This window comes from Pelobates fuscus, chromosome 4 (assembly GCF_036172605.1).
Source record: "Pelobates fuscus isolate aPelFus1 chromosome 4, aPelFus1.pri, whole genome shotgun sequence".
Classification (NCBI taxonomy): Eukaryota; Metazoa; Chordata; class Amphibia; order Anura; family Pelobatidae; genus Pelobates; species Pelobates fuscus.
The window spans coordinates 108,371,014-108,443,102 of NC_086320.1; the positions used below are offsets into that span (position 1 = coordinate 108,371,014).

The following is a 72,089-nucleotide window of genomic DNA, read 5'->3' on the forward strand; positions in this document are numbered from 1 at the left end:
GCAAAACTTGTTGTGGGGGTAGTTAGTCCGCTCACCAGCCTCAGGAAACCGCAAAGAAAGTTCCATATACTCATGTAATGTAAAAAAATCTTCCGGCTGCTGTTGCCGACTGTCTGCAAATCACTTCCTGGTTCCGGGTCCGTAATGCATTTCGCCCCACCCACAGGGCTTTGTCAAATGGCTAAGTTATATAATCGTCTATAATATTCATTAAAAGCTGTACCAATTTTCTTTGGACACATATATATTTCCTTCTCCGTCTTAATTTTATGAATCCTCCTCATTTGCTTTTTATTTTTCAGTTTATTTGTAAGTAACCTAACTGCTCTGTTACTCTTATAATACCAATTTATCCTTAAAGATTGTAAATTCCTATTTTTCTCCTCAAACAATAATTAGTTTATACTATTTTGCGTTAGTAGCATTTTTGTACTTATCTCATTAGTTGGTGAAACTTTATTTTCTTTGGATAATTTGTAGAAATCTATATAGAGATCTGTCAAGGATTTAACCCTTTTTTTTTGTTTTAATTGTGCCCAATTTGATTAGCCATGTGTAACACATTTGTATGCATTCCATACCACAGGAAGTGGCACTTCACCCACCTCATTTTCCTGAAAATACCTTTCTGTCATCTCCCCAATATATTCTCTATTTTCCTTTTTAAAAAAAAGGATATTATCATTTAATCTCCATGATGTTCTTTTAACACGGGTATTCTCAATACCTATTTCCAGGATTATAGCGTTATGATCAGACCAAGAAACTTAATTTATGAGGACTTTGTTAGTGCTGTTAGCCAATCAATCATTTCCCAGACATAAATCTATTCTGGAGTATGAGAAATATGTTCTGGAAAAACGTGAAATCCCTCTCCGTTGGATGGAAAATACGCCAAATGTCCAATAATCCATATTTCCTAACTATTCTTTGGAATTGTGCCGCTTGCGAGATTAAGACTTTATTTATTTCACATTCTTTTAATGTTTTTTTTTTTATCTAGACTAACATCCAGAATTCGATTGAAATCACCCGCTAGGAGTAATTTACCCTGTTTTATTTTATCAACTTTATCTAGAAGATTAAAAAAATACTTATTGGGGGGATTATTAGGCGCGTATACATTAACTAAAGTATAAATTTCTGCTTGAATTTTAATTATCAATATAATAACTCTGGCTTCCTCGTCTGTCTCTTGATAAATAATTTTAGTATCTATATCTTCACTTATTAGAATAGCCACCCCTCTCTTTCTCTGTGTCTCTAGTGAAGCATATACCACTATTGGGAACCTTTGTGGAATAAATCTTAAACTGTCTTCTGTTCTCCAATGTGTCTCATGTAAAAAGGTAATTTGAGCTTTTTCTTTCTTGACATAAACAAATAAATAAAATAGATCTTTTACAAGGAGAATTTAGACCATGAGTGTTTAACGAAATAATTTTAACCATTTTCCTGTCCTCATATCAATCAGTAGAATGGATCTCTCATACTTAAAAAAATGTATTTGTAAAAAATTTTCCGGAAACTGTTATCCATATTCTTGATGGAATTCCTTTGTGAGTAACTTCCTAGTCTGAACTTCCGCCCCCGCCACTAATCTACTGACCACAACATTCATACAAACTCCCCTCATAATCGAGGGGCATACATACCCTTGACCCTGAGCCTCAAACTCAGAGTACAAATCCCAAAAATGTGAACCCCCTGATTGGGATCTCATCCTCACCAAGATGACTCCTAAATAGGGAAATAAAAAACCGAGCTGTATTCGCCCCTTGTAATTAACTTATTCCTTCGCCCTCTGATTACTTGCGACAATATCAAAATCATCCCCACTGTATATGCTATTATAAAGGCCCTTTTGCCATACACTGATTTGCAATCCCAACAGATCTTTGCCGCCCAGTGCCAGACACCTTATAAAGACTTATGATAGGCTTACATCTATCTTATCGCTGATGTTTATAACTTTGTGATTCAAATTTATACCTGGTGCCAATCCCTTCGGAAAAAAAAAGTTTATCAATTGAAGTGTACCTGTTTTCAATTAATTATTTCCAAGTGCTACGCCTATCTACAAACATATTAATCTCCTTTTTAACTAGAAAACACCCAGTACTGTGTACTCTCTATTTGCCAGTAACTCCCAACCCTTATAATCCTCTTGCTGTATTACCCAGCAGACCACCATTTATCACAGCAATCCAGTTTACTTAAATATAACGTGCTTTTTTTTTTTTTTTTTTTTAAACGTGAAAACACTGTGCTGTGTACTCTCTATTTAGCAGTAACTCCAATCCTTTATATTCCTCTTGCTTCATTACCCGAAAACCATCATTTATTACATCCAACTAGTATACTTATATATAACGTGCATTTCAACATGCAAACACACTGTGCTATATGCTCTCTATTTGACAGTAACTCTAAACCCTTATATTCCTCTTACTGCGTTACCCGCAAGACCCACATTTAACACCACAAATCAGTTTGCATATATATAACAAGGGAAAAGAGATAAAAAAAAAATAAAGGACCCTCTTTCCTTTAGTGTATTAATCTCATTGTGAGGCTGTGCCTATTAGCTCATTACACACTTATAAACTAAAAATGGAGAAATAAAGTAAACAGAGTGCAGGTCAGGAGTCCGGATACAAGTCAAGGGCTCATGAGCTGCACCAATGTAACCACCTAATAGGGAGCTCCAATGAGGGGGTAACACTCCAAAATATGGAGGTAATACGAGTAGGTGATATATATAGAGTCCCACAAGGGGAAACCAACATCAGAAAAGCTCCACTGTATAAGAAATGAGGAAGGGAGGCCCTACCTTTAATCAATCTAAGGATAAAAAGGGATATGCAAACAAAAAGTATTACGTGGAAAAAAAAGGGAGATCTACTAAACAGTGCACAGGGGATAAATTGTCTGGAGTGCTAGCTAGCATCTAAGTTCCAGTTCCCCTAGTGTCCGACTGACAGGAGGGTAGTGTAAACGAGGTTAGAGAGAGAGAAAAGGCACAGGGACCCCAGAGAACAAGGGGCCAGGTAATCTGGTCTAAATGCAGATGAAAAGCCTCACGCAAAAAATAAATAAATAAATCTCTCAACTTTTTCCTGCTTTTTGAGGCGGTTGTTAATTTTTGGCTGTGTTTAAACTTTTTTTCTCCTTCTCTTTATCCACCTCTTTTTCAGCCCACTGCTCTTTTTGGCAATGTAACTTTAAGAGTATTGTAAAACTATCATTAGTAGTTGCAGCCTCTCCACTTCTATCTTACTACAGCTGATTCCATACAGTTTCTTTCCTTTGAAAATATGAGAACATTAATTGTCGCAAAATTACCTTGATTGCACGAGCTCACCTCACCACATCATATTAGGAAATATTTGGCATAAACACAATACAATTTGCACTGTTTGCACTGTTGGAGGGAAACAATCACTTGTCAAATGTCACTAAATTCCAATTACAGTTTTTGTTCATAGATACTAAAAATTATTAGGACAGAGGTATTATTCCCCATACAATACTGAATTACTTTTTTTATAAAGAAAGCTACGCATGATTGGCATCTCTATTTCCTAGTAGTTGTTTTACTGAGTTGATGCCAAAATATTTTACTCGGATTTGATCTCACTATGGTTGCATGTAAATAAACACTGTTAATTTACTGACTTCCAGTCAGGTATGTGGAACAACTAACACATTTTTAAAATAATGAGTTAAAAGTCATGCCAAATATGACAAAGTGCCCTTTAATTGACATCATGTTTTTTTTCTGTCAGCAACTGTTTAGATTATGATCAGACACTTACCTGTCTAGGGCTTTGGTTATTTAAAAAAATAAATACAAATTTCACCTAGGCCATAACATGTTTACTGTGTATATGTATTTTTCTGCATTAACTTGACTTATAGGGTTATTGATTAAAGAGAGAGTTCTTGGACCTCGAAGTGCATAAACAGGACATTTCACATTTTAGAGTAAAATAGTTGAACTGGAAGTATAGCTGACTGGTAAAACTTTAGCAATGCTAATTTAAACAAAAGTTATTTGGGCCTTAAATTTTAAATTCTTTTGGATTTTTTTATTTAATTCCTGACATTTCTCAATTTAGTAAGTAACATAAGAATTAAACTTCCTTTAACCACCAGCTTGTTCAAAGAGCCTCTTTTTTTTAGCAGAACTTCTGATATCCTTTCAACAAAATCTATATCAGTATTCAGTGGTTTTTATTTTATCCTAGACCACACAGCATCCTGAAAGCATTCTACATTTAAGACGAGCAGGAGATACATGCTACAATAATAAACAATCATCATATAAAGCCTCTGAAAGGTTTGTTTGGTTCTTAATTAATTTACATGATTTATTTTCATTAACAATATAAAACCACATATGCACAACACTGAGAGTGACAAATATTTGACTTTATAATACAGTGAGATGTGCAAATAGCTTGGTAGGCAAGAATTGAATGAGGATATGAGTTAATAAGCATAGTTAGAGAAGGCCAAAATCAGTCCAGTTAAATTGATTGAGGTGTCAAGTGAACCTCTGGAAAAGATCCACATGTATTAGCATTTCTTGAATGATTTAACAGAGATACTTGCCTTGAATGTCAGATGAGGCTTATTAATCTAGTCATATCAAAATACAAACAGCGGACAGAGCGAACATTCTGTGCTACGCTAACTACAAAATTTACAGCATGGAAAAATCTGAACTCACTCTGTTGCATTAAAATCTGTAGGAATAAAGACAAAAACAAAACAGAAAATATAGGTTACAGCCTTATATTTATATGAACCAGCTAACTATAAACAGTATAATTTCATATTAGGATAAATGCTAAATATTAATTGAATGTCAAATTATTAGAAAATATTATTGAGATAAAATTTACTTTTACCTCCATATTAATATGGACATATAGTTAAATACACTATTTCTTACTACCATGTGTAGAGATATGTTCATTATCAAATATATTGTTAATCTTTAATTATGTTTGTTTTGTGAAGAAAAAACTCTTTACTATACCATTTACTTTAATTCTTTATAGCATGTTATAGAGAACATTTTTGTTTACTAATGTTAATACGTTTTTATTAGCTATATATTAAATAACCTATATTAACTTTAATAATACCTTTGTTCAGAACAACAGCAATTTAGAAATATTATTATTATCTCTATCATTAATATTTATTTTTACAAAACATTGAGTGGTTGAATAAAAAGTACAAGAAATTCCTGGTTTTACAATTCATCATGTAAACAGCATATTATTTTTTTAACTTTCAAAGTGAATTAGTGAATTATAACTACAAACATATCACAGAGACATACAATGCAGAATTTAAAAATATATAGATTATTCTACTTTAATACTGCCACTAAAAGCATTTTTTGCATGTTACAATAATATAATGGATTATATTTTTTTTAATACAATAATAATTCAGAACTTGACAAATATTTTTCACATTTAAGTTACTTCTTTTCTAAGTTGTTATGGTGTCCCATGTATCCCTTTAACCCCTTAAGGACACATGACGTGTGTGACACGTCATGATTCCATTTTATTCCAGAAGTTTGGTCCTTAACGGGTTAAAGTTAAAATACATTAACACTCTGTTACAACACATTTTTACACCAATTACACATTGTGCATAGAAAAAAAATATTCATATATCTATACTGCTTAAACCTTCAATAAACCAAATAGGGATGGTCAAAGGTGGATCTCCATGTGCTGCAGGACAAAGGTAGATCTTCATGTACTTTTTTAAATTTTTTGAGCCTCATTTATGACAAAGCATTATGGTGGTTGTAGTTCAACAACATAAGTGGATATACTGGAGCACTATACTATTTTTTGTAAATTGAGCTTTTAGTCTGCATTAAACATTAACCTCACAGGGAGAAGTGACAACAGCTAAATCCCTATGTGGTATAGAAATAACTCTTCTGTAATATATATTGTCTTACTTATACAGACACAGTCCCACACACTGAATCCACTACACAAACAAACACTGCATCCACTACAAAAACTTCATCCACTATATAAACACACACTTCATCAACTACTCACAATGCATCTATACACCCACACTGCATCCACTACACAAACACACACTCTACATACACCATACACACAGAGACACATATACTGCATACACTAAACAGACACAATGCATCCACTACACACATTGCATACAATGCACAAAAACAGACATTGTATCCATGACACACACACTGCATTCACTACACACAGACACCAAATGCACTACACACTCTATATCCAATATATACACACTATACACATGCACACAATGCATTCACTACACACACTTCATACAATACATACACTGCATCCCCACTGTTTCTTTTAATTATTATATTTGTTGCTCTCCTCCTGGTCTAAATAAACTTATAATATTAGTTCTGTTACATCCTAGTTCTTACTTTGCATTAAGCTTGGCCGCTCTAAGGTCCTGTAATACTCCTTTGTTGCCATTTATCTTGCGGAGGATCCTAACATACCATGTCATACACATTCAAAAATACAGACACAGACAGATATACCGTATATTTACAAGTACAGAAAACACAATCCAAACTACAAATAATTGAAACAAGAAACAATATCCACACACATTATTAAATAAAATACCATATCTAATAGCTCGTTATACAACCTTCAGACATTCTTAGTCTGATTAAGAGCAGTATACAAAATATGAGGGATTCAGCATACCTAAAAATAACCAGTAGAACAGTAGTCCACTAGCACTCCTGCGAATATGTATACTTGTGAGTTTGTATGTAATAGTTTGTGGTTGTGGTTGTTCAAATTGAATTTCAAATGGAAGCCAAAATGGAAGCATAGCTAACTTGGGAGATTTTTTCCATTTCTGCTATTTTTGTCCATAAACGTAAAATTCACTTTGAATTTGAGTGTTTGTTTTTCTGTATGGAAGCATGCATGGTTGTATCTGTGAGTCTATATATCAGTGTGTGTGGCTGAGGATTTGTGTGTCTGTATGAGTGTGTGGGTATTGTATGTAGCGGCAGAACTGCCACCAGTGCAGTTGCACCGGGGCCCGCATGCTGATGGAGCCCATCAGGTGGCCCATGCACTTAATGCAACCCAGTGGACATATGTCTTCAGGGGCCCGGTCAGCGCCCCGGCCCTTTAATTGTGTGACTGGGCTTCTTTTAATGATATCAGCCACACTAATTTAGGGCCCCCACCCGCCACTCAGGGCACGGGTGGAGGCTCAGGATGGGGGGGATGTCTTGTAAACAGGCTGCTCGCTGTTTACTAGACATGCCCCTAGCAAGTAGGGGCAGAATTTTGTGCCGTGGGAATTAGGGAGTTATCTACTAAGCGGCTGCAAGAGAACATCCAATGTCCCAAAGTCCTGAAGTTCTGAAGTCCCGAACTGAACCGAAGTGCAAAAGTTACAAAGTCTTGAATTTCGGAAGTGCCGAACCGAAGTGCCGAAATTCCGTAGTGCCGAAGTCCAGAATTTCGGAATACGAAATATTTTGCCCATGCACATTCCTATTTTGGTGCGCATCTCTGCACATTTCTAGTGCCTCAATATCCTTCTTTACAGCAGGTGCCCAAAATCGCACAGCATATTCAAGATGTGCAAAATGATATTCTCATCCTGAAAATGAATGTCCTTTTTTATACATGACAATATCTTACTGGCCTTAATTACTGCTGATTGGCATTGCACATTGTTGCCTAGTTTTTGTGTCTATAACAATTCCCAAATTCTTGCATGTTGTAAATCCCTATTTCACTACCATTTAGGGTATAAATTGCTTGTGCATACTTCACACCGAAGTGCAAAACTTAGCATTTTTCTACATTAAATTTAATCTGCCATTTGAATGCCCAGTCCCTCAATCTATCTAAATCCCTCTGCAGCAAAGTAATATCTTGCTCACATTGTATTACTTTACAGAGTTTTGTGTCATCTGCAAACACAACATATACAAGGCGGGCCCCCGGGGAACCAGACCTTGTGCAGTGTTAAGGGCCCCAACATTTCTAATGGTATCCCTGCAAGAAGATAAACTTGATGGGAAGTGGCTGACAATAATGTGGAGGTACGTAAATATGGGGTATTGTGACTGAATACAGTAATGTGTTGAGCACGTAAGGTGAGTGAATTTCAGAAATGTGTCTTTACATTTAAAATGTGAAATTGCTTTTTTTCCTTCTGAATGTACATTTTTCTGTTGAATAAAAATACTCTTATCTCTTTAAGTATTTGACTTCTGCTATTAATGTTATCTCAGTTTTATTGAGCTGTGTATTTTCCTGGCACCAAAAATAAAATGCTGCATGCCAGTAGAACATGACTCAATATCCCACTTGCCCAAACAACTAGTACACACAGCCACTGCCTATGTCCATTACATTTTGCAGTAACATTTTCCACCCCTGTTTTTTAAAAACCAATCAGACAGCACACAGTAATCTGACTCCTTGTGTTCTCTTGGTCAGGGTAATTACAGCACTTCATTTTATCCAGAGAAGGAATGAGTGGCAGACCTGTAACAAGACATAGAGGGTGAGTGTTACTTTATTAGTGGCAAATTGCATTATATAATTGTCTAGTAACATTTTAAATACTGCCTTCTTCACTAACACTGCAGCAGTTAAACATAATAACGTGTTAATATGTTAACAAATATATATTTTTAAATTGATAATCAAGGAAACAAGCATCCTTATACATTGTGCATGTGTGTTTCCATATGCAATGACATGTAGTAATTGACTACAATATCTGAACACATGTGAATAGCAGGGTGAAAATTCAAAGTGAATTTCAAATTTAAGTCCAGATTAACTGAATGGAAAGTATAGGGAACTTGGAATCTTCTTCTGTTTTAGCTATCTTAACCACAAATTTGAAATTCATTTTGCATTCAACTTGAATCCTCACTTTAGTGAATAACACTGTATATTTGTAATTTACCTGCTTCTCTATTCTGTATACCTCAGGAAAATGGATCTTTACAGCGTGCACACAGTTTTATGAGACTGATTGATCAAGGAATTATTTAGATGTATTTCGAACAAGCCTTTGAAAAAAGCTACATGTCTTGATAATATCGAGGGAAAAAGGGCTACAGTGCTAAACTAGTCAGCACTGATGCCCCCACAGCAGGTTACGGCATGCACCGTGAATATATTGGAACAATAGACAAAGTGGAGTGGGGATGACCACTCACATAAAAGTGGGCAGTCCACACTCCATATAGGAGAACTTGCAGGGAGTTAAAATTTTGTATTTGTGGTATAAGCCTTTATTAATATATATCCGAAAAATACTAAACAAATAAAGTGTGCAAACCCAAGTGCTATAAGTGAAAAGATAAATCAAAACTAGAAAAGCTACAATTTCTGGGGAAATTGTGTGAAGTGTTCTTGCCTCCACCAGTAGTCTAAAACTGGAGTGGGCGGAGTAACTGGGTGGAGTGGCTTGAGTAACTGTTGTGTGGTTGGAGTGGCTGGAGTAACTGTGGAAAAGTTGGACTGGGCAGAATAACTTTATGAAACATTGATTAGCTGTATTGTTGTAACATTGTATGTTACTGGTTTTCTGTTACAGGTATAACGCATTGACTAACATGGAAATATATTTATTCAATGTGATAGTGCTCACTTTTGTGTTTTAAAAACTGTAGGAATTACAGCAGTTTAGAGAATGTGTTTCATCTAGCAGCCTCTGTGTTCCGGAACACTCTGCTGGTTGCTCACACACCTGTGTTCCTATGGCAACTCACTCTACAGCAAGGGCTAAATCCTACAGTGAAGAGCTTTATATTGTGAGAATCACAAGACCCAGACCTACATTTTGATGCATAGTATGTCTCCGAAATATTAACAATGAATGCACAGTCGCAGTTTAGAAATCGCCCTTCAAATTTGAGGTGGCTAGAGTGGAGTTTCAATGAATGTCAATGGACGGCGTGAGTTGCAAACAAATGGTCATATTGTGAAAACTATCAGGACTATGGCTTAGCCGTGGATATTTTTAGTGGCAGCAGGGATAGCTGAACATTTTGATATAAGATTTGTGTAGGTGGGCTTGAAAATGAGGGAGTGGTGGCAGTTTAGAAATCATGTCCTGATTTTTTAGCTCACACTTTTGTTAGCTCCCACTCTAGTATTGAACATTCCGCCATTCATTCCTATGGGACCAATTTTGCCACAAAAACGACGATATTTCCACAAAGTAATAGCACACCAATCGGGAACAATCCACACGTTTCGGTATATTACTGTCTATGTAGTGTAAAAACTGTGAGAGGAGTTAGGGTGGTAAATTTGGCTATAATAAGAATAATATATATATATATATATATATATATATATATATATATATATATATATATATATATATATATATATATATATATATATATATATATATATATATAAAATATGATAATAGTAAGTGGTCTTGTCATGCAAGAACACTTAATAATAAGTCTTGAAATATGGGAGATTTGTCACACATATCAACTTCCTATAACATACATCAGAGTACCCTGTGTACCTTGAGTATATATCTTTAAGTAAGTTAATAGACAGATGGATACCTCTAATATAATCGGATTGTATGTATGTATGTATGTATGTTCTTTTCACTTATAGCACTTGGGTTTGCATACTTTATTTGTTGATTGTTTTGGATATATATATATATATATATATATATATATATATATAATGTGAAAAAAAAAAAAAATATATATATATATATATATATATATATATATATATATATATATATATATATTGAAATATTAACTGCCTGGAGGTTCTCCTATATGGAGTGTGGACTGCCCATTTTTATGTGAGTGGTCCTCCTAACTCCACTTTGTCTATTTTTCCATGTTTTAATAATATCTCACACATTAGATAAACACACTGTAGATGTAGAGGTGTAACACAAATACTCTGCCACAAATTAGAGAGAGGGCACAAGAATGTGTTATTGAATCTTTTGATACTTAGTGGGGATTAACCCTATCAGGACTTTCCATACTGTCATCACAATTTGGTCCTTGAAGACTGTGTTCCAGGCCAGGATGGAATGAGCTTATTCAACATCTATGAAGCCCATGTGCTTTCGAATTACTTGTAGATTCAATTTGACAGCAGGTTATTTAAAGGGCAACTTTAAACAGCATAGCCATTACAGAGTAAAGGAACATTCAAACATTGTATACATTTCATTCTAGCATTGGAGGATTTTTCTTTTTATCTTTAGATTCAATTTACCCAGTGTCTCTTAAAAAGGGGGTTACTTACCTTTTATCTTGCAGAGAGATGATCTTCTCTCCACTGCTTCACTACCTCAGGGAGTTCATCACTAGTGATGATCAATGTTTCTTACAGAGAAGCATTAGGGGGCATGGTGCATGTGTGGCAACTGCAATGTCAATGCTTATCATAGAGAATTTATCAGTTCAAAGTTGTCACTTCTTTTTAAAGGAAAGTTCAAGGACAATGTTCCATTGTCAGCTGACAGGTGTTCCCAAGAAGGTTTATAAAAGTGCCAATTTTTTCTTCAAATGTGTACTTTTATAAAATTGGGTTCCAAGGACACTTTACCACCTAAATCACTTAAGAGAGTGGAAATAATTTAGAGATTTGGAGTTTTCAAATGAGTATTCCAAGATAAATCACACAAATTAGCCTGCACACTAGCTGTTTAAAGTGCCTTTAAAAGTTGAGACCACAAGTGAGCGAGTCAAGCAATGGACCCCCACATGCTGCCAGAGGCATTCATTGGCAGTTGCCACAGAGTTTGAATGTCAACCTCCATGTAAATTTATTGGTGGATCATTGCTGGATGCTTCAAGCATGAGACATCCAGCAATAGCATTGGCAAGTAGTGATGTCCCGAGCGGTTCGCCGGCGAACATATGGGATGTACAGTCCGCCCCCTATTCGTCATCATTGAGTAAACTTTGACCCTGTACCTCACAGTCAGCAGACACATTCCAGCCAATAAGCAGCAGACCCTCCCTCCCAGACCATCCCACCTCCTAGACAGCATACAATTTAGATTAATTCGGAAGCTGCATTTATTTTTATTTTTTTTAATTTTTTTTGTGTTTATTATACATTATCCCCCATAGCCAGTAACCTATGTTTATTATACATTATCCCCCCATAGCCAGTAATCTGTGTTTATTATACATTATCCTCCCATAGCCAGTAACCTGTGTTTATTATACATTATCCCCCCATAGCCAGTAATCTGTGTTTATTATACATTATCCTCCCATTGCCAGTAACCTGTGCTTATTATACATTATCTCCCCCCATAGCCAGTAACCTGTGTTTATTATACATTATCCCCCCACAACCAGTAACCTGTGTTTATTATACATTATCCTCCCCATAGCCAGTAACCTGTGTTTATTATACATTATCCTCCCCCATAGCCAGTAACCTGTGTTTATTATACATTACCCCTCCCATAGCCAGTAACCTGTGTTTATTATACATTATCCCCCATAGCCAGTAACCTGTGTTTATTATACATTACCCCTCCCATAGCCAGTAACCTGTGTTTATTATACATTATCCTCTCATAGCCAGTAACCTGTGCTTATTATACATTATCCCCGCATTTCTGGAATTTTCGGGACTTTTGCTGCAGCCGCTTGGTAGATAACTCCCTAATTCCCACGGTATTAGGGAGTTATCTACCAAAAAGCTGAAAGACCTAAATTGGTCTTTCAGCCAAATTTACTAATACTAAGTAAAAAATATTTAGTATTAGGAAATTGTGCCCCTACTCAAAATACCGCGAGTAGGGGCATGTCTATTAAACAGTGAGCAGCCTGTGGCTGCTCAATGTTAAAAAAAAAATAAAAAAATAAAAAAGGGTCCCGCCTCCCTGAGCGGGTGGGGGCCCTAAAGTAAAAAAAGGGGGGGGACCTAATGTCCTCCCACCTGTCCCCCACCCCTGAGCGGCGGGTGGGGGGCTCTAAATACTAATAAGGGGGGGACCTAATATCCTCCCCCCTGGCCCCACCCCTGAGCGGCGGGTGGTGGGCTCTAAATACTAATAAGGGGGACCTAATGTCCTCCCCCCCCCTGGCCCCCACCCCCTGAGCGGTGGGTGGGGGCCCTAAATACTAATAAGGGGAGGACCTATTGTCCTCCCCCTGGCCCCCACCCCTGAGCGGTGGGTGGGGGCCCTAAAAAAATTTCCCCCAAGGTGACTAGGGGTCCCCAAACCCCTAGTCACCCCCTTCCCCCCCCCAAAAAAAGTATCCCCCTACCTACCCCCCTCACCCTAAAAATAATGAGGGGGACCTTTAACTAAGAACCTGTAAAGAAAAAGAAAAAAAACTTACCATTGGATGTTTTCTTTCTTCTTATTTCAGCCCCAAAAAAGGCCAAATAAAAAACCATAATAACCGACGCAATTAAAAAAAAAAAAAAAATGAGCGCAAAAAAAAAACCTTCACCCATGGAGGGCTTCGCGCAGACTGATCTTTGCAGGGCGGGGGAGGCTTATAAAGCCTTGTCCCGCCCTGCAATTAGGCTCAGAGCACTCTGATTGGTGAGTTTAAGCAATCCAATCAGAGTGCTCTGACAGGTAAATGAAGAGACTGACAGGTAAATCTCTACATTTACCTGTCACAGCACTCTGGTTGGTTTGAAATCCACCAATCAGAGTGCTCTGTGTCATTTTATACAGCGTGGGAAAGTTCTTTGGAATTTTCCCACGCTGTGTAATTTGACTCATAACACTCTGATTGGTTACTTAATCCACCAATCAGAGTGTTATGAGTCAAATTACACAGCGTGGGAAAATTCCAAAGAACTTTCCCACGCTGTGTAAAATGTCAGTCTCTTCATTTACCTGTCAGAGCACTCTGATTGGATGGCTTAAACCCACCAATCAGAGTGCTCTGAGCATAATTGCAGGGCGGGGCAAGGCTTTATAAGCCTTCCCAAGCCCTGCAGAGCTCAGTCTGCGTGGAGCCCTCCATGGGTGAAGATGGATTTTTTTTTTTTTGAGCTCGTTTTTTTTTTTTTTTTTTTTTTTTTTATTGCGTCGGTTATTGTGGTTTTTTATTTGCCCTTTTTGGGGCTGATAAAAGAAGATTTTAGAAGAAAGAAAACATCGAATGGTAAGTGTTTTTTCTTTTTCTTTACAGGTTCTTACTTAAAGGTCCCCCCTCATTATTTTTAGGGTGAGGGGGGTAGGTAGGGGGATACATTTTTTTTTTTTGGAGAGGGGGAGGGGTTGACTAGGGGTTTGGGGACCCCTAGTCACCTGAGGGGACATTTTTTTTTAGCGGTGGGTGGGGGCCGGGGGGAGGACAATAGGCCCCCCTATTGGTATTTAGGGCCCCAACCCGCCGCTCAGGGGTGGGGGCCAGGGAGGAGGACCTTAGGTTCCCCCCCTTTTTAGTATTTAGGGCCCCCACCCACCGTTCAGGGGTGGGGCCAGGGGGAGGACATTAGGTCCCCCCCTTATTTTACTGTAGGGCCCCCACCCACCGCTCAGTGGTGGGGGCCAGGGGGAGGACATTAGGTCCCCCCCCATTAGTAATTAGGGCCCCCATCCACCGCTCAAGGGTGGGGGCCAAGGGGGAGGACATTAGGCCCCCCCCAATCTGATTTGGGCCCCCACCCACCTCTCAGGGATAGGGGCCAGGGGGGTAGACGGGGGGGGGGGGGGAAACGAATTGCACATGTCTACACGTTATTCCAAACAATTTAGGAATGTTAGGTAATTTATGCCCTTTATAGATTAAAACCAGACTCATCAGCATCAACTATGCAATTTTCCATGGGAGTTTTGCCATGGATCCCCCCCGGCATGCCACAGTCCAGATGTTAGTCCCCTTGAAACAACTTTTCCATCACTATTGTGACCAGAAATTCGACTGCCTATTGAAGTCAATGGCGGTTCACCGGGTTCGCCTGTTCGCGAACATTTGCAGAAGTTCCCGTTCGCCGTTCGCGAACAGAAAATTTCATGTTCGCGACATCACTATTGGCAAGCACACCCCTGCATTGGATCACTGTGACAAGCTGTTACAGTGATATGAAACATCTCAGCTCCTACTGCAGCACTGACAAGCAGGCTCTCTGCCAAATACACACCAATAGGTACAAACAAGGATTTTGCTGTTAGTTAAGGTATGCTATTACTGTGATTGCCTCCCATGGCATTCAATCAACTTGGGGGGTAAATTCTACTATAAATATACTTTAGGGTAAGTTTGGGCTAATATTAATGTTAGTGTTTGTGTTATATAGGGTTAGGGTTAGAATTATAGTTAGTGTATATGTTAACTGGTTAAGCTAGGGCAGATATATTAACTATTGAACTAGTTTTAGTTAAGGTTTGCTAGAGTTACCAAAGCTGATCTACTGAACAGGTAACTGCTCATGTTAGGGTTAGTGTTACTTATGGTTAGTTAAGGGTTAGACGTGTCATCAGAGTTTGATGTTGGTCACACAGATATACCAAATAGTGTCGCCTGGGAAAAAGCGGCAAAAATACATTTAATGCAAAACTTGCCAAATTTGTGATTAAACAGTCAGGTTAAAAGACTTAAAATAATTCATATCAAATAGTCCATGTTTTCTTATTTTGAAAATGGAATGACAAGATAAGGGTAACGTGCAGCTGGGAGCTGGTGCTGTTACCAAAAAGTGGCATGACCTAGCTAAATAAACTGGTAAAAAAAAATTAGAAATTTATAAACAAACATTTATTATGTCTTTAATGTGTCATAATCTGGCAATGGTCTATATAGGGTACATTGCAGCAGTAAATAAATGTATATATAGCGTAAAGAGGAATAGTGAGAAACACATGATCTGTGAAATTAATTTACGAAAACAAAACATGTATTTGAAAAACACAAAAAAATACATATTACCAGCAGTTTGGCTAGGATGAGGATGCAATAGTTAAATGAAAACTGTTGAAATGCTCTCAGTTAAAAATCATGATGGCTCTTCTTTCTACTCATTTAAACCTTTGTGTAACAGACTTCGATAATTGGATTCTGCAATTAAAGGTATATTCTTAGCATGCCATAATTGGCAAGGGGTTAGTTTGAAAAAAAAATCACTCCTTGCCATATTTGCCATATAACTTCAAAAAAATCTATTGAAATCCTAGTCATATTGGGCATTTTAATTTAGTTGTTGTTACACCAGTTGCGTGGAAGTTTTGGAGATTTGTTTTATTCCAAACTGCAGTTTATATAAATTTAGGCCAATCGGGGGATTAGTTGAATTCCCATAATCCAAGTCTAAATGTTGCCGAATAACGAACCAACCAAAACACACAATTGCTGAACAAGTTTTCTTTGATTCATAATTCTGAATACCAAAAAAAAAGAAATAGTTATTAAGAAAAAGGTGATTGATGGCTAAGGGACAGTGAATACATTTTAAGTTTATTCACAGAGCCAATAGTGACCAGTAGAGGGATAAAAACGAGGAGCTGTAAAAAAAAAATAAAATAAAAAAAATCTATCTTTATATATTACATATCTAAAATATGTATCATATATAAATATAGATTTTTTTTTTTTACTTCTCCAGTTTTTCCCTATGTGGGTTACTCTTTCGCACTGGATCTGTGAAACAAGTGGTGGGAAATAGCTCCAATCAATGTACTGCAAAATATATACATATTAGCCCATTTTTGTGCCCTTTGGTTCATCTGATTCATTTCCCGAAACAGTTTTTAATACTGAAATCTGCCAAGCTGAGCCAACATATGGCCAGAATTTAATTGTTCCAAAATTTTCATTTCTTGAAAAATACTTGATCATGAAGGTTAATGTAGTGGTTGTAGGACAAGTAGTATTTTGATGCAACCCTCCTAATTTTTTATGAAATCATAGTCAATTAATTTGACAAAATAACAAACTAACATCCAAAGCCAGTGACCTGTCCTACCATTCAGATAATGTCTAACCTTTAGTCCTGTACTATCCATCTATAGTTGTTCAACTTTGGAAGTTATGATGGCACTGGACATGAATGTTCTACCTTATATGAGTGGTAGGTGAGGCGTTTGCCCTCTGATGCTGGGAGAGCTCTGTTTTTTGTCCAAATCTGCCAAGCTGAGCCAACATATAGCCAGAATTTAATTGTTCCAAAATTTTCATTTTTGGAAAAAATGGTTTGGCTGAAAGGCATTTTCTCACTGTGCTCAGGTCTAGTTATCATGAGCAACACAGTGAAAATGTGGGACTCCCCCCCCCCCCCCCCACTGTTTTAAAATATTTTTTCATAATTAGTGTTATTTTAAGTATAATGGTTACCAGATAAAACCCCAATCTGTCTTTAAAAAAATTATACATATTATATATATATATGGGTACCCTTGAAGGTAACATGTCAGTCATGGATACATAAATCTCAGAAAATCCTTGATCATGAAGGGGTTAATGTAGTGGTTGTAGGACAAGTAGTATTTTGATGCGACCCTCCTAATTTTTTATGAAATCATAGTCAATTAAGTTGACAAAATAACAAACTAACATCCAAAGCCAGTGACCTCATCCAAAGCGAGTGACCTCTCCTACCATTCAGATAATGTCTAACCTTTAGTCCTGTACTATCCATCTATAGTTGTTCAACTTTGGAAGTTATGATGGCACTGGACGTGAATGTTTTACCTTATATGAGTGGTAGGTGAGGCGTTTGCCCTCTGATGCTGGGAGAGCTCTGTTTTTTGTCCAAATCCTCAAAAAAATTTGAAAGAAAGTTCGGGGATAGCAGTAAAAACTCCTTGCACCACAATCTTTACAGTAATGGTCATGGTGGTTATGCCAACAAAAGTGTTGCTCTAAAAATACATTTTCAACTACTCTTGTATAACGCTTAGATACTGGTAAATCTGTAGCTGAATTATATGCAGAGTTACATGATTTCGATTTTTATTCTAATTGCAAACCCTTGATATCTCACAAAAGAAAATTACATTAGATGGTGCCATTGGTATTATTAATAGTAGATTTATAAGGTCTTCAGAAAGTATAGAGTTACTTTATTCAGGGAAATGTTTCAAATAATGCTTCATGGATGTATTACCTTTAACCCCTTAAGGACACATGACATGTCTGACATGTCATGATTCCCTTTTATTCCAGAAGTTTGGTCCTTAAGGGGTTAAACTGCCCATAGTTGTACAGAATCATTAAGTAAATCTTTTGTCTCCCTATTGCAAAATCATTTGCAGTTTCTTTGCAACCCAATTAAAACAACAAAATGGCAGACTATAGTGTGACTGATTGGTCCATTTGTATAAAAAGAATCATATTTTGGCATAGTATACAATAAATGTATAAAAAATATAAAAAATACTTAACTTTAAATGGTTTTTTTTTTATTGTTACATATAGGAAAACCTTTTAATGGAAACTGCTTGCATGTATTTAGTTTGGAAGAAACTTGTGAGATGAGAGCTTTTTGAGTAGACGTAATTTGTGTCCCAGTTAAAGGTATAACTAAACAATCTTCCCTTTCCTCTTGAATGTAATGGAAAGGTCAGATTGCACATATTCTCAAGTTTATGTGTTCAAGTATTTGCCCAACTTTCATTTCATAATAGAAACTTGCAAATTACTTAAATGACTAAAAATGCGGCCCTAGAGAGGTGGCCCAGTATTCTACTGAAAAATAAGTTAAATCATTGATATTGCAAATATTTGTGTTCCTTAAGATTTCAACACTTAAAACTTTACATTGAAGTGCATAAGTGTTTTTTAAAATCCCTGGAAATAAGGAACCCTAGATCCTACACATTATACTGCAGACTACTAGGTTACTTTGTATTGATCCTCTGGTAACAATCAGGCTATCTCCTAAATCTACATAAATGTACATTGTTATCTCCTTCTTTATCGGAATTACATTTCCAAATGTGCACAGCATTGTCGTATTAAGATATTTCGGTCACACATACTGGAGCATAAGAATGTAAATTCAGTTAAAATGTTCCTAAGATTTGCAATATGCTGATCTATCCTCACCTGGTACCAATTTGTTCTCCATCTCCCTAGAAATAAATGTGTCTACGCTAAATCTCACATTACATTAAATTGTCCGTAGAAGACAGAAAGGAGATGTGGTCACTTATACATGTACACTGCAGAGAAAATTCCAAACAACATGGACATTGTTATTCTAAATGCTTCACTGATCTTTACATTAAAATAACCTTTACAAATGCCAGGAATGAATGCTGTGACACAAGCTGTAAATATGATCTAAACTTGTAAAACTAGAACACTAACTTCAGTTCATAAGGAGGTCATTCCCCCCGATAAACCAGCTGTAGGCACAAAAAGAAACATGCTGCAGAAAACCATCAATGTGATCTTCTTATTTCCAATCCACTTACTGGGTATGGGCAGTATTGCTACTGCATGTGACATTTGACCTAAAAGCGTATCTCAGATTTACGGAAAACGTAGTGATAGCATGTTTCATTAAGAACAATTTACAATGGCCGCAGTATGCTGTGAGTAGATGTTTGAGACACACATTTAAATCTGTCACAGTTCATATCATGCTATAACTTTTTCTTATTTCTTAATTGGCCTACGACTTTTTGCCGTATTGCATTCAAATGTATAAAAGTATGTATTTATATATCATCTAAACAAAACATCAAAAATGAAAGGCACTGATTCTTGACCATACAATCTATTTCTCAGTAGAAAACCAGTATTTATGCTGCTCAAAATAACAGAAAATCCTAATTTGTACAACTCAGTTAATAGGTCTACATTTTGCGGTTCATTTACACCATTGCTGTTTAGAATACAAACCTTGGGGGGGCGGAGCTAGTTGGAGACCAGCAAAGACGCATGGAGGAAAGCTCCGTACTGAAAACCGAGAAAAACGCATGAAATTGGCGGAATTTGGGCACTCATCTTACTCAAACCTCACCCACCGTTCGAGGAGGGGACAATGGGCAAGAAAAATAAAAAAATTTAAGCCGGACAAACCGCCTTCCAGCCGCGACATCGGCGAACTCGCAGAAGGCCGCATGGGAGAAAATGGCGCTGAGGGAGGATGCATACTCCGACTCTTCGGGTGACTTCTACCCAGACTTGGGTGAGGGCGCATCTATGAACCATCCCCCAGGGCCCAAGCTCCAAGCATCCCCTGCGGAAGAACCAGCCACAGCGGCCCTGCTAACTAAAATGTTTACCGAACTCTGGCAGGAGAAGAAATAACGTGAAGGTTAGGGGGATACATGATGATATAGGGCTAACTGACCTCCCACACTATGTGAGACGCCTAATTGCCACACTTCTGCAACCCAAACAAGCCAAACTCGTAAAGATTGACAGAGTGTTCAGACTGCCCAAGCTGAAAAATGTAACCACAAACGCCACGGCTGATGTTATCATAAAATTTCAGACCCACCAGGACAAGACAGCTCTCCTGGCAGCGACTCGGGGAAAAACCCTCCTATCGTTTGAGGACTCACAAATACTGCTATTCCCTGACCTCACAAGAACCACACTAAGTTGGCGTAAAACGCTCTAACCTAGCTTACCACTACTGAGAATAAATAACATCCTGTACCGCTGGGGCACCCCACGGATGCTCACATTCAGCACCAAAGGAACTGTCTACAGAGTAAAAAGCCTGCAGGATCTGGACACTTACCTGGGCCAGCTGGGCCTGAAGGCCCCGCAAGCAGAATCTACAACCACGTCCACCAGACTGAATCCTACCACCGCCAAGGAATTCGTACCCAGGTCAGCCAGACACACCACATCGGCAGACGATGCTACCTGAGAACACCAAACTAACCGAAGGACTCTCCACCCCATTGGAGGCCATAAAACCCGCCACTGGAATATGTGACTATAACCACTATAAGTTTTCTGTTTTTGTTTTCTAATGTTTTTTCTTGTTTATTGGCTGCCACTATAAAGCATCGCCTTGGAGAACGTAACTCCGAACATTATACCCGTGGGACCTGGACGCACTGAAGGGGATTGCTATCTCACCTTCATTTGAGTACTTTGATTATGTTTTCATTTCACATTCTCTATTTCCCTTCTCTATTTTTCTAATGCCAAATCTTTAGACAACTCGAAGGGAGAAAATAGATGAGGGACGCACCCTTAGAACAGAGCAGCCCACCCAGGCACCAACCGCGCCTTTCCCATATGGTCCTCCAGGCCCACCCAGACACCCCCCCCCCCCCATATTGATTTATCTAATGGATAAAAGTGTTAGTTACTGTAGGAACCCCGAGGGGGGCTTTTCTCCTCCCCCTGGAGCACTAATGCCTATGTAAGGAACCCTGATACATCTTTGATCTACGAATACCCTTTGCTCAGGGGACCACCTCCATCTTATTGTAGCGTTATCCCGTTGTTAGACATGTCACTAAAATTTATAATCCACTCAGCACACGACCGCACACTAGACAGCTAAGATGCCTCTTTTACTACATACAGAACATATGGGCTATGGCCCATCCTGTTGTCTCCTTGCCGTTGGCATTGCTATACTAATATGATGAGTGAGAAAAAATGAGGGATTTAGAAACTATCCTCACCGTTAGAGACCACCAAATGTAAAGATAGATATTTCAGTTACAGTTTTCACTTTACTTTAAAAGTTTATGTTGCATCGAACTGAGCCAACCTGGAGTCTCTTATTTTGCTAAAACTGAATTTACCACAATCCGGTGATCTATCAGATACCACTCACCGATCTCACCTAATGCTCACAAATTATTGCTAAGTCTTCTTCAATATGCAGTATGCCTGTCAAAAAAACAAATGTGCTGAATTCCATGTACAATGTTTGAACCTGACAAACTTTTTCTCTGTTATATTTGTATATTGTGCAATCTTTGAATTTACACATGCACAAAAAAAAAAAAAAAAAAGAATACAAACCTCTTTGTAAGCTTTCATAACCTGATTATCTCAACAGTGGGATGAACAATCTTCTTTGACTTCAATGGGAGTTCGGCAATGGAGCTCTACTTGGAGTAAACTCAGTATATATAAAATGGCTACATGTCTCAAATTTAGTAATCCTGTCAGTGAATGTTTAAGTGATGTGAGCAGGAACACAGATGTGCAGCAACATGACCAAGATTAACAGCCATAGTGGCCTGTGTTAGGACTGAGATAATTTTGCCAACTAGCCAAGGTGATAAATGTTAAGTTTACCCAAGAATTATCACATTATCACAGGGCAATAGTTTTTTTGTAAGGGTGGAGGTAAACACAACTGACGTAAAACTGGTAACTTTAAGAAATAAGTGAATTACTCGAAACTTTGATCTACGTAGGAGCAAACAGTTGTCAATTTCATACACGCAAATTCAATTTAATATTAGATCCATAATGTTCTTAGCTTATTGAAAATTCTTCATTGGGGGCTTTGTATAAAACTGTCTGATCTAAAAAGTGCTGCAAAAATCGAAAAGGGGAGGCATCACCAATGCTACGTGCCTTCTGGATCCACTGGTTTCCTTGGTGACTACCCCACTTTTAGTACGCTAGACCACTTTTCAGAACACAACCATTTTTATAAATAACCCTCTCCCACAATCTCTTTGGGTCTATTTACAAGTGATTTTGGGTGAATCATTAAGCCACTTACACACTTTAAACCATAATAGCATTAAAATACAGTTTAAAAAAAAATCAACATCTCAGGATAACTGGACATTTTTGTCTACCTCGTTTTTTTGGTTAAAATGTTGTATGTTTATTGTCAAAATGCCATAAATCATTGAATATGCCTCAAATTAAAAGAATGTACCTGGTACTCAGCAATTAATGACATGGACCATGACAGAACTAATGGAGAACAATTTGAGGGCCTCCATCCATTTTTTTTTCTTATAATATATTTCATTACCACTTTCATTGTAAGCAAGCAAGGTATAGTTATTAGCCACTCTGGATAGAACAAGGTTATTTTCTTCACTAGTTCCTCATGTTTTCTCCCAACAAACACTTAATCTTTTACACACCTGGAGCTTTTCCCACTAAATGGAATGTTATTTGCTGGCTTATTCTTGGGAAGAAGATGAAATGTCACAGGTGACGTTAAGGTCAATGCAATTGAGATAATTTTATACCCGATAAGAGTGTTTCCTTACAGTTGTATAGCTGAGATCCACAATTTGACCAATTTAGTCCACCATTAATATAGTAACTCTGTTCCTGTAAAAAGAAGCAAGTTCAAAGTAGTTTTCTGCTTGAAAGGTGTTTTAAATAGCACAAACAAATAACAAATTATTTTCATTAAACTCCAAACAGGAGATTATTCTAAATTATAGTTTATTGCAGCTGTCATTAGTCACTTTATTAAAGTGTCCATAAATAAAATACATTTAAAATTCATTGGTGCCCATCTGATGTGCTAAAAAATAGTGACATTTGCACATTACTTTTTCAAACGTTAAGATGGTCTGTTTTCCTGGAGGTTTTTTTTACTAGCTAAAAGCGCCCTCTAATGACAATTATGTGACAGTGCAACTGAAATAGCAAACGATTGCTTCTTGCATTTCTCACCTTGTGTTCTATACTAATAGCAAGTATTAGAAAGTTTTACCACTGCCCATTATGCTATTTTCAAAACACAAATATTTCTCCATTATGTTTGCATTTGCATTTACTAATTGCATTCAAATACCTATTAAAAGCTTCCTTATAAGTGATTTTGAAGTTTGTTAATCACTGACCTATAAATACAATAAGGTTTATTCAAGAAGGCATAATTTAGAAATTCCTAGTAAAATGAAAAGGAATTTAAAAGTTTAGCCCAAGGTAGCTGAATTAAAATTATAAAAATCAGTATAAGATGTGCTGTGCATTTAAAACTAACCATATATGCAGGGGGTTCACCTAAATAATATTCAAATACACCTATAAAAACACACGCGTGTTAATTTACATCAATCTGATAAAGTGCATTGTGTAGGTATGATCAAATCATGTAATAAAAAACTTGCATCGAAAATATCATCAAAAATAACCTCCATAAATGTGTACATAAATAGAAAAAGGCAAATATACAGTGTAAAACTGTAAAAAAAAAAAAATGGAAACGTTTAATACACTCACAAGTGCTGCAGTAAATACTGATCCAACTGTAAAGGCTCCACAATAAACATCCAGTGTCTGATGCGATTTCCCACAAAAATGGATAGAACCAATGGACAGCTTGACAACCTTTATTCTGATTAAAATGCACTTATAGGAAAACAGGAATCTTTATTGATTAATAACTATGAGTCCAACAACAGTCATCGGTTCCTGGTCACTTGGAGTTGCTTGCAGTACTTCCTGGAAGTTGGGTAGAACGTCTTTACATACATGTGAATGTGCGTTGCGCCATAACCACCACTTCATCAGATCACTATCATTGCCCTATTTATACGTATCGTACCACCCACAAATGACATGCAGAAATAAAACAAGTCTGTTCTTCACACAATGTCATGCATAAAAACTCCACTATCAAGCACCTATTCGAGAGACAGCAAAAACAACTACCTATTTCTCATATCCCTTGGACCAGTTGGGGTGATCCCAGTCCAAATCAGAAGGGCAACCCAGACCCTACACGGGCATACGGGTGACACCTCCCACGCTAGCATCCACGACGACTCACCCAATATGCTGGAGGCCCTGTATTTCCCTAGCACAAGCAATGACTCGCTTTATCTCAAATCCAGGCTGGACAGGCTCTTTGATGATTTCTGGTGACAGCTGTAATGTAAGATGCAATGGAATGCCCTGCTACAATCTAGTGACCACCTACACCGCTAGCCAGCTTTACGCCAACATCAGAAGTACTCGGGACTCCCAGTGAAGAGAGCCCAAGTATGAAGGCAGAACAGACAGAGAGGTTCACCGAAATGCAAAGCACTTCAGAGACCGAAGATCTCACTTTTTTTTTTACACATGGTGGCACTAGGTTTTTGATTCACCTCGTTATTTTATTTCAGCACAGAGTTATTTGACTTGAGGGGAGACTGGCAGAGGTATTTTTTTTTTCTCTTTTTTTTCATCTTTCCTTCAGGGACAGTATAGAACATCCTTGAAGGTGTTTGTCCTAGGAGCTATAGGGATTGTACTTTATATCTACATTTCTCCTCTTATATGCTGCCCTTTCAAGCCTTCCCCAATGAAGTATGATTCCTTGCTACATACCACTAGGGACAGCATAGAACACCCTTGAAGGTGTTTCATTTAGGAGCAATAGGGCAGATTTATTTTATATATACATCCCTTTTGTAATCCTCTGGCTGCCTGTTTTACGGCTATTAGTTCTACCTCCTATTTTGAGGCTAGTAACTTATTAAAGCCTCTTTGCTTGCTCTCTTCCCCTATTGATACTTGGTATATTTATTCATATTAATTTTTACTTTGAATTTCCATTTATAGTGCCTCTCTTTATCTGAATCACAATAAAGTATTTTTAATTAGATTTTTTGTGGCACCTTTTGGAACTAGTATGCAATATATTAAATGGATAACTTTCTCTACCAGTACTCAGTGCTGATTTTCTGAGTCATAATATGTATTAAGCATTTCCTATACTCCGTTTAAAAACCAGTTCTGAGTCTCATTTCTCTGAGACTTCAGTATTTTCTATTTTCTAATAAACCACAGCTGGGTCTCAAGAAAAGTTGAAGGCATTGTGGGAAGCCCTGTTCCTGGTGTATGCTATGACCAACCGACTGACCATATTAGCTCAGAGGCATGAAGCATTTCTCTATAGAGCTGGTCTGCACTGAACCTGTGGAGGGCATCGGGTGAACTGGGACTTGGGGACTAAACTGTGAAGTGCTCTTGCTCACCCATTTTGCCATTTTAAGACTACATTGTCTCATGCTTTCCTGGATTATTTCTGGTTTATTACCTACACTGGTGCACCCCTTTTTAACTGTTGTTTTATGTTATTTGTTTTTTGTTATTTTATTTTCTGGTCTGGTTTTACCTGATACTGCCTACACTCATCGCTTTATCTACAGGGGGACCTCCACGGGAAATACTATATGTTCTATCTTAAGTCAGTTCAATCTGTCACATCTCTTATTTTGTGTTTCTTTATCTCTGATTCTCATTAGCCTAGCATGTTTCATTTGTATAAAAAGTGCAGTATTTCTTATGACGTTTTCTATTACTTCTATGACGTTTATCATGTACACATTTTTGCATATCCTATATACTCATCCTAATCTATATTAATGTTAGAAAATATATAACATTTTAAAATATATAAATTGTAAAAATATAATTTAAAAAAATGTGAAAAGAATCTAAACAAAATTTGAACAATAAAAAAAAAAAAAGAATCAAACTCTATATTTAAAACATGGGGTTCCAAAGTGCGCAATTCATGCATCCACTTAATTTCTTCCTTTCCAATATCAATAATGATATTATCTATTCACCATATTTTGTAACTATTTGAATACCCCAAACTATTAGTCCATTAGGGTCTTTCTATGATTTTCTTTTTCATATGTCTCTTTTATTGTGAATTTTCTATTATCACGTAATAACAGTACACATAACATCAGCATATGCAGCTGCAATGTCACATTCATTAATAACAACAATGCATATAAGGAATGCATATTGCAATATGTTTCATACAACTATAAAGAGTGTGTCGGGCAGTCCAAGTATATTGACGCCATATTACAAATACTTCACATTATAAATAACATTGAAGGCGTACTTGTAAGTTATTCAAACACAATATATCATGGAATGTTAACACATTGTACACATTGTCCTGTCATGTGCATGGGTAAGTACAGCTGCATATATCTCGGGGAATAGATGTGTGATAGGTAAATGAAAGGAAATTTGGGGCGGGTAGCCCGATATGATTTTTTTTTTTTTTTAATGTGCTGAAATACTGTGTTGGTTGGAACCTTTTATAACATTATTTAAATGTTTATAATTTGTTTTGTATAGGGGGCAAATTGTACGACCTACATATTGTAGACTGCATGGATAAATATGGAGATAAATCACACTTTATAGCTGACTTGCTAATTTTTTCCAATATGGCTATTTTTTTTTTTTTTAATTCTTTATTTTTGTAGTGCGTGAGGTAATAACAAGCAGTTAAGAGGTACCCCAAAGGCATTCCTCCAACGTATCGTCATATGAACATAGGGGTAGATGTGAAAAACAAGCACATTTTTGTATTTAAGGATTTAAGGATTCCAATATGACTATTTTAACCTAAAAATGTACCTTACTTTGAACTCCCTAATTTACATTTGTATTCACAATAAATAACTTTTGATTTTGACTCACAGTATATCAATGTATTTTATTTCAGTAAAGGTATCAATTTTCAAAAATGCACATACACATTATTCAGTTTGTTTTACCTAAATTACAATATTTTATTTGAACAGTAGTGTTGCCATTACATAAAGGTACACATGGGATTCCATGTTTTTTTGGCAACTCAAGAGATCAAGTGTGTCACTTCATATGCCACAGAGTCCATTGTGCAGCTATCCTTGAAAAGGCAACTGAGTTTCACATGGTTAAATAACATGAGGACCAAATAAAATATCCATTAGCTTGCACAGCACAGCACCTTTCATTAGGATAAGCACCCGGCTGCCTTTTCATAAAATATGAAAGTGTATTGATTATTCACTTATAAAGAACGTCTATAAATATCTATCAGACAAACAAACTAAATCACCTTTACTTTTTTGTAGAACTACCCAATACAATTTCTTTTATAACAAGCTTAAAAAAAACACAAAATACCAACAAATTGGTCAATAATAAGAAGACGTACATAAAATAATTTTTTTAATGCTCATTCTTATCTTCAAAAAGATTAACCAACATTGATGGAAAAAATGTAAGTTGGGATCTAAATTAGCCCTACATAAAAAAGTGTGTCTAGGCACACTTTGCACCCATCTGAATATCCTATACAAAATATATGATACAGCTCATTAAGAAGTATTTGCAAGGCAGTTGCCCTTTGCAAAATAGCCTACTTTTTGAGTGTAGTGTAGCTCCACAAAGCTTAACTACCAGGAAGTAACAGGACAATATATTGATTGACTGGTTTGGTGTCTAGCAGTTATTGAGCAAAGGACAATCACTATAGTTTAATAGTGCAATCTTTGATATAAAGCATGATCTATTTGGCCATGTTGTTAAGTTGTGCCTGTATGAAATGTCAAAATGTGTTTTATACATGACCGAAAATTTGGTACTGTTGTTAGTTTTTAATCGGTTACTGGAGAGCTTTTATTCTTATATTTGTAACTTCTGTTCTAGTGCATGTAGCACCAAATACAGGATGGCAACATACATATGTTGAGACATGGCGCTGCTGCCTAGGAGGATATTAATAATGATAATAAGAGTAGTCTTATCTGGAAAATCAAGTGGCAAAAAATAATAACAATTACCATCAATCTGTCATACTAATAGAAAAGTACATAAACAGTTCTTTAAAAATCCAATAGTGATGCTGGTTCTAATTTGTGCTTCACAAAAGTGTCCACAGATTCTAAAAGAAAGATCAGAGACTGAAGTTGCCACTAAAGAACACCCACATGCAAAATGGAATTGAATTAAGATGGAGCAATAAGAATGGCAAAGGAAACAACACTCCTACAATGCCCCTGAACAAGGAGCAGGATCCAGCAGGAACAGGATCTGCTACTTGGTCAGATGAAATGGTCCATAGTGGAACCAGCATCACTACTGATCTTGTAATAAACTGTTTGCATATTTCCTAGTAAGTCTAGTATGACATGCATTCACTAATTGTTTATCATGTGTGCCACATTAATTATCTGGACAAGATTACTGTTTTTGTTTTGCAAAGGTATTTATTTATTTTAGACATGAATCTTTTTATTCATACACTCAGAAAATATTTAGGTAACATTCATCAAAGTGCTGTATTAAAAATGGTGTAAAATACTGAAAGTGGGGCAATCACCATTAAAATCAATGGAATATGTAGTGAAGATAGTGGCTAGAGATATTGTAATAATGATGAAGTAGAAGGTATTCTTAAAATGTAGAAGCTCTCAAAGTTTTTTTTTTTTTATATTTTATTCCCTTTTTAGTTCAGTATACTAGGTAAATATCAGCTGGGTAAAGCAGTATTACTGTCACTGACGTAGAACTGAGAATCCCTGTCAAGACCACCTTACCAGTAAGTAAGTATCCTTGTGCAAGACAGAATTATATATATCCACCTACCTCAGATCCTTTAATAGATTGTAAGCTCATTTGACCAGGGCCGTCTTAACCAAATATCACCTTTCTACAATTGTGCAGTGCTGCAGAATATTTTGCTGCTATATACATGCTAATGATAATTCAAATAATAATATGATTAACCCCTTCACTACCAAGCAATTTGCACACACAAAAAAAAAAAACAGCCCTAGAATCCAAGTATTCTGGGTGTCCTTGAAAGTTATGTTTCAATATATTTTTCGTTTCTGTATGCATAGAATTGTAGCTCTGGCTCTGTTGTCCCGATAGCCATTGCAAAACAAATTTGTTTTGAAATTATTAAAATAGTGTATAAAGGTTTGCGGCAGTTGTGCATATATAATTGGTGACATGACAGGGTTAATGATGACATGTTAGAAATTAATTTTATTTTGGTCTGTATTCTACAAATTCCACAGAAATTCACGAGAGCACAAGTCAGTTGTCAATGATCATCCACTAGAAATTAGAAATAACCAGAGATTGCAAATTGCAAACCAAAATAGTTGAGCTGCAAGCACGGCCAAGCTGAAGATTATTTTTTGGTGTGAGATTCTGTTTTTTCAGTGCAAACCTTGTCACTCCCTAGTCAAATCCAAATATAGTAGATGACTATGGCAGTGGATTGTAGAGAAGCTACATTGGTAGAAAGTCGGCCACAATAATATGTATTGCTCTTAATAACATAATATATACCAAATAAATACCTGACAGATGTATTAACTCTATACATTTTATAGTTTTAATATGATTCACTTTTAGTTTTTAGAAACACATTTTACAGTTTTAATTATTATGTATTTCAGTAAGTGGTGGCCTCTCTGCAAGTGTGATTCAATCATGGTGGCGTGCAAAGGAATATGGACACAACCTTTCTGGAAAGCAGTGACGGGAGAATTTTTGGCAATGTTTATATTTGTCCTACTAAGCTGTGGTTCCACTATCAACTGGAGCAGCAAAGATAATCCTCAGCCAGCAGACATAGTCCTGATCTCTTTGTGCGTTGGACTTAGCATTGCTACCCTCATACAATGCTTTGGACACATAAGTGGTGCACATATTAACCCAGCTGTGACCGTTGCAATGGCTTGCATGAGGAAGATAAGTCTTGCAAAGTCAGCCTTTTATATTGTTGCACAGATTTTAGGTGCAATAGCTGGGGCAGGGATTCTCTACTTAGTTACACCATCAAATGTGGCTGGAGAGCTGGGCGTTACCAAGGTAATCAATTATGCTAAAAATTTCCTTCCAACTTTTCATAAAAATAAATAACAAAAATGATGTACAATGTTTTAAAACAGTTTGCCAGTTTAGGAACTTGTTAACGATATTCCTTCCAACATTTGCCATCTGTATCATATGTTTAGACCTTATTGAGCAGTACTTTTTGCAGTACTCATTTTCTTAACTGAGTTCTCATTTTGTATAATATGTTATTAAATATATTTTAAATTAAGTATATTATTCACTTAACCTCAAATTTTACATCTGATGTTATTGTTCAGAAACTAAAGTGGAGTCAAGTGACTTGAGAAAAATGACTCCTCTCATGAAACTGGTTCAGAAGAAATGATTTGAAGTTAAAAGAAAATGAGATGTACTAGTTACGAGAGCCACTGGTGCATCTTGACAGTACTCTGCAGGATTTAATCTTTCCTTTTTTCAGAGGTTGTAACAGTTTACAAATGGGTATTGGAAAATAATCTTGTACAATATAACATATGTTCATGTAGGGTCATCACATTGAGTAGTGACAATGAAAGTCATAATGAGAATATATGGTTGCGGTTAAATCTCTTTGCACATAGAACAAAAAAAGAGATCGAAAGAGAATTTACTGCTTTGCAAGAAAAATAAATGTAGAGTAAAAGGGAAAGGCAAGTGATATCACTGATACAATAAAAATGAGTTAGGGGACGTTAAGTTGCATTCATTAATATTTTAGCCAATAAAAGATTAAGATAAATTATTTGTTTGCATACATGATTCATCATAATCCTGTAGTTTTCAGCCCACATTGTTATGTATACGTTTTAAAGTTTTAAATTCAAGGCATAAAAAGTACAGACATAGGGCTTGATTACAACTTTGTCACCACTTTTTAGTAACCAGCTGCTATTTGTTAATTCATCGCAAGGAGTTACTTGCATCCCCTACTAGAAGCCAGTCACTAAGGAAAAGTGAATGTCTCCTGTTGTTTTTTATGGAAGATGTTAACCGTAACTTAGCAACTGGTTTCTAAATGGCTTGAGACTAAACAAAAGATTGGCAGCCTACATCACATATTTTCCTTATATACTATATAACAATGTGTTGTTAGGCTAGTTTATTTAGGCTGGTGTACAAGCACAGGTGAGAGCAAAAAGATAATTGTAAAAAAGTAAAATCACACAAGTATAGATAATTGTAAATAAGACATGCCTCAATATAAATTTAGTTTACAAAAAAGTTTACATTTGGAGAAGTACTTTTTTTTTATCCCACTAAAAACAATCTATGTAAAAATATCTCCCAAAATATGAAATACTCTTGTCACTGAATTTCATACACTCATGCGGAAAATCTCCAAAACCACTGTGAAACCAAGCAAAAAAGTACAAGTTCACATATAGTTTTTCACATAATTTGGCATTTTCTTCTTCCTCCAAATAAAATTACTGTATAATTTCCTGTATAAAGTTTTGTATGCATTTTTGCTTCAAACATCGTAACTTCTTCTTTAAAAACTTTTGTTCTTTATTAGAATTACATATCTAATGCTTTTGCTAAGTAAAAATAAGCTATCAAAATCAATTATAAATGCAGTGGTACTATGAATTGTACTTTAAATTAACTGATCAGTTTGTGTTAACAAAATGTTTAAGCCAATAACCCAATAATATAGAATTACTGTAACAGATTTAGGTTAATTAATTTATTGGTATAATTGTTAATTGTGTATTTTTTTTATTTTGTAATATGTTCACAGGTTAATAAAGACCTCTCCATTGGCCATGGTCTGCTTGTTGAAATAATTATCACGTTTCAACTGATTTTTACGATTTGTGCAAGCTGCGATTCGAAACGCAATGACATCACAGGCTCAGTAGCATTAACAATTGGATTTTCTGTTGCCATAGGACATTTGTTTGCTGTAAGTAAATTACAATATATATATATATATATATATATATATATATATTACCCATCCACCTATTTTTTTTATGTGTACATATTAAAGAAATGTCACTAATATTGATGTTTGACATGTAAAGAAATAGAAATATTTTGTTCTGAAATTAGCATTGTTCTTAAAGTTGCATTTAAATTACATATATAATGATTTACTTACCATGCTCACATACTCACTTCTGAGTGGTATTTTTGTGTATTACTTATTCTTGGGTCCTCTACCAGAAGTCTCGTAGTGTGAGGGTTCAGCAGAGGTGTTCCTAGATGTGCATCCATCTGTACACATATCTTAAATGTCTCACCTGGAATCTTCTGAAGCCACTCTCACAACTTAGGGATTACAGTCCACAGTGCTCCTATCATAACTGGAACTACTACTGCCTTCACTTTCCACTTTCCTTTCTACCTTTTGCAGACCTTGGTATTTGTCCACCTTTTCATGTTCCTTTTTCTTGATGTTATGGTCACTGGGTATTTCAACATCCATCACCACTGCAGTCCTCTGCAGTTTCTTGTCTACCACCACGATGTTGATTTTATTGGCCAGTACTTGCTTGTCTGTCTGTGTCTAGAATCCTACAGGATCTTATCCCTGTCATTCTCGACTCCTTTTTGTGGTATCTGGACTTGCTTTTTCCAACCACAGGTAGAATTTTATAATGTGAGTAACATCTACTAACAACTGATGGTATATTCCATTAAGAGGTTCGTCTTGCCATGGATACACCTCCTTTTCGGCATTTTCTAGCCGCTGTTGTACCAGGCATTCCCTTAGCAGTTTGTCTTCGGTTGCAGTCTTTGTGATGTACTTGTGGATGCTCTGCATTTCTTTCAGGTCTGTGTCCTTGACACTCATTAGGCCAAATTCTGGCTGATGTACAGTGTCTGGGTGCTGGATTGCAGATGTACTCTTCCATTCTGTAATGAGTCTTACCTGATAGGGAGTCCAGCTCGCAGAGTTATACGCTCACCCTTCCAAAGTAGACACAGACCAGGGTGACCAGGTAAGACGCCACCTGGCCTGTGAGTCTGTGCATGGGGGCTTTCCAGGAAAAGTGCTCCAAGTCTCAGTACAGCAGGGATTAGCAGAAGCGTAGTCAAGGAAAGCCAAAATCAGGGAAGCCAGAGATCAGAGTAGTCCAGGAGGAAAGCCAAGGTCAGAAGCCAGAATCAGACAGGAAAACTGGAATGCAGATACGGAGAGACAGGAACCAAACAAGGGAACCAGAGTCAATGAACTGACACCCCTCCCAGGGTGAGGCAGGCTTTTATATCCAGCCAATTAATATGGGATACAGGTGTGCAGAGCAGCCACGGGTAAGTTCAGCTCCCAGTGCTGGAAACAAGGCGAGGACACCTATTAAAGCAATACATGAATGGCTGGATAGCACAGTGGCAAAAGAGCAAGATTCACAAAGCCAAAGTCCAGGGTTCAAATCCCCTGCTGGGCACTCCTGGGGTGACCTCGTCTGGCAGACTGTTTTCTTGTTGTTGAGTTGTTTTCTTGTTGCCTTGATATCCATGGTGTCAAGCAATACTCTTGCCCAGCTGGGTACCTGATACCTGGTTAGGCATGTATTTTGTTCTTGCTATTGAGCTAGGACTTAAGGACCTGACTGACTCTCTGGAGGTACTTAGATGTTACTATCCTCCTCACCTCTTCCTCATGCTTATCACATGTTGTGCTGATAGCTGATATCTACAGCTCCTATAAAGGTACTTAAAGATAGGCAGACAATGTAATAGAGCAGCAGGAAATGCTAGCAGAATTATTAGTTATATAGGGAGAGGTATTAGCAGTAGAAAGAGAGACGTGCTCATGGCATTGTACAGAACACTGGTGAGACCTCACTTAGAGTATTGTACGCAGTACTGGAGACCGTATCTCCAGAAGGATATTGATACTTTGGAGAGAGTTCAGATAAGGGCTACAAAACTAGCTCATGGATTACAGGATAAAACTTACAAGGAAAGGTGGATGCTTGGAATAGCCTTCCAGCTATTCTGGTAGAGGTTAACACAGTGAAGGATTTTAAGCATGCATGGTATAGGCATAAGGCTATCCTAACTATAAGATAAAGCCAGGGACTAATGAAAGTATTTAGAAAATTGGGCAGACTAGATGGTCCGAATGGTTCTTATCTGACATCACATTCTATGTTTCTATATTTGGCTTTTTGGCACTTCAACCTTTTTAGTTTTTATCATCTTCACTCTTTTTGTTATCATCTGCCCACAATTATCTAGTCCAAATGACATTATGATGTCCTTGCTGTATATCCCAGTTAGGTGGATCAGTGATTTAATGTCCTACTCACTCTTGGCATTTAGCTCAATGTTGTCCATGTACAATTGTAGTATAGTGAACTTGTATCCATATCCACTCTTCATGATGATTTAGTTAAGGGGGTTGCGGCCTATGCAGAACTACATTGGGCATACTGAATCACCCTGGTATGTGGTACACTTGATGTTAACTTGTGTTATTGTCCTGGAATTGGCTTTTAGAGCTGTTCTCCATTTGCACTTCAAGCACTTGATACGGGTCTTAGTGTCTTGGTAACCATTTATAGAGCCAAGCATTCCAGTAACCATGTGTGTGTTGCATTGTGTCATTGGTCTGTAAGGTCTTGGAATCCAGAGTGACTGCTTGCTTTAACAGCAGTTGGTGTTTTAAGTCTTTGCTGTTGTTTCCGATCCCCTTCTGAGCATTGCTCATGTATGGACACATCTGCTCATTGATCCAGGAAGCTATGATGCCTGACAGGACCTTCAATGTTGTCGGTACTTAAAAGGTGTTTTTCCATTTAAGGGTGTTCAGGAACAGTACTGAGCTGTCTTGTGTTTGCCATCCAGGTTGGCAGCCTGTTACTAGTAGTAGATTTATTTGTGCAGCTAGGCAATCATGCAGTGTTGTTAGGTGAGCATCATGTCAGGTTCTGGTGCTGACCAACTGTTCATGTGGTTTACTTGTTGTTGGATGGTGACTGATTCATGTTCTAGGAGCATGCAGTGGTTAGCTTTCAGTTAGTGGGCCTTGATGTTATGTGATGCTTCTCAAAGATGTTCTTCTAGTACTGTTCAATCTTAGTCTAGATCGGTCTTATGGGGATATGCCATGGTGCTTGTTTATACCTGGTAACTTAGAGTGATCTTTCATACACTGATACAGTACCTTGCAAAATTATTCACCCCCTTGGCATTTTTTTCGTGTTTTGTTGCCTCACAACCTGAAATTATGATGGATTGTTTGAGGATTTGCACAATTTAATTAACAGAACATGCCCACAACTTTGAAGATTTTTTTTTTATTGTGAAGCAAACAACAAATAGAACAAAATAACAGAAAAGGTCAATGTGCATAACTATTCACCCCCCTAAAGTCAATACTTTGTTGATCAACCTTTTGCAGCAATCACAGCTCCAAGTCACTTTGGATAAGTCTCTATGAGCTTGCCACATCTTACCCCTGGGACTTTTGCCCATTCCTCCTTGCAAAACTGCTCCAGCTCCTTCAAGTTTGATGGTTTGCGCTTGTGAACAGCAATCTTTAAGTCTGACCACAGATTTTCTATTGGATTGAGGTCTGGGCTTTGACTAGGCCATTCCAACACATTTACATGTTTCCCCTTGAACCACTCAAGTGTTGCTTTAGCAGTGTGTTTTGGGTCATTGTCCTGCTGGAAGGTGAACCTCCGTCCTAGCCTCAAATCACGCACCGAGTGGTACAGGTCCATCCATCTTTCCCAAAACGCTGACCAGTTTCCCAGTCCCGGCTGCTGAAAAACATCCCCACAGCATGATGCTGCCACCACCATGTTTCACTGTGGGGATGGTGTTCTTTGGATGATGGATGTGTTGGGTTTACGGCAGACATAGCGTTTTCTTTAATGGCTGAAAAGTTCAATTTTAGTCTCATCAGACCAGAGCACTTTCCTCCATACATTTTGGGAGTCTCCCACATGCCTTTTCGCAAACTCAAAACGTGCCATTTTGTTTTTTGCTGAAAGTAATGGCTTTCTTCTGGCCACTCTGCCATAAAGCCCAACTCAATGGAGCGTACGGCTTATTGTCGTCCTATGTACAGATACTCCATTCTCTGCTGTGGAACTCTGCAGCTCCTCCAGGGTTACCTTAGGTCTCTGTGCTGCCTCTCTGATTAATGCCCTCTTTGCCTAGTCTGTGAGTTTTGGTGGGCGGCCGTCTCTTAGCAGGTTTGCTCTTTTGCCATGTTCTTTCCAGTTGGTTATGATAGATTTGATGGTGCTCCTGGGGATCATCAAAAATGAGGATATTTTTTGTATAACCTAACCCTGACTTGTGCTTCTCAACAACATTGTCCCTTACTTGTTTGGAGAGTTCCTTTGTCTTCATGGCAGTGTTTGGTTAGTGGTGCCTCTTGCTTAGGTGTTGCAGCCTCTGGGGCCTTTCAAAAAAGGTGTGTATATGTAATAACAGATCATGTAACACTTAGATTGCACACAGGTGGACATCATTTTCACAAATGATGTGACTTCTGAAGGTAATTGGTTGCACCAGAGCTTTTTATGGGCTTCATAACAAAGGGGGTGAATACATACACACATACCAATTTTCTGTTTTCTATTTCTAAAAAATAATTTTATGTGTATAATTTTCTCATTTCACTTCACCAACTTAGACTATTGTGTTCTGATCCATCACATAAAATTCAGATTAATAAAACATTGAACTTAAGGCTGTAATGTAACAAAATAGGTCAAAAGTCAAGGGGGTGAATACTTTTGCAAGGCACTGTATATATTTGAAACTGGAATTAGAAAGACACAACTATGCTATGTTGGATTCCAGCAAAAATGAACCACGATTGAATACAAACTTGGGTGAGCACAGATATGCTGTGATGGATTCCATCTATGTTAGTTAATATCCTTATAGCCATATAAGTATTTTTTAAGTCAGATTTTTGCTTCTTGGCAGACAGCTTAAAAAAAGCAGCATCAAGCTAGCAGTTTAAAATGAAATTACATGCTAGTTCAGTTTATAATAGTGTGAAGCGTAGATATGAACAAAGAATGGACATACTGCCCCACGCCTTATTATAACATGTTTCTCAGTATCCACAGTTAGTACTATCCCACTCTAAATTATCAAAATAATGACCAGCCACTCTGCAACTAAATAGAAGAATTCCCCTAATTTAAATAGGTTGTGGGGTATCCCCAACTGTTGTTCCTACCTCCCTTTATTCACATAAATATTTGTGAGAAAGATCACTGTGTTCTATAACCATTCATGTCACATTTTCATCTTACAAACAAACATAAATGTTACCCTTGTGTCCTCATCTTCTATCTAGTGAAATAGGCATCCCTAGAAAAACTCATAGAAAGCCATACGCATTGAACAGCAATCTATAAAAACTTCTGCTGGCAATATAAAGAATCTTTAGCTTTAATGCTGAAGAGCAACACCGGCCATTTTTTTTTTAACATTTTGGATACACTTTTACAATTATTTTATATTAATAGTTTTGTTTGTTTAATATAACAAGTTATTTTTATATGTGATATATTTTTTATATTTTGATATTCTAAAAAAACTAAAATGTATAAAGAAATATTCAATAATTTGAAAAGCTTATACAAAATGTCTCATTCCCTATTTCAACAAGTCACAGTAAGGTAGTAAATTAAATACATGAAAGATCAATGTCTGTCACTTTTTTCACTATAATCCCTGTTACCCTCATGAGTAGCGTTACTTCAGAAGCATGTTCAAGTATTTTGCCTTGGTTTTCTTCTTCTCTGGTTTGATTCAATATTCAATTGCATGTCCTCTCAGTAAGCACTGAATACAGTAGAAAATGAAGGAAGTTTCATCTTTCTAAAGGTTCACTGCATTGAAATTCTCCTCATATTCGCATTTGAATGACAACACAGACTGGTTTAAAATGTATGGATGAATTTCAGATATCAAAGAATTGTAATCCTACATTTCTAGCTGATTAGTTTAATTAGAAACCAATGGTGGTACAATATACAGAGACTATTCTGAAAAATGTATTGTTTACTAGTGTCAAATAGATTTGGAGATACATTTTGTTATGAACTGTAAATTCTCCAAATTTGGGTTGATTGGGTGGTCGTATGAATCCCCGAACTCCAAGATGAAATGTTGCTGTATCAAAAATCAATGAATCACTCAAAGGAATGGCATGTTCATTTTGATTCTTGATTCGAAGTTATGATTGTGGCACAAAAAAAGAAAGATTGAAAACAGAAATCAAGTGGGATCAAGTGGGAACAGACAAATAGAGGGGAAAAAGAGCAGCAGTTAAAGCAGTGTATATAAATATATATATACTTGTGACGAGACAAATCTCGCCACATTCCATTGGAGGAGCCTGGTTGCCCGCCTGTTGCCTCTGGACTATGGCCCCATGTTAAAAAGCTAGATTTTCCCCTGCAAAGACACGAAAGCCGGGTCATTCGGTGCTTGCCCTGTTTGAGTGGTGATACCCCAGATAGCTATGCCATGGAGCCCATTCGTATAATGAAAGTCTATGGGAAAGACTTTGGCTCCATGGTAATTGAACTGTATGTGTGTGATCTGAGTGCCATTCAGTAATAATGTGCGCTCAGATCTAAGCTATCTGGGATATGTTGAATGTACCTGTTTTATGCAATGGCTGCACAGTTATATATTTTTATGTATTTTATTGTCTTTTGCTGCCATGTGTTCAATGGAGTTTTGCCTCTGTCCTTGGAGATAATTGGATAACTTCCCAATTATCTCCAGGATAGAAGACTCTGTGGAACTGGTTTTGGGCAGAAAAGCCATGCTTCATTTGGTCACAAAGGACTACGATCTATCTTTTGAACCACTGGACCAATTTGTATGATTTTGACGTATGTTTGTATTTGGAGTATGCTGATTCTGAAAATGTAAGTTTTATGTGAATGTGATACTTTTTAAGTTATGAATAATGTGGAAAACTGTATTTCTCTGCTTGTGATAATTAAATTACCCTTTGTGTAAGGTAATTGTATCACAGGCAGAGGGGAGGATTTTGTGTGGGAGTGTCTGAGTGTATTGTACGTGTTTATTGGTTGTTTTCCAAAACCCTGTGGGTGGTACTAATGTGTATATAAGAACAATAAACTCACAGCTCTAGCTTTTCCTGCTTGACCCATAAAACGGAGCCTTGTCTCGTTCTTGGGGGAGATTTATTGTATGCTGGTCCAGTTTGACTGCTAGGAGTGTAAACCAATTCATATGTTTTTTCCTATTCGGCTGTTTACAGTATTCGTATGGTTCTGGTTCAGCTGTTTACGGCATTCATAAGCTTCTCTAGTTCGCTGTATTCGTGTCTACAGTAGCTGTGCCTGTGTCTCTGGAAGGGAAGATCTACTAAATCCCTTTTATGTCTGGGGGTGCCGTTACAATACTATATATATATATATATATATATATATATATATATAGTTTTAATCAAAATTATTATTCAACCCTCATTGAAAATTCGGTTTATAGTCAATTTTCAGATTTTCTGCTATTTTTCACAATGAACAAATCAAACAAAAGCAATGGATGCTTCAAGTAGTTTCCCCAAACTCAACTGAAAATGCAACTTATAATGACTTCTCCAGTCTCAAAATTATTAACACCCTTCATGCTATCCTTGTATCTTTTTTATTATTTTTGCCCTGACGTTTTGCAGATTTGGGGAATAGCTGGTGTATTAACTTCATTCAGATTCATTTTAACATCTGAGAATCCCAGCTGCAGATTTATTTATTGTCTCAGAGATATGTGTCCTTTTTATATTGCTGTTTCTTAGTAGCCTCATCGTATCTTTCACTTTTAAATATGTAGGTCTTCAACAAGGAGCTTTAGAGCAAGTCAATAATAAAACAGATTATATTCTTAGACATGTATATGACATGCTCACCTTCGTTTTAACAATATGTATTAATAATACGTTTGATGTACATGCTCTATTCCTTTAGATAAACTACACAGGAGCCAGCATGAACCCAGCAAGATCTTTGGGACCTGCTGTTATTATGAACATCTGGGAAAGTCATTGGGTAACTGTCTTTTTTTACAATTAAGAATAGCCGCAACAATATATATGTTGCAAATAGAGTAACCTTATTTTATTATTTTTCTAATTTATATTGAATTTATTCTAAAATGATTTACAAACCATGTCAGTACGTATTCAGAGAAATGTCGGTTATACTTGCTACTGCTATGTAAATTCAATAGTGGTAAACAGTCTTTCAAGAGGTTTATGAGCTTGATTCTGCAAAGTCCCCATCCCACACGCATTTTCAGGAATTGTTGTAATATCACCAACCATGTAACTACCTGGTGCTTTACTATTACTACTAAAGTCTGTCAAGTTCCACATTTAGAAAACATTCCTTTATTCTTTTGATTTCAAATATAGCAATTTCCAATTATGACACAAAATTAGAAAAAAATTGTTTTTACTCCATAACGACAATCAGCGATTTCTCTATGGATCAACAACCTATACACATACATATTAACCCCTTCAGGACGGAGTCAATAGTGCACGTTCTGATCAAAACAAAACGTAAACAAAAACTGGAATTTGCGCTATATGTCTGTTCAACCGTAATTCACCTCTTTCATATTAAATGCACCCACACTTATTATATATCATTTTGTTCAGGAGAAACAGGGCTTTCATTTCATATAAAATATTTATATATGAAACAATTTATTATGAATAAAATAAAAAAAAACTGTAAGAAATTAGAATTTTTTTTTTTAATTTGTAGTTCCGCCTCACATTTTAGCTGTAAATGTCATAATACTGTTAGGTTTTACTGCAACAAAATGCACATATTTGTAATCAGCGATGTCTCACGAGTACAACAGTACCCCCCATTAACAGGTTTTATGGTGTTTTGGAAAGTTACAGGGTCAAATATAGAACGTTCCATTTTCAAATTGAAATTTGCCAGATTAGTAATGTTACCTTTGAGACGGTGTGGTAGCCCAGGAATGAGAATTACCCCCATAATGGCATACCATTTGAAAAAGTAGACAACCCAAGGTATTGAACGTGGGGTATGTTTAGTCTTTTTTAGTAGCCACTTAGTCACAAACACTGGCCAAAGTTAGCGTTCATATTTGTTTCTGTGTGAAAAAAGCAAAAAACTAATATTTGGCCAGTGTTTGTGACTAAGTGGCTACTAAAAATGACTGGACATACCCCATTTGCAATACCTTGGGTTGTCTACTTTTGCAAATGGTATGCCATCATGGGGGTAATTCTTATTCCTGGGCTACCATACGGTCTCAAAGGCAACATAACCAATCTGGCAAATTTCAATGTCAAAAAAATGAAATGCAAGCCTTATATGTGACTCTCTAACTTTCCAAAACACCATAAAATCTGTACATGGGGGGTACTGTTATTCTTGGGAGACTTCACTAAACACAAATATTAGTGTTTTAAAACAGTAAAACATATTACAACAATAATATAGTCCATAAAAGTGCCGTTTGTTTGTAAAAAATGCAAAAAACTTCACTTTTACTTAAAATATCATCGTTGTAATACAATTTACCAGTTTGAAACACTAATATTTGAGTTCAGCGAAGTCTCCCGAGTAAAACAGTACACCCTATATACAGGTTTTATGGTGTCTTGGAGAGTTACAGGGTCAAATATAGTGCTTGCGAATTAAATTCTCTGCACTTTCTCGCTGTGTTGCCAGGCATGTCAATCAAATTTTAATTAATTAAATGACATAATTATGTTAAAAAATTACTTAAATATACACGTAGAATTTTAATATATATGCATTTATAGGTATTTAAATTCTACGTGTATACTAATGTAATCTTTTATGTAATTATATGTATTTATCTATCTATATATATTTGCGGTTATTTGTATTTTATATATAGATAGATATATATAGAATGTCATTCTAAGTGTATTCTGTTTCCAATATATATATATTAATAACAAAATACAGTTAGAATGAAATTACATATGAATATATAATTTATTTTAAATTTTGTTTCAATATTTTATTTATTTATTTTATTATTTTATTTATTTATTATTGTAATTATACGTATATATATATAATATATATGTAGATCTATTATATATATAATATATATATACATATTATATATGTAACGTCATTCTAAGTGTATTTTAATACTAATATATATACTAATATTAATATTAAAATACATTACGTATGACGTTACATATATATAATATGTATATATATTATATATAATATATATACATATATTATATATATATATATAAATACTTGTATTTTATTTTAACATGTGTATTTAATTTTTTTTTTACACTACCTACCAGCAGGGGGACTCTCTAATATTTTAGACAGTCCCCCTGCTGGCAGATCCATAGCCAGCTATAGGGGGCCATGTGATCGCTCTTTGAGAGCGATCACATGGCCCCCGGGGGCCTCATTTGCCGGAGGGGGGCTGCCTGGGCTCTCAGGCAGACCCCCAGAAGAGGATCGCAGCGGAGGTAAGTATAGCTTACCTCCTGGGGGCTTCAGCCGTTACGGCGTTCTATGCCGCCGCAACGGCTTTAAAGCCCTTTAAAGCCGCGACGGCATAGAACGCCGTAACGGCGTTAAGGGGTTAATTATATCATTGAATATTCTGTTTTTGCAAAGAAAAAGAAGCATCTGGGCATTTTTTTTTTTTAAATATATTTTAAGACAACGTCACTGGGTAGAGAATTACACATTTTTATTTTCCTTACTGTAAGTAATCCTTACCTCTGCTTCAAGCTAAACCATCTTTCTTCCAGCCTCAATAGGTGACCTCTTGTCTGTTGTATATCACTATTAATTAACACGTTCGCACATTTCTACTGACCTTGCTATCATATCCCCTCTGAGACGCCTTATTTCTAGAGAGAACAAATGCAGATTTCCTATCCTTTCTGCATAACTATTGTTTTCCAATCCCCTTATTCATTTTGTAACTTGCCACTGCACTCTCTAGTTCTGCAATATCCTTTTTTAAAAAACGGTGCTAAAATTTGCAATTGATATAAGGCCCAAGAATACAATGTATGACCCTTACCTGGCCAAGTATATATTTATATTAAAATGTTCACCTCCATTCGTCAATTAAAAGGGATCTATGAAACATCTCAGAACTTCATTAAAGGTGAAATAAAGATGCACATCCGCAGGGGTAACTAGAAGCCTCAGGCCCTGGTACAAGAATCAGTTAAGCCACCACCCAATCCAATGGAACAGAGGTGGCCAACAGGTAGATCCTTAGCCGCGTTACACATCCCACAATGCTTTGCCAACTGTGAATCTACTATTAACCCACACTGGCAGGGTTTTATTTGTATGCAGTATCTGTGAATGCAGATGTGTTTTTGTATGGACTATATTTGTGTGAATGTTTGTGAATAATTCTGAATGAAGGGGGTCTGTTTGTGTGTGGTGTTGGCATTTAAATGCAGGTGTGTGCATACAGTCAGTGTTTGAATGCAAAGTTTGTTATGAAGTGTTAGTGTATGCACGCAGGGGTGTGTGCTTATTATGTTGCTTTTTGAATGCATGACTGGTTTTGTGTACAGTGTTGGTGTTTAAATGCATGGTTGTGTTTATATGTAATATTGGTGATTGTATGCAAATGTGTATTCACAAATACATATGCATTACTACACACACATACGGGGGTACATACACAAAAACACTCATATACTGCCACATATAGATGCCCACAGACACACATATACACTCCAAGTGATGCACACACATACACATTTACATTGACACATGCTGACATGCATGCACAGATCCACTTACACAGATTCACAAACACTGACACACATGCATGGATATATACACTGATATACATAAACACACAAGCACATACACACAAACACTGACACATGCACTGAATTCATGCACTGAACCCCAATACAAACATTGACACACATATATATATATACTGACACACACAAACACTAACACATGCACTGGATTCATAAACTCACACATACAAACATTGACACACATATATACACTGACACATGCACAGATTTATACACTGGCACACACAAACATACACACACGGATGCATACACTGAAACACAAAAACACTGACACATGCACAGATACATACACTGACACACACAAACACTGATACACATGCACACATATATACACTGACACAGAAACACTGACACACATGCACAGATGAAAATAACTCACACACACAAACACTAACACACTTACCCTCTCTCTCAGTCCAACCCCGCTGTTATATATTCCCTGGTGCTCCGGTGGTATATGTGATGCTCTGAAATCCCTGCTGAAATTCTGTCATATCCCCTGCTTCACATTTCTGGCACTCAGTATTCAGTCAGAGCACAGGTTTTAAATCTCCTTGGCTGTGCTATGACTCACTGCCTGAGCGCTGGAGCCACGAAGAGTGGATATGATAGAGCATTTCAGCAGGGGGTGCAGAGCATACACCCCCTGACCACCATGGATTCACCGAGGAGTAGAGTCTGGTACTGGACTCAGTGAAGTGCTTAAGCAGGCTTGTGAATAAAGTAAGCTGCTTGTTGCTATCCTGCTTGCTGCTACCATCCTCGATGGGCCCCACTGACACACGGAACTTCAGGACCCAGTGGCAGTTGCGACCTTTGCAGCCCTAGTAGTTCCACCACTGCACAACTATACTTTACTATCAGTATTTTCTACTACGCGCTGTCTATAATTTATTTTTACCTATTATGTTTGCTTTTGTGACTTGTTTTTTTTTTCAAAATGTTTCAATATTTTACAACAACATGAATTCAGGCTTGAATATATAAACAAATCTTATTAGAAGTACATTTAACAGAATTATATTAGTATATGATCCATTGAATATCTTTAATGTTCATATGTATGAATCTTGTTAGTGTGATTGCCATTGCATATAAAACCACTTAATTTGCAAGTATTGTGCATTCTGCTTGTAATTATCACATAATTACCCATATTTAAATGGACTGACCGAAATGTAAAAGAAGTAGTTTGACTCAAGAAAATCTGAATTAAACAGTTTTCATGTCAAACGACCAAACCTCTACCAGTGTATCATCTCTATGGAAACAGATTTGACTAACCACTTCAGGAGTTAATTATCACAAGGACCAGATAGACACTGCAGGCTATATTTACATGGTGGGATTTGCCATTTCTCATTCATCACTGTGACAAATTGCAGAAAATAGGGTAAAAGTGCCTCATGATCCATTTTATATGAGAAGCTGATGACATTAGCATTATTTCTGCATTTCACATGTAGAATCTTCCCTAACAGTGTCATCCTTTGTGAAGAATTGCACTCTTCCTGCACTGCAACATATTATGCTGCAACACAGAGGTTCACGTGTGTTTGAACAAAATTATAAGTAACTATAAAAGTATTTGAGATATTAGCTAAATACCACTTAGGTATAGTCAAAACCACGTATGCATCCACTCTCATTTTCTTTTTTTTGTAAAATTAGCAATTAGAGTTAAATGCTAGCTTTAAGGCCAAGCTGGGATTGTACTTCAAATAACAACAGTGCAACTACCATTCACACTTTTGGTGTTACTCATTAACCCCTTCACCTCCGCACCCATGTATACACAATTGCAAGAGAATGCATTTATAGCCTGCAATCGTGTATATACGATTTGCATAATTGCAAATGAAATTTGTTTATTGCAAATCATTATGCCTATTTTAAAGTTCCTGAAATTCACATGGCACACTGTGGACTTTAGAGAGATAAATACAGACTGATTGTGACTGTATTCACCTCTCCTCCAGACTGAACTGCAGCAGTTGAAGAAGAGGAGGTAGCGGGGTAAGTTAGAAGTTCAATCTCTCCTGCCTGTCTTCACAGGTGCTAAGAGATGGATGTTTTAGTATACAGGGCTGGTGCACAGATTTTTAGCTACACCTGTGTGTCTTGTTGTAACACCCCCTCCCCCATTTTAAATTTGGTACACCTTTTGTGCTGTAGTGTATTTAATTCCCCCTTTAGTGTGTCTTACAGCCTCCTTTGTATGTATCTTACTCCCCCCCCCCCCAGTTCCTTTGTGTGTCCTTTCCCTCCAGCCCCTGTAGTGTCTCTTTCTTACAACAGCCCCTTTCTGTGTCTCTGTCTCACCCCGGTCCCTTTCTTTGTCTCCTTCTCCACTACAGTCCCTCTGTGTGGCTCTTTTTCCCCTTAGTCCGTTTTGTGTGTTCCCTCCCCTCCAGATCCCTTTGTGTGTCTTTCCTCGCAAGCCACAGGCACACAGGCATTGTTTTCAGTCACACAGTCATAAAAGGCACACAATTAAAGTCATACAGGTACACTGTCATATAAGCACAGACATAATCATACAGAAACATAGAGACACCAATACATACAGTCAGAAACATACCGACACACTGGCAGAGACATACAGACACAGTCACACAGAGACATACAGGCAGAGACATACACACATACAGAGACATACATACATCCATACATCCATACAGAGACATACATACATGCATACAGAGACATTCACAATTACATACTTACATCTGTTCAATCTGGTCCCTGGGGTACATGCTGTCCGGCTCTGTGGAGTCCTGTAAATGAAACTTGTTTTATATAATCAATAATGAATGACTATAGGATAGAATAGGAGTCCCAGGCTTGAAAGACAATATAGTATTGGACCTAATTCCCTCGCAACTGCTATGTGAGGATTAATACAATTATGAATAGGTGCATATTCTATTTTAATATTTATAACAATGAGCAATGTCAGTCAGCAGTTGCAAGGGCCTTTTAGGTATTGTTATACTTAAAAATAGGTATTAATTAATTGTGTGATGATACTATTATTTTTCTTCTTTATTTTGCATCTGCAATGCAATTTCTGGTGCTTGTTAAGAAATTAATGAATGCATTGCAGATTCAAGGTGGGATCTTCCCATTTTAAAATAAATATGAAACATATTTTTATGAAGAATGACAGAATACATGAAAAATAAAAATGGTGTTATCCCCTTAACGCCGTTACGGCGTTCTATGCCGTCCCGGCTTTAAAGGACTTTAACCCCTTAAGGACACATGACGTGTGTGACATGTCGTGATTCCCTTTTATTACAGAAGTTTGGTCCTTAAGGGGTTAAAGCCATTGCGGAGGCATAGAACGCCGTAACGGCTTAAGCCCCCAGGAGGTGAGATCTACTCACCTCCACCGCGATCCTCTTCTGGAGGGCTGCCTGACAGCCCAGGCAGCCCTCTCCCGGCAAATGAGGCCCCTGGGGGCCATGTGATCGCTCTCAAAGAGCGATCACATGGCCCCCTATAGCTGGCTATGGATCTGCCAGCAGGGGGACTGTCTAAAATCCCCCTGCTGGTAGGTAGTGTAAAAAAAAATATAAGACATGTTTAAAATTAAATTAAAAGTATTTTTATACATATAATATATATATTATACATATAATATATATATACATATTATATATATGTAACGTCATACAAAGTGTATTTTAATATTAATATTAGTATATATATTAATATTAAAATACACTTAGAATGACGTTACATATATATAATATGTATATATATTATATATAATAGATATATACACATATATTATATATATATATATATATATATATATATACGTATAATTACAATAATAAAATAATAAAATAAATAAATAAATTATTGAAACAAAATTTTATATAAATTATATATTCATATGTAATTTCATTCTAACTGTATTTTGTTATTAATATATATATATATATATATATATATATATATTGGTAACAAAATACACTTAGAATGACATTCTATATATATCTATCTATATATAAAATACAAATAACCGCAAATATATATATACATAGATAAATACATATAATTACATAAAAGAATACATTAGTATACACGTAGAATTTAAATACCTATAAATGCATATATATTAAAATTCTACGTGTATATTTAAATAATCTTTTAACATAATTATGTGATTGTATTAATTAAAATTTGATTGACATGCCTGACAACACAGGGAGAAAGTGCAGAGAATTGAATTCGCAAGCACTATATTTGACCCTGTAACTCTCCAAGACACCATAAAACCTGTACATAGGGGGTACTGTTTTACTTGGGAGACTTCGCCGAACTCAAATGTTAGTGTTTCAAACTGGTAAAATGTATTTGAGCGATGATATTTTAAGTAAAAGTGAATTTTTTTGCATTTTTTTTTTACAAACAAACGGTAATTTTATGGACTATATTATTGTTGTAATATGTTTTACTGTTTTAAAACACTAATATTTGTGTTTAGTGAAGTCTCCCGAGAATAACAGTACCCCCCATGTACAGATTTTATGGTGTTTTGGAAAGTTAGAGAGTCACAAAGAAGGCTTGCATTTCATTTTTTTGACATTGAAATTTGCCAGATTGGTTATGTTGCCTTTAGCGTATGGTAGCCCAGGAATGAGAATTACTCCCATGATGGCATACCATTTGCAAAAGTAGACAACCCGAGGTATTGCAAGTGGGGTATGTCCAGTCTTTCTTAGTAGCCACTTAGTCACAAACACTGGCCAAATATTAGTTTTTTGCATTTTTCACACAAACAAATATGAATGCTAACTTTGGCCAGTGTTTGTGACTAAGTGGCTACTAAAACATACCCACTTTCAATACCTTGGGTGGTCTACTTTTTCAAATGGTATGCCATTATGGGGGTAATTCTCATTCCTGGGCTACCACACCGTCTCAAAGGTAACATTACTAATCTGGCAAATTTCAATTTGAAAATGGAACGTTCTATATTTGACCCTGTAACTTTCCAAAACACCATAAAACCTGTTAATGGGGGGTACTGTTGTACTCATGAGACATCGCTGATTACAAATATGTGCATTTTTTTGCAGTAAAACCTAACAGTATTATGACATTTACAGTTAAAATGTGAGGCGGAAAATTTTAAAAAACATTAAAATTTCTCACAGTTTTTTTTATTTTATTCATAATAAATTATGTTTCATATATAAATATTTGATATGAAAGCCCTGTTTCTCCTGAACAAAATGATATATAATAAGTGTGGGTGCATTTAATATGAAAGAGGTCAATTGCGGTTGAACAGACATATAGCGCAAATTCCAGTTTTTGTTTACGTTTTGTTTTGATCAGAACGTGTACTATTGACTCCGTCCTGAAGGGGTTAATTTATATAATTTAAATGTTTACATTTTTCTGCAAAGCAATCTATACACAAAATGGCTTTGTTGTGTTTATATGTCCGCTATGCAGCCCTTGACTCAAATGCACGTAATGCTTTTTGTTAGACATCTGTTCCAGTTTGGCTTCTGGCTTTTCTTTGGTTCGTCAGCAGAAACATATATAACTATGTGGACTGGAAAGATAGCCTCCCAAGATACACAACATATTAGTCTCTATTACGTAACCCTTTTGTCATGCCTTAATTACGGTATTCCCTTACTTCCTGGTTCCACGGAGCCTAGCCACACCTCTTTATGACACGGTCTGCCTATTTAATCTGACCGCACCAGCTGATCGAGGCTGGATTATTAAACTACGTTCCGTACCTACCAACCGGTACTACTTCGTTGTGAAAGCCTCTGCTACCAGACCGGACTGAAAGACTCTGCAAAGTTCCCTTCACCTCTCCTCATCCACGACTAAAGCTTAACACTCTTCATCCGCCTCTGAGGAGATCTCGGGAACCAGTGTTCTATGTGCCGGAAGCTAAGTAAAACCAATGTGATAAGCGTTGCATCTAAAAGCTGTTATTACCTGTCTCCAAAGTCCTTCGGTAAAACCAACCCCGTTACAGCTAACTTCAACTCATACTGCATATCAGTTATCTGCATCAGTCTTGCTTCAGTTAAAGTTATGGAACAGCTATTGTAACTACTTATCACCTAAACCGTTAATTCTACTAAGAGACTTTATTTGATTCAGTATCTGCAATTTACTATCGTTTACTCCTTAAAGCTACAGTACCTATAATTGTGGACTTCAGTTATCGTTTACTCCTTAAAGCTACAGTGCCTATAATTGTGGACTTCAGTTATCGTTTACTCCTTAAAGCTACAGTGCCTATAATTGTGGACTTCAGTTATCATTTACTCCTTAAAGCTACAGTGCCTATAATTGTTGACTTCAGTTATCGTTTACTCCTTAAAGCTACAGTGCCTATAATTGTGGACTTCAGTTATCGTTTACTCCTTAAAGCTACAGTGCCTATAATTGTGGACTTCAGTTATCGTTTACTCCTTAAAGCTACAGTGCCTATAATTGTGGACTTCAGTTATCGTTTACTCCTTAGAGCTACATTGCTTATAATTGTAGACTTCAGTTATCGTTATTCCTTAAGGCTACAGTGTCTGTAATTGTGGACTTCAGTTATCGTTTATTCCTTAAGGCTACAGTGTCTGTAATTGTGGACTTCAGTTATCGTTTATTCCTTAAGGCTACAGTGTCTGTAATTGTGGACTTCAGTTATCGTTTTCTAATTAAAGTTACAGTACCTGTGAATTGGACTAACGTCCCATTATCTTTTACCTTTTATAATAAAAACTTCAAACTATACGAAATCTACAGTTGTGTTCCTTCATATCAAATGTTTAGACGTGACACCTTTGCATGTGGGGTATGGGGATCTGGGAAATGACGCAAGCTCCGTTATTAAGGAAATCTAGAGGGTTGCCTTTCAAAGAGAATTGTTAATTAAGTGGATCTTCCATCAAATTGCTACACATTAATCCAGTTTGATTTATCATCTTGCTTAAAAAAGTTAGAGATTAGTAAATGACCACACATTAATGTTGCTTACATGGATTTAAATATAAAATTATATTCTAGATTGATGTGCTCTGTTAGGAATGTATTTGCAATGTCTATGTTAAGAGTTATGAAATTCGCATTTGATAGGGGACCTTAGAGACTCCTATGTAATTTCTTGCAAAGTGTGGTGTATTTCTTTTTTAAATATTATTTGTATATATTACTAATAAAATAATCCTACCAGCATTTCTTTTAATGACTGATATTTCATTCCAGGTCTATTGGATTGGCCCATTAGTTGGTGCAGTCATTGCAGGAACCCTCTATGAATATGTTTATTGTCCTGATCCAGAGCTGAAGAATCGTTTTAAGAATGCTTTAACGAAGGCCACCAAACAGTCACCAGGGGATTATTCAGAGGTAGAAGAAAGCAAAAGCCAAGTAGAATCAGATGATCTTTTGATGAAACCAACAACTGCTCACACCTTTTTTGATAAAAAGGAGAAGGATCCATCGGGTGATGTCCTTTCTTCGGTATGACTAGCACCAAGCACTGAAAACAGAGAACCTCCTGGAACATCAGCCACTTTTTGTTCAATTAAAGAGACTGATATATTATAACAGAAGCATTTTGGATATCATAGATCAATTCTTCATCTAAAACAACATTCAATGAATACTATTGTCAGACTAAGCAGAGGAAATATAAGTATTGTTTAGACTATCATTCTCTGATGTAATCATACTTTGTTTCTTTGGACACGGTCCTTGTGGCGAATTCAAGGAGAGCAAAAGTGATCCATAATTTAAGAAGTCAATAGTGAGCCTAAAATCTGCCAGTTTAACATTGAGATTGACAGTATGCATTAGTTTAAAATACCCATTGGCGCATTCAAACTAATGACTCTACATCTGGCACATAATTGGCTGTTGTCAGCACTGATTAAGACATGTTCCCTGTAATCACTTTTTCAACACTTAGTAAAAACAAAGAAAAATTGGGAAACTGAAAAATAAAGATTTACAAATAATTAAAATATAAGAAATGCACATACAGTAGGAAATTATGTAACAAAAAGTCACTAGTTCTCAATTTCTAAAAGTAGAGTTTGAAAGATAACATTTTCAAAAGAAGTTAAATGTTTACAAACAGTAATATCTTCAGGATGTACAGAAAACAACATCTGAAATTTTTGGTGTTTTGGCTGTTCACTCACCTCTCTCTTTCTCTGTTAGAACTGCATCTATTCATCAAGAACATATAACATTGTACAAATCACATTCTAAAAACAGAAAAATGTATTTTTTTTGTTTTTTTTAAAAAAAAGCTTTTATTCTGTAAATATACAAAAACAAATTGTGATCTGTTTCCAGTGCAAGTACTATGCATTTTTTTTTTATTAACTGTGTGGTGTGATAACATTAATTCACATTAGATATTTACATATTATCTCACGTATTAGTAGTGATAATTGTTGTTAAGTAACAATATATGATTATAAAAGTTCATTACCTATAAGCATATAAATATCTTTATCATCGACATAATCAATACATGATTTCAGATTTAAAACGTATGTTAATGTTTATTTACAATTATGGGATCCAGTTGAGATTTTATTTTTTTATTTTATTATTACTTCAGTTTTGCAAGACTACTGCACGTATGTATACATACATACCATCTAATAAATACGTAATTGTTGCAATATGCATAATATGTACACAGATGACTGGTTACTGTGTGATTGTATTTTTTTTATTTCTATAATAGAATTGTCTAAAATGTATTTATTACATAAGATTATTCTGCTATATTTTAAGCATTCAACTCGTATCATGCATTTTTATATATTCAATAATTGGTATTTCTTGTTCATGTGAAATATTTAATCGTCCAATAATTCAAGTTTCTTTTACAGAATTTGATCTCATAATGGTTCAATGACACCAGTGTTTTCTTTTATAACAGTTTTCATTAAGGTTTTTGCTAAGGTCGTTATGGAACCTAAGCTTCAGTTGGTTAAATGTGGCTTCTGATGATTTATTGTTTTTATTTATTTAATCATTAACTTGAGCTGTGTATTTACTTTAGCTGTGGGAACCACTCTGCTTTCAACATATAAAAGTTTTACTTGCTGGGGAGAGCCCACTGGCACTCAATATAAAACTCCATCAAATAATTATTTTGTGGATTCCTATTCGGTGATGCCTCAGGGCCCTATTGGATTTTTAATACTTGAAAAGCAACTCTTAATATCTCCTCAAAGTGGGAATCCCATTGAATGAAAGTAAAATGACAAATTCTTTATATTTTGAAAAGCTTCCTGAGTAGGTTGTTTTATTTCTGCAAAGCCTTGCGGTCTTTGATAGTATATACATTTTATTATTTATTTTACATTCCTTTATATAGTATCCTTATTTACAGCGATTATAAAGATTGACTTTACTTGGTCAGCAATGGAAAAAAATAATAAAAGTAACAGAAGTGAGGCTAAATGATAACAAGTGACCTGATGCTGTCAACACAAAAGATGCACCCTCTGCAAGGGACCTACCATAGAGAGTGTCTGCAAGGGACCTACCATAGAGAGTGTCTGCACGGGACCTACCATAGAGAGTTTCTGCAAGGGACCTACCATAGAGAGTGTCTGCAAGAAGCCTACCATAGAGAGTGGATGAAAGGGACCTACTGTAGAAAGTTTTTGCAAGGGACCTACCACAGAGAGTGTCTGCAAGGGACCTACCATAGAGAGTGTCTGCAAGGGATCTACCATAGAGAGTTTCTGCAAGGGACCTACAATAGAAAGTAGCAGATGACAAAAAACATGGTGGTGAGTGAAACATTATTGCAAACGTGCTCAAAGGGAACACATATTCCCATAATGCTTTCATATTTCCAATCTTCCACAAAGTGTGAATATTTACAGGAAAAGATCCACTAAAATATGGACAATGGGATGACTTCCTGCAAAATCTGCTGAGCAAGCTCCATTCATATTATGAGACCCACTTCCATGTATATATTGTCGACACTGAATCTGCAGTGATTTAATGATAATGGAACCTTCATTTCTGTTTGGTTTGCTTGCACTCTTGATGCCCTATTGCGTTAGCAGAGAGTGTCAATATATAATGTAAACATGGCACGCTGTGGCATATCCACTCATTCAGAGATGTTGGAAATATTGGAACAGAGAGGAACGAAGGACGGAGGCAGATAAATGTTAACACCTCACAATCATGACCTTCCCAAGACTAGAAAGCAACCCAAAGATAAGTAATTAGTAAAACATAACCTTTAATAAATATAATGTAAAATTAATTATAGAGTATACATCGTGTATACATTGTTTCAGAGATGTTGGGTCCTGGCACTGCAGAACTTAAGCAATGCCATTATGAGTTTCCTCACATTTAATATGAATTCATATTAATAGGTCGATAACGCATGAATCAGTCACCTAATTTGATTAGTAGATTTGGTAACCTCCAGTGTTCCAACATGTTTGGACAACAGATTCCGTCTTAGATATAATTGCAGAGGGTTAAAGGGTTACTCAAACCACCATGACCACTTCTGCTTGTTGAAGTGGTAATGGTGGTAGGAGTCTTGATGTGCAGTGTTTCAGCTTGAAACATTGCATTTCCAGAATTGTGTTTTACCTCCAGCTCACATGATTAGGCAGCCCAGAACACAGTTATTTCTGTGCATATTTTATGTCTGTGTCTTCTTCCTTGCAGGCACAGCCTGCAAGAGGGAGCTCTTGTCTCGTCTTTCTCACTCCCACACTTATTGCAGCCTTCGCTGCTCTGAGATGTTTGTTACCACCTTCCCTCCTTTTTTTCCCCACCTGCCCTTTCTTTCCTACCCCCCTCTGCCTCAGTGCGTGCACATGCACTCTAAGCTAGTTAAATGGTCCAATCAAAGGTTTCTCTTTGAGAAGCTTTTGAGTGAACTTCTGTGAAGCTTCTGTGAGGTCAGACTGGAACGTGCCTTGCAGGGCTGGGAGCTTATTTTTTTACTTTTCAAGCTTCTTTTGTGAGGGGACAAAAGAAGGAGTAGAGTCAACGCTAATCAGGAAGGCAGCAGTCCCAAACAAGGACTCCCTCTAATGTCCCTGGAGATAAATAGACAAAGCAAGAGAATGGGGGATGGGTCTGCGCTCTGTCAAGCTGTAAGTAAGAACTTTTCCATTTTTATAAAATTGGATTATCCTCTATGTCATTGACATCTTCTGGATATCGTATAAAGTAGAACTTTGGACACAAGGATATAGATCCCATTGGACTTAATATCATTATCTGTTGTACACAGTGGCGCAGACCCATCCCCCATTCTCTTTCTTTTGTGAGGGGGCAGAGGGGGCTAAATAATAATGCCAAGTAAGGTATTATCAAAAACCAAAACAAAAATAGTTGTACAAACCCTTTAACCCCTTAAGCACTGAGCCAAATGTACACGTTGTGATCAAAACAAAACGTAAACAAAAACTTGAATTTGCGCTACATGTCTGTTCAGGCGTAATTCGCCTCTTTCATATTAAGTGCACCCACACATATTATATATAATTTCATTCAGGGGAAACAGGGCTTTCATTTAACATCAAATATTTAGGTATGAAACATAATTTAATATGAATAAAATAATGGGAGAAAATAAGAATTTTAGTTCTACTTGACATTCTAACTGTGAATGTCATAATACTGTTTGCTTTTACTGCAATAAAATACACATATTTGTATTCAGTGATGTCTCATTTGTAAAACAGTACCCCCTGTGTAGAGGTTTTATGGTGTTTTGAGAAGTTACAGGGTCAAATATAGCATGTTACATTTTTCAGTATTTTCACAATGACATTCGCCAGATTAGTTACGTTGCCTTTGAGACCGTATGGTAGCCCAGGAATGAAAATTACCCCCATGATGGCCTACTATTTGCAATAGTAGACCACCCAAGGTATTGCAAATGGGATATATTCAGTCTTTTTTAGTAGCCACTTGGTCACAAACACTGGCAATACCTTGGGTTGTCTACTACTGCAAATAGTAGGCCATCATGGGGGTAATTTTCCTTCCTGGGCTACCATACGGTCTTAAAGGCAAAGTAACCAATCTAGCGAATTTCAATGTGAAAAAACTGAAACGCAAGACTTATATTTGACTCTGTAACTTTTGAAAACACCATAAAACCTGTACATGAGGGGTACTGTTGTACTCAGGAGACTTCGCTGAATACAAACATTTGTGTTTCAAAACAGTAAAAAGTATTGCAGCAATAATATTGTCCGTGTAAGTGCTGTTTGTGCGTGAAAAATACATAAAATGTCACTTTCACTGATGATCTCATCGTTCTAATACATTTTACTGTTTTGAAACACTAATATTTGTGTTCAGCGAAGTCTTCCCAGTAAAACAGCATGTACAGGTTTTATGGTGTCTTGCAAAGTTACAGGGTTAAATATAGTGCTAGCAAATTAAATTCCCTGGACTTTTGTCCTAGGTTGTCAGGCAGGACCTGCAAAGTCTATTTAATAAAATTACCTAATTATGTAAAGTTATTACATAAATATATACGTACAATTATTATATATATATATATATATATATATATATATGTGTGTGTGTATATATATATATGTATATATGCATATCATTTTTTTAAATTATTTTTGTTTATATATAGGTGTATATATATAGTGATATATACGTATATATTTATGTATATAGATATATATAGATATATATATATATATATTATTTTGTTCTACATGTATTTTGATATATATATATATATATATATATATATATATTAACTTTAAAATACAGTTAGAACGAATCTTTTTTTAATTAATTTTCTATTCTTTTTATTTTATTTTTTAAAGTATTTACATATTTATTTTATATTATATATAAATATATATAATGATAATTATATATATATATTTAATCAATGTCATTCTACGTGTATTTTGATATTAATATATATACATACATATATATATATATATATTAATATTAAAATACACTTCAACAGTGTATGTGTATGTGTGTGTGTATATATATATATATATATATATATGTATATGTATTAAGGCAATTTTGCCTGGGAGGTGCTGGTTTTTGTGGGAGGTGCTGGTTTGCTACCCCTAGCCTACTTAAGGCACTCCCCTTACCTTGCTCCTTACCGTTTGAGGTCAGCGTTGAATGAGGATCCACTTCTGGGTTCTCTCAGGTGCCATCTTGGTTTTTCTTACCCACGAGTTTCTCCGCGGCAAGCTGTGTCCAGGAATCCTCTTGCAGGCCTTTTCCATCCGTCCAGCTTCTTACCCGGGTCTTCGTCGTAGATCGCGTCCCAGGGACTATTAAACCGTAAGTTAGACCTACCTGTCACGCCAGGATCGGTTCCCACGTCGCACGGTACAGCACGGGTCCTACCATACATTTCATTTCTTCCCCCTAGGTTAGAGTACTGGCAATAGGGTCACAGACTTCCCAATAGGTATTTACCCCATCTTGGCAGTCGCCATCAGTTAGTAGTCCAGCGAGGCCAACACCCCGCCTCAACGTTTCAGAGGCAAACACCCATCGGGCCACACGTTAGCTAGCCGCCCCGCTAGCCGCCCCTTCCCCTGTTTTCTGTCTTACAGTCACAGAGAGGCCTAAAAATCCTGCCACTACGACGAGTGGCCTCAATAACCCCTCGCGCCAACGCATAGATAGAGCCTCTCAAGCCCCTTGGCAATTAGCAGGGCCTCATCTGTCACCAAACAAGTATAATGTTGCGCCATCCGGCCTAGCTAGCCTGCCAGTACAATTTGGTGGTTTCATATACTAATTAATTGTTTTGTTTATAGTATGTCTCAGGAAGGGGTAGAGGATTTCTCCCTGCCTAGCACCCCAGCTAGAGCTGTCACTCCCACACAAGGAGGAGAGCTAGCTAGTCCAGCATCGATCAGATCCTGGACGATCCCGCGTATAACCATGGTATTGAGGAGACGACAAATCCCCTACCCCGCTACAGCAAGGAAAGCAGAACTTTTCAAACTGCTACGTACATCTACCAATAACATGGATGCTGGGGAAGGACCTAGCCAGTCCAACCCAGGAGACATACATGCCATGTTGTCCTCACTCATGGCGTCCATGAGCAAGGTCAACTCCAGGCTGGAGAAACTTGAGTCGGTCACCACGGCCCTTACTCTAGCAAGTACCAGCCAACTTGCCATTAGTTGCTCCAGCCATCACCCTAGATGACCAGGAAGTTAGCCCGGCTCATATGATACCTGAGCACATAAAAAGGGATATCTTGGAAGGTAAAGACGTCAACCTGGCTTCCCTGTTGATTGCCTCCCAGGATATTGTTGAGAATAAGACGTATGCTTATGATGATGTACCTGTTGTTGTCAGATCTAGGGATGCCCGCCTGAACAGAAAACTGACTATCCCTGAATTTGTACTAGCCTATGGTATTTACAGGGATGTCATCTGTGCGGTGTATCCCAACAGAAGAGAGGAGTTTTATCTCTATATGCACAAGCTGGTAGACCTGGGCAACAAATATGGTGGTTCAGCCTTCTACGACTACCATAGGTCTTTTTCTGCAAAAGTGTCTGGAGCCTTCTCCCAGTACGGAACACGGTCCAACTGGGGAAGGATTGATACCGTCATTTTTTGCAGACACTTTGCAGGTCTAAGAACACCGGCTTGTGCATACTGCTCCTCCACAGCCCATACTACAAATTTTGTCCCAACACGGCGGACGAACATGCCTCCACGCAAGGAGCTAGTTCCTCTGGTGCTCCAGAGAAGTTGTCAAGAGACAAACTGGGACGCCCAATCAAGTTTCTGGGCAAGTCCCAGATATGTAATAATTTCAATGTTGGGTCTTGTAATTATAGTGGATGTAGACTTTTGCATGTCTGTTCAAAATGTTTTAGGGCACATGCAAAGACCATGTGTCCAAATAAAATGTATTCCAAGCCTTACCTAACGTCCATTAATTTGCCAGTATTTTCTGCATTTATGTCTCAGCACCCATCTAGACACCTAGTAGACTTTCTTATTTCTGGTTTAACAGAAGGCTTCCATTCAGGTATCCTACACATACCAGCCGGAACTCTGGAATGCCCTAATCTACAATCCGCACAACACAACCCCACAGCGGTTGACACCCTCATAGCCCAAGAAGTGGCTGAGGGCTTCGTATTGGGGCCTTTCAAAACTCCCCCATTCATAGAATGGCGCACTAACCCCATTGGTATTGTCACAGGGAAATCTTCCCAAAAACAGAGATTCATCATTGATTTATCGGCACCCCACTCATCGGCCAACCCCAGTCTTAACTCCCTCATACCCTCTGAGGAATTCTCCCTGCAATACACCACCATAGATCACGCCATTACCGCTATCATACAAGCAGGGGTTGGAGCCTGGCTTAGTAAGACCGACATTACTAACGCCTTTAAATTACTACCAATCCACCCCACACTGTGGCACCTGCATGGCATCAAGTTGTCCAGGAACTACTATTTTTTCTCACGGTTAACTTTTGGGTCCAAAAGTAGCCCAGCTATTTTAAACACATTTGCCAAAGCATTGTGCTGGTTACTATTGAACATAGCCAGATGCCCTACGGTATTACATTACCTGGACGATTTCCTACTGGTCGAGGAGAATACTTCCCCTCCTACTAGTCTCAAAGCTACCACTAAGCTATTTGAGCAACTAGGTGTACCTATCTCCCCTAAGAAAACAGAGGGGCCAGACACGGTTATCACTTTTCTAGGTATCCAATTAGACTCTGCCACAATGCAAGCGAGCCTACCACACTATAAGATAGAGAATATTCTCACTTACATAAACAGCTACCTTCAGCTCGGCACTTGCAACCGCAAAGAGCTACAGTCCCTGCTGAGATCACTAAATTTTGCTATGCGCATCATACCTCAAGGCCGCTCCTTTATATCACGACTATTGCACCTTTTCCCACTTTTCCTACATGACACGCTCAGGATGTCCTTAGATACCCAAGCTACAGCAGATCTAAACATGTGGAAGAGATTTTTAACCACTTGGAATGGTAAAAGTATGTTCCTCCCTCAATTGACTGACTCATCTCCTACCATTTGGTCAGATGCGGCATCTACCACTGGTTTTGCAGCAATTTTTCGGAACGAATGGCTTTGGGGCAGCTGGCCTTCAGCAGTTCAGGATTTGGAAGGTTTTTCCACTACCTCAGCTCTTTTTGAGATCTATCCCATCGTGGCGGCTGCGGTAGCATGGGATCATTTATGGGCTTATATGCCAGTGCGTTCTTACTCAGACAACCAGGCAACCTGTCACATCATCAACAAAGGTCATTCCAAATCCCTTACGATCATGAGATTTCTGAGGAAACTCACTTGGTTGGCAGCTTGTCATAATTGTTTCCTATATTGTTTCCATGTTCCAGGTGTATGTAACACAGCTGCTGACAATTTGTCTCGCTTTCAATTTCATCAAGGACTCCCGTCAGCTGTGCCCACAGCCACCATCACTCGAACATTTCAACAACTCATACTGGACTAGAAACCATCATGTAGCATAGCAGGACATTGTCCCAATTGGCACTTTCAAACAATACACACAAAACATACAACAGGGCTTTCACACTATTCAAAAGATTCCTTCTGGAACATAACATCATGCAACCATTTGTTATGACATCTTTTGGGGATTTGCTTCTTTTTGCCACCTCAAACTTAAAATGTCATATAACACCATCAAAATCTATCTCACTGGCATTCAACACCACATGCTAATCCTACACCCAAATAACAACAGTTTCATGGCCTCTCACTAGATTAAGACCATACTCAGAGGTATTCAGAAATCAGAACCCACACATACAGCCCAGAGGCTACCCATAGATAACCATATCTTCAAAGCATTGTCTAACCTGCTTGACTTAAAACCGTTTGACACCAATACAAATTCTATCATCAAAACAGCAATATACATAGCTTTCTATGGATTTCTAAGACCTAGAGAATTCACTACAACCACCACGACCCAAACTACTCCTTTCCTCCTCTATTCCCACTTGACAAAAGATATGGATCATTACATCCTGACTTTACCACACTCCAAAACCAGTCAGCACATACCCGTAAACATTCTGTAGTATCCCACGCACAACAGATGATGTCCCATCAGGGTTCTTGATGCATACATACAGCATCATAACTTACTGCCCTCACAACCATTACTACAGCTACAAGGTTCAGTACTCACCACTACAACCTTCATGACCTACGTCAGGTCCTTGCTCACACAACTGGGCCTCAACGCAGCCAACTACTCAGGGCACTCCTTTCATATAGGAGCCGCGTCCACAGCCTCCAGTTTCAACATGCCAACTCATGTTATCAAAACACTGGGGCGCTGGATGTCATCCGCTTACTCACGGTACATACCGAACCCAGTACAAGAATTAAGGGATGCTTTCAAAAACATGTCTGGTTGATAAATGTATCTGTATTGGTTGTCTGTAATAAATGTGATTACTTAATTTTTGCCCTCTTCTTTCTCAGGCCTACTTCATCGTTGGTTCCGACACACCACAACCGACTTGCTCTTTTTATTATCCTACATTTATTTATGGTATTTCACACTGTACTATCATAAGCACCTAACACAAGTATTAAGGCAATTTTGCCTGGATTTGTGGGAGGTGCTGGTTTGCTACCCCTAGCCTACTTAAGGCACTCACCTTACCTTGCTCCTTACCGTTCGAGGTCAGCGTTGAATGACCCTCCCACCACACCACATTTTAACATTTATTGTTTTCTATCTTTCTTTCCCTGGGTAGGCCCTCTTCTTTCTCAGGCCTACCTCATCGTCGGTTCCGGCACACCACAACCGACTTGCTCTTTTTATTATCCTACATTTATTTATGGTATTTCACACTGTACTATCATAAGCACCTAACACACACATATATATATATATATATATATATATATATATATATATATATATATATATATACTTAGATCATATATATATATGATCTAAGTATATATAATTTAATTTTAAACTGTTTTAACATTTATTATTATTTTTTTCAGGCAACAGGGGGAGTACCTGTCATTACAGGCACTCCCCCTGCTGGCACTGCCTTGGACGGCTATGCTGTTGATGTGATTGGAGGTCCTCGCAAGGACCTTGCGATCACATGGCCCAGGGGGGCCGAAACAGACTGGGGGGGACCTGCCAAAGATGGGGTACATTGACGTTGTGGCAGGCTTATGCAATGTATGATCATATAATGTAACTAAATCCCCATTATTTTTTGCCTAGATAAGGTGTTTTAAAAAAAAAACCTTTTAAAAACTAATAAAATCTGTCAACATTGAAGTTGCTGTTTAGTAGATAGGAGAGTGCGCTGGATCTTGTGTATTGTTTATTGTATAACATGGCCCCCAGCAGCACCCCATTTAAGCATGTTCAGGTGAGTGCAACCACCCCCCCATGTTCCATATATATATATTTGGGAGTCTAGCCAACTCCTTGGTTTTGCACCCCTCCCTGTCACAGGTGCCTCATCTCAGGTCCCTATTTAGTCTTGTACTGCAGAGAGCCTCAGATGGAATTTGTTCCTCAAGTAAGTGGTTAATCTCATAAGAGCAGACATTAGACTGTGAGAGTAGGACCTGCCAAAGATGGGGTACATTGACGTTGTGGCAGGCTTATGCAATGTATGATCATATAATGTAACTAAATCCCCATTATTTTTTGCCTAGATAAGGTGTTTTTTAAAAAAAAAACCTTTTAAAAACTAATAAAATCTGTCAACATTGAAGTTGCTGTTTAGTAGATAGGGGAGTGCGCTGGATCTTGTGTATTGTTTATTTTATATATATATATATATATATATATATATACTTAGATCATATATATATATATATGATCTAAGTATATATAATTTAATTTTAAACTGTTTTAACATTTATTATTATTTTTTTCAGGCAACAGGGGGAGTACCTGTCATTACAGGCACTCCCCCTGCTGGCACTACCTTGGACTGCTATGCTGTTGATGTGATTGGAGGTCCTCGCAAGGACCTCGCGATCACATGGCCCAGGGGGGCCGAAACAGACTGGGGGGGACTCCCTGGGCTGCCAGGGGAGTCCCCACACCGCGATCGCTGGCGTGGGATCGCCGGCGACCGGGTAAGTGGGAAGGACAGCGGAGACGTGCTCTGCCGTCCCCCTGCGTTTAGAGTCGGGTCCCCAAGGATGGCATAGCACACACGCCGTCCTTAAGGGGTTAAACTTGCACCATAGCATATAACCCTTTTTGGAAATCCCAGCTGAAACCAGGTCAGGAATCTTTGATTAATTTGATTCAAAGTAAGAGTGGGAACATCAGCCCATTGCTAAGTTTTTCAGAAAAGGAATACAGGTAGGGAATGTAACTGTGCTTTGAGATCTGTGTACTACACTACAGTACTGCCCTGAACTGAAAGGAAGGGCAGATATGACTGCTGCCCAGAAGTAAGGGGGTTGGCACAAATGTACAACATTGTTGCAAGTTGGAGGGTAAAAAAAGGATGAACAGGGGAGGGGACTCACCAGTAATCCAGAAGGAGTGTTGGGGTCCCTGACTCTTTCTGACCCTTTGCTGGGCACAGTACCTGAAAATAAAAAATGTTGTGCTGTCTGTGAGTGGTAGGAGTTGCAGTCCGAGTCTATCATGGCGGCAGCATTTTTAGCAAGGACTACTGCAATACTCTTCTCAATGGTCTTACGTGTTCCCAGATTGCACCGCTGAAATCTATAATGAATGCGACGGCGAGGCTCATTTTCCTGTCCGCCCACACCTCTCACGCCTCCCCGATCTGTCAGTCCCTGCATTGGCTTCCAGTTAGATATAGGGCTCAATTTAAAATTATGGTGCTTGCTTACAAGTCCCTACATAATGCTGCTCCAACCTACCTATCCTCCCTAATACACAAGTATGTCCCGTCGAGGTCCCTACGCTCTGCCAAAGACCTACGTATATCCTCTGTCCGTACTCCCACCTCTAACGCTCACCTCCAAGACTTTTCCAGGGCTGCACCTCTTCTGTGGTACTCCCTTCCCTTCTCCGTAAGAATTTCACCCAGTCTCCACTCATTCAAAAAATCATTGAAAACTTCTTCAAGAAAGCATATCAATTAAACTGTTAGCAGATTTTCATCCCCCACCCTCCATGACTCCTCTCTTGCAACTGTCAAAAATTACCTACTAAGCCCTCAATTAATACTTTTCTAACAACCTACTTCGTACCCATACTTTTACCCTTTGTGTCACTATACCCCACTCCCTCTAGAATGTAAGCTCATGGAGCAGGGCCCTCCACCCCTCTGTTCCCGTACGTCCAGTTGTCTGGTTACAATTACATGTCTGTTAGTCCACCCATTGTACAGCACTACGGAGTCTGATGGCGCTATGTAAATAATAGAATAATAATAATAATAATGATGATGAAATGGTGACGATGTTGCAGGCTTACCAGGAGTCCCATGAGTGAGTATGTGGACTTCTTAGCCTTAGTTTCCCCAGACAGGGAATCAGTGGATAGGCCATGCAGAGGGGATGCTCAGGATGGGGACAAGGCGAAACAGCTCCCCCGCACTGGCGGCAGGGATTCAACATTTTATCCTCAAATCCCCATTGTATTCTTTAGATTGTAAGCTCTGGGCTATCTAGCTAAGCACTTTATATAAAAGAGCTCCAATTGCTAGTTATCAGCTTACGGGTAGGGCTCTTTCGCCCACTTGTATTTGTCTATGTATATTGTACATTCTCCACTAATTGTACAGCGCTGCAGAATCTATTTGCGCTTTTAAATACCAGTAGAAAATAGAAAAAATAGGTGTAAACATATGTAAAAAATCCTTTAAGAGACACCAACTGTTTGGCTTGCTTTGCAGTTTCTTGCATGTTAAACATATTAATAAAAACACATTAAGATAATTTCCAAGTCTTTGAATGTTGCCAGAAGCAGATATAAATATTTACACACATTTGTAGGTGCCAAAATTAGTGATAAACTAAAAAGTAAATGTAGATATATATTGCAGTTTTTCAAGTTTATGCTACATGGTGTCAAAAGATGAAAAACGTGGGAGTGTTATGAATCTCATTTTATACAACACATGTTGATACACTGGTGTTCTAACTGAAGATAAACTGCTTGTGCCCATTTAAGAGTTTATTTAATATCAGAAACGATAAGTAAGGCATGTTTACATTTCGTTGATGGATATTCTTTTTAGCTTCAATAGGCGTCAGTTCTTAACCCCTAGCTGAATATTCACAAATAAGAAAAACAAAGTACACTAAGCACACAAAATGTCATAAAGTAAATATTTATATTCACAAATAAGAATAACAAAGTACACTAAGCACACAAAACGTCAAAAAGTAAATCTTAATGAGTTAACACAACACGGCATTGAAATTATTATTATTATTACTAGTATTTATAAAGTGCCATCATATGCCACAGCACTGTACAGTTGGGTAAAAAGAAAGTGCAATATACACAGACCAAAAGGTAAAGAGCTCGTTTATACTAAGTACAAAGATAGAAAGCCTGTGAGCTTGCAATCTAAAGTCCTTGATTCAACTAGAGCAGGGATTCCCAGCCCAGTCCTCCAGTACCCCTACCAGTCCAGGATTTAGAGATTACCCTAGTTGATTTTTTTTTTTACATTTTTTCTAAATCCCTAAATTCTGGACTGGTAGGGGGTATTTGAGGACTGGGTTGGGAACCACTAAATTAGAGCCATTAGGTTTGACTAGGTATGGAAGATGACATCTTTTAAATGAGCTCAATTTGCTGTCTCACAAAGTCAGGCTCTTTCAATTGCATTGTTCATAACATTAGTTAATGTTTGAGGCTCTAACACTGAAATTTCTTCTCAGATTTTCTCCTTGAGCTGCCCAAGTGTACACGATTTCTTCACGTACACCTGAGATATCCCCACTGGAATAAGTTGGGAGCTGAAAGGTGGGGCGTATGTGGAGGCCAATTAATCAGGGAATGTGCATCAAAATAATAGACCATTTTGAAAATAAAATTCTACTATTGTTACTCATTGTTCCTTTGTGAAATTATCCATGATGAATTTCCCAAAACTTAGTTATAATATGTACTTGCAACAAAAATTTTTACTTGGTGCACAATAAAGATAAGAAGAGTACAGTGTTATCAAATGTACTGTGGCCTGTACTTACCTCCACACAAGCCGCATGCGGCTTGATTGCTTCTTCTGAGCGGGCCGTGTGCACTGACCGTAGTGAACAGTCAAGCAGCCCGCCTCGCACTAAGATCGCGGCTTGCGTCACAAGCGCACTCTTAAAGGGGCAGAGGGAGGCACAAGTTGGTTCAGGCTTCCATTGGCCCATGTCATTCCGGTGCCTACACACAGGCACGTGTTGGGGGAATAGGCATGATGTGGGCCAATCAAATGTAAAGTAAGGCTATTTTATCTTCCCTGGCCCTCTCCACTTCCCCAATCATGGTTTCTGTTTCAGTACGCTTTAGTGTGTTCCTTGATCTATTGTGTTTCTATTGTTATTCTTGCATTGACCTTGGCTTTGTTCTTGACACTGTGTACCTGACTCTGGCTAGTTCTTGTTTTCGCTGTCTCCCCATTACCTTGACCTCGGCTTGTGTCTGACTACACTATCTCTGTCTGAAGTATAGTCCGGGCATTCTAAGGCCCGGTAATACGCTATATGTATCTTGTCCCTTGCTATCCTAGACTCTGCGTGTTGGGGTATTACACCGTGACATGTACTAAGTGTACGATAACACAGAAGCACATATGATATACATGCACAATTTCTGATAATGGTCCAGTAGATCTCAAAATAAAAACAACAAAATGGAAACAGACCAAGTGCAATATTGCAAAAACAATATAATATCACAGTATATTGTCTGTAAGACTCATAAGAGAGGATTATGTAGTACCACGACTACAACTTTGCAGCATAGGAGGGATCTGCCCCTTGTTAACATAAGATCCAAAAGCCTCAAAGCCACAAGGACTCACCACCAGCAAAGTCATGACTTCAACTCTTTATTGCAGCAACAGATAATATAAAAGCAATGCTCCTGAGTGGAATATGCAAGATCCTGGGATTACTGAGGAACCTGCCAAGTCTCTGCTCCCTTTATAGTCCTCCTGAGGATACTGCTTCACTCCGTGTGTGGAGCACTTACTTCCTGGTTTGCCTCACCTCTCGGGGCTTTTTCAAGCTATGCTACAATAAAGAGTTGAAGTCAACTCTTAAATTAGTGCTGTTATAGGCTTTACTTTTTGTGCATACATTGAATAACCTGCCAGAGAATATGAAGTCTGCCACCAGTGTAAATAAAACATCTGTAACATCTGTAACTATCTACCTTCAATCAAAATGTCAAGTCTATAACGACATTAAAAATAAACAAAAGCCTATAAAAAAGAAAAAGAGAGAAAAAGAGAGAAAAAACTACCGAGCTATTTTGGTGCTTCTGACAGATTTTCATCTAAGCTTAAATTATATTTTCTGTTACTAATCAGCTGTTAGTAAATGTAAAATGTTAGGTAGAACAGAAGTAAACTTTTTAAAAACAACAGGTAAGCTTATTATAGATTTTGAAATTGCTATTCCAGATGGATAGAGAGTGGAAGGTGAAATCATTTTTAGTTTATTCTTCAATCCTCTACTGATTAATACTTAATCAGAATTTTTAATACTATGTTACATGACTTTGGTTTAATATTTAACTAAAAAACCTGCTTCAGGCACTATGCAATATTTAAACTGCTGAGTGTCATCACTAACAATGTATTTCAAAGAATTGGTACTGAAACAGAATAAACTAGCAAAAATCTGGGATTGTATTACTTATGACAAAACAAGAGCAGTACATGAATAATACCAATGCTTTACAGTTATCAAAGACAAAATGTCCTTAGAAATTAAAGGAACATTTTTTTTTTGCTGAATTGCATATCTGTTTGATAAATAACTAAATTTGTATTTATTAATGCTTATATTTTGGGCCATAGTCCCAATCCATTTAAGCTAATAATTAATAAATAATCAATTAAAAATTAAAGTTAATATAATAAACACCATGTTAAAAACTACAATTTACACTTAATTTCTAACAGTTGTCAACTATGTGTTAAACAATAAACAATAGAAGGCATGTACAAAAAGTGTGTGAAAGAAATTTAATAAATGCCACATCATTTTGTGTGCCTTAAACATTCAAAACAAATAAAGTGAAAGTAATGTCAGCTCTGAAACCTAACATTCCTTCCTACAAAATACATTCTCTACAATACCAGTATACTACACACTTCCCAAAATTCATAAAAACCTTATGTAACTACTTGGTCACCCCATAGTTGCAGGCAGCAACACTGTATTCCAGCTCTTGGCCATCTACATTGACCAATTTTTGCAACCACTGGTTAGTGCAAGCCAATCCTATATAAAGCATGCCAAAGATTTTTTTGTTAAAATTAATGAACAAACTGTAACACCTGATACAATCTTGGCTTCCTTAGATGTGGAAAATCTTTACACGTCCATACCACTTAGTGATGGCTTCAAAGTGGTTCAAACTAAACTGTCACATTTCCTAATGGATGAGAAATTGTGTATCTTTGTGATAACCCTTTTGAAAATTGTCATTATTAAGGGCAATTAAACCAATAGAAAACTAATTTTCAAAATGTAGGCAAAAAGTACTGCGGTCATTATAATGTCCAGGAAGAATTAAAATTAGTCCAGAAACAGATTGTGAAACATGAGACTATCCAGGCAAATATAATAGTTTAAATTGTAACATTCACAGGGTGGGCCGTAATTCTGAGTAGGATTTGACTGGTAAATAGCTTATTTATTAGTAGTTCAATGTTTATGTTGCCTTACATATTATAATGGAGTCTTGGCTGATTCATCATGGGTAATTTCACAAAAGAACAAGTAAAACTAGTGGAATTTTATTTTTACAATGGCAGGTCCATTATTTTGATGCAAAAAGGAAAATTGTCAGAATGGGGCAACTGCCCATACAGCAACAGCCACAATGGACCTCCTCAGACGACTCTTCTGCTAGTGGATACATTTCAAGAACTTTCCAGATTAATTGGCCACTACATTTGCCAACCTTTCAGCTCCCAATACTTCCTGTTGGGATATCTGAAGGAGAGGATACAAACCATTTACACTTGAGCAGCTCTAGGATAATTTTGAGCTCTAGAGCCTCAAACATTAACTAATGTTATGAATAATGCAATTGAAAGAGCTCGACTTTGTAAGATGGCAAATGAAGCTCATATAAAAGATGTCATCTAGTGTACCTAGCCAAACAAATCTCCACACAATAAGCATTCATTGTATGTAATATCATTGAAATTGGTTTGCTAATAAAACAGTTATTAGCTCCTCAAACCCTACTTTGAGTTATGGTCCACCCTATATTATTTTGAGACTCCAAGATCAAATTGATACATATCGGAATGACTTATTGAGATTTAAACATCAGAAATTGTCTAAATAAAATGATGACTATGAAAACCAAAAAGTTTATAGTTGGCTTAGTGGGAAATCCACACAGCCACAAACGACATTGAGACAAAATGACGTCATATATCCAAGAATATTAGAAAATCTGTACAATACACAATTGATCAAGGTTCTGCTGACTCAACATCTGCTTCAGAAACAGAGATGGCTCCCTCAAGGCAATTTCAAAGAATGGAGACAAAAACAACTTCAAATAAAAGTGATTTTTTTTTTTAAGTCAGGAGACCGTTTCTTCGATCAATACCAGAAGCATGTGCCCTGATGTGGAAAAATAATTTCTTTCATTTGGGTTGAGCTTTGTCCTTACTAATGTTGTGAAAATGTTTGATTGGCAGGTGGATTACTTTAAATGTAATCGTCATTTGAGACTTAAATCATTCTTCAAAAATAGAATATTGTGCTTATGCCATCTGCTAATGCCCCTTCCTCCCCCTACAACTCTCATCCATTTCACATGCATTGTTATTTTTCACCATTACTATGTCACTTATTTTTCATTGTGCATGGTTTTGTTTCCTCGCTTCATTCAACACTTTCCCCTTCCCAGATTTTTCCCTTTTATGCCTGTATATTCTGTCCATTCCTCCGTGTCAGATACTCGGTCCGTACCCATCTTGTGCACACCCTCACCTAGCAACCATGGTTGGTTTACACACAGGTTTGTTTATTGGTCTCCTAGCAACCACACTCTGTCTCGCTCACGTAATCACGTCACATGGGATCCCAACACTTCTGGGTGGAATCAGTCCTTGAGCTGTCTTCACATGCTATTGGTAAGTTTTATTTGTTATTTCTTATAAAAGTTTGCACCAGCACAGTTACTGTGATCTTGATAAAATCTCAAATGGGTCGAAACGTTGATTGATTGATTTTCACAGCAATGATGAATATTTGATTTTCTAATAAATACACCAACTATCTTCAATTCAAGTACACCCTGATTTTTCATTTTTGAGATATATATATATATATATATATATATATATATATATATCGTTATCGTCTGCAGAAGAAACATTTATTTTTGCAATTCCTAATGGAATTAGAAAACTTAAAAACATGCAGTTCTCTGAAAGAAAATATTTTCTTTTAAGAAAAATTATAAACATATCTTTGGTTTGCATATTGCTCATTATTTTGGTGTGATAGTGTTGCTTGCTATTAAAATGGCAACCTATTACATCAGATTACAAATATACATCTGAAAATGGTGTGATTTTATTGAAAACACTGCAGAGATTATACAAAATGCCTTGCTTAAATTAATACCTATTAAGATATATGGCCTACAATACATCAAAAATGCATTTTGCACAGTAAGACCTGCAATCTAGTTTTATTGCCTGCAGCATAAACAGAGACAAAGACTAACACAAACTCATAGAAGTACGAAATAAAGGAAATATGGTTTGTGCTGCAATAACCCATTCATGCCAAGCAGGAACATATTTATATTTGAGCTATTGGCGATCAAACAATAGGTCCAATTTATCTAATTTCTTTTTTTCTTTTTGTGATCTGCAACTACCCTGTAATGTTGGATAACATTCTCATAGCATGTACAAAGTAGCCATGAACAGTTTAAACCGGTGCCAATTGTATATCATCATGGACCTGGATATTACCACTTGGGACACAATGTCCTAACATGTGGTGCATGTAGATAACCAGGCCTTCAACATGCAGCATAATACAGAAGATGATGTGGCAGCTGCAAACATCAGAGTTGTAAAACTTCCAATATACAGCAAGAGGATCTAGATGTATCAGATGTCTAGTAAACAGCTGTTCCAATTTCAGAGTCTTGTCCTGCCATCCAGATTTAGTTACCTGGTGTCCCACATCAGACTAGGTTGCATGGCATTATAAACTACCAAGGAATGCCTTAAAGAGGCATGTAGGCATGAGAAGATGTTATACCTGCCCAGATGGACAAACCAACCGATTTTATCGCCCGGCATTTGTTTAGTTAGAATACGGTTTATATACTCATCTCTGTAATTTTTATAGCTTTCTAGATTTTTGGTTTAGTTAATTACTCCAAAGTCAGCTCTCAGCTTAATATGAATCGTTTAAAATCAAAGGAATATTC

At 37.2% G+C, this 72,089-nt stretch overlaps 1 protein-coding gene across 3 annotated transcripts; it reads left to right on the forward strand.

Moving 5' to 3' along the window:
• Positions 1-8,507: 8,507 nt before the first annotated feature.
• Positions 8,508-52,676, forward strand: AQP4 (aquaporin 4). Of its 3 annotated transcripts, XM_063450448.1 has the most exons (6): positions 8,570-8,604; positions 29,194-29,282; positions 30,154-30,568; positions 32,316-32,480; positions 40,510-40,590; positions 51,648-52,676. In XM_063450448.1, the coding sequence occupies exons 3-6, from the start codon at positions 30,188-30,190 to the stop codon at positions 51,909-51,911; spliced, it is 891 nt and encodes a 296-aa protein (XP_063306518.1). In that variant the 5' UTR covers positions 8,570-8,604; positions 29,194-29,282; positions 30,154-30,187; the 3' UTR covers positions 51,912-52,676. The 3 variants fall into 3 exon arrangements, with proteins under 3 accessions (XP_063306517.1, XP_063306518.1, XP_063306516.1); XM_063450447.1 differs by lacking the exon at positions 29,194-29,282 and having other exon boundaries at positions 8,508-8,604; XM_063450446.1 differs by lacking the exons at positions 8,570-8,604; positions 29,194-29,282 and adding an exon at positions 15,129-15,194.
• Positions 52,677-72,089: the final 19,413 nt, after the last annotated feature.

Bases quoted from the DNA above. Each gene is read 5' to 3' on its own strand.
- AQP4 (XM_063450446.1), top strand. From the start codon at position 15,130: ATGAAACATCTCAGCTCCTACTGCAGCACTGACAAGCAGGCTCTCTGC. The intron at 15,195-30,153 runs GTACAAACAAGG...TATGTATTTCAG, and splicing joins TGCCAAATACACACCAATAG to TAAGTGGTGGCCTCTCTGCA. The intron at 30,569-32,315 runs GTAATCAATTAT...ATATGTTCACAG, and splicing joins GAGAGCTGGGCGTTACCAAG to GTTAATAAAGACCTCTCCAT.